The following is a 72,089-nucleotide window of genomic DNA, read 5'->3' on the forward strand; positions in this document are numbered from 1 at the left end:
TAACATAACTAATCCATTCACAACCAATCCACCATCTATCCATCTAAATTTTCACCATACCTTCAAAGGTGCTTGATTTTTTTATCAAACATATTTTGACACATCTACGTGGCATCCTTATACCATTAGTTACCAAAGGTTCAAGGTAAGGCCATTATGTTGCGGAAGCCAATCGGATATTGACTTGGCAATGATTCAAAAACAATTGGTTGTAGAAAGTTTTTAAGTGATTATTTACACTTCTCACGAGGTGACAACTATGATAAAAACAATCATAGGTGCTACAAATTAAGATGAGAGCTTGGATGGAGAGCATGTGGAGTGATATATTCAACAATTAAAGATTCACAATAGAAATGCCTATGAAAACCTCCGCTACCATTTGCCCATGATTCTCCTGTGGTATGACTAAACCTCTCCTATAGCAGAAATAATGGATTTGGTTAGCATATTCTTTCGTCGAAGGATGTTGGGCAAAACCCCATTCTCCCTATAATCGCCACATGGTCATTCCTTTATGATGACTTTGGCTAGACTTAGCAGAATAGGGGGCAATAGAATCTTTTTCCAAAGACCATCGATTGATCATATAACTAATTTATTAGTTGATTGTATAAAAGAAGATGAAGAGATCAAGCCAGCCATTGGCCAACATCATAAAGACTCCTTAATGGTTGATTACATTATAAAGGAGAAAGATTCTTATATGGCCAAATATGAAGAATACCATAACATGTGTTTAGCTAAGGACTTCGACCTTACCGATGATGAAAACCGAGATTATCTTGTGAATGAAAATAAGCTCAAGCTTGACCTAGAGGTTGCCAAGTTCATTGCTAAAAACTTTGATTCAGGTGAGGACCATCCCTTGGCTTGGCCTAAATCCAATACTAGAGGATTCTCTTCCCTCTACTATTGGCCAATTGAAACTTGTTCCATGTTAAATATTCTAGAGTATCACTTACAAATAATTTGACTTCCCACTATTAGGCCTAGGAATGGTGATACATTCTTCATGGCCGAAGTGTATAAAAAAAAATAGAGCATGGTCACTCATTGGCAAATGATAGGAGCCACTTAATAGAGTAGTGCTCTTTGAAAATAGTCACAATTTCCCAAACTCTGCATTTTCCTGTAGGCTTACATAAATATTGTCAAATGAAGTGTATGACAAGCATTGCCTTAGGTAACATTACTTGTCCCGGGGCAAATTATTTTAAGGTAAAGAGATCGAATTATTCATAGAAAAGTTACCATAGTGAAATGCATGACAAGATCGCCAAGGATATGATGGAAAATGATATAAGGCGAATTACCATTTAGCAAAGTCGATAGAATTAGTCAACCATATAAGGTTGTTGATAGAAAACTAGGTTTTATTAAAGTTTATTTGAATTCAAATGATGTTTGGGACTTTGTCACAGAAATAAAATATAAACGATTCCTAATCTAATTCTCTAAGCAACTTGGTGAGGCTAAACGGATCTCGTAGTCATTGAATGAAGTCCTCATCACATGCCAATGTCCTTTTCACCTCAAAACTATCATAGTGTGCATCATTGATGTGATTCTGGACTGCCAAGCGCCTTGCTATTTTCTCCTTTTCTGCCTTGTTGTATTTGGTGATGAGCACAAATAAATTTTGAATTTTAGCATGAGTGGCATTAATCTTAGCCTCTAGCATCACTAACTCTTAAATATCCTTGGTTTTTTTTTTTTGTTTTTAAATCGTTGACCTGATGGTACTAGTCTCGAAGGTATTATATGTTGCACTATAGATATTTATCTTTGACAAGATATCTTTCTTCTTGGCCAAGATGTCATCACATGCATTATGTATGCTTAGGAGCCTCTTGGAGGAATGCTTTTAATTTGGTGATCCACCTACCAATGCATAGAAATTTGGTGGAAATCACTTCAATCACTAGGGCATCATTGAGGAGATATTCTATTTTTGCTTCATTAGATAGAATTGAAATCCCACTGGAGAGAGATGAGGATAATCTCTAGATTGCCTTCTCCAACATCGCCTTTGAAAGATTAGCTAATGGCAAAGGGGCAACCTCTTCCCCTTGGTGGGGGGAAGTAAAGAATGCTTCCATAGATTTCTTAGTTTGCATATTATTGATGATAAATGAAAATAGAAGGGATTAGAATATTTAAATAAAGCAATGTGAAATAAAGAATAATTGGAAATAAATCTTCATATTGCAAAGAATACGTTGTGCCATCATACTAGAGCAAGAAGTTAGATTTGGCAACTAAGCGATGGTGGTCAAGTAAGTGATCATTTGACAAAGATGACCTTGATAAAATCACTTACTTGCTATATTAACTAAGCAGAAGGCTGCCAATATAAACCGTGAATATCACATTTTGGGCTAATGACATGTTTAGTGTACCCCTCAAACTCTTGATTTGTCACCTCGGAATGGATACATAAGGTAAATACTAAAAATAATCCAAGTATAGATTGCCTTAGAAAGGAAGGATATAACACGTTGTGATTGGCTAAAACTGAGGCTGTGATTTACGACTGCTCATTTATAACAATTATAAGTAATTAAATGGAGTAGGTATGGGGGTCATTGATTATGCCATCTTTTTGCATCTCCTCATAATGTGATGGTAATCATTTGGTCATGATAATCACCTTAAGAAAGATATAGCCTAGGGAAAGTGAATCACGTGTCACCTAGTCACCTAAGTGATTAAGTAAAGAATTGTCTAAAAGTGATGTAAGTCAAACATTGTAGCCAAGATACATATCATCTAAGGGATGGGATTGCTTATCACCTAAGTGACATAGAAGTTGTAAGCAGTCACTTAGTGATAAAGAACATGTAGTCGTTAGGCAAAGTTTGCCTATCATTAGTTGCATGACAAAGCAAATAAACATTCGGCAAGCATGCCAGCTATAATAAATTAGATCTTTAATGTTATAAAACGTTCCCAATTTATGATTAGATTTTAAATATTTTAAAAATGTCTTCTATTATTAGAATTTATTACTTTGAATTTTTACTTGTAACCATAGAAGAAATGTAAGTTAGACCCGACAATGTTATAAATATATGTATTGGTTATTATAAGGGTATTTTTAACTCAAGTCAACAAATATCATGCAATAGCCTAGCGTTAAACTAAATCTAGTGCCTTTTATCCCTCTTTATCTCTTTACTTTTCACTTTCTTTTTCCTTTAGTGTCTTCCCTCTCTATCTATCTTTACCTTTTCTAATCTAAGTCTTGTGACTTCCCTCTTTTCTCTCACCTTTTACAATTTCTACTATTTCTACGATTCTTACTATCGCTAAACTTGCACTTTCGATGAGAGTTGATATAATGAATCTATTCACAACCAATCTACCATCTATCCATCTAAATCCACAGCATCCCTTGAAAGGCCACTACAAAAAAATTGATTTTTAGTGACTAGATTCAATTTCGTCACTAAAGGTGGGTGTTAGTGACGGTTTTAGCAACCGTCACTAATACGACACTATTAGTGACGAATTTGAAACCGTAACTAATAGTTTCGTCACTAAAAATTGAAAATACCATGGGAAAATATTTTTCACGCTTAAACTATTCCGAAAAAATATTAGCGACTATTTTTGCGGTATTAGTGACGAATTAAATCCGTCACTAAAAGTCTCTTATTAGTGATGATTAAATAACCATTACTAATATTATTTTTTAAAAATAAAACAATATTAGTAATGAATTTGAAGATTCGTCACTATTAGCCCCTTATTAGTGATAGATTTGGGAACCGTCACTAATACTTTTTTTACTTTAAAAAAAAAATTTTATTTCACAATATTTGTGACGAATTTGAAGATTCGTTACTATTAAGCTTTTATTAGTGACGGATTTGAGAGTCTTCACTAATACTTCTTTAATTTAAAAAAATAAAAAAATTATTTCTTATTAGTGACAAATTTGGAGATTCGTCACTATTATCCCCTTATTAGTGACGGATTTGGGAACCGTCACTCGTACTTATTTTATTTAAAAAAAATAAAATAAAAATTTATTTCATAGCATTAGTGACGGATTTGATTATTCTTCACTATTAGCCCCTTATTAGTGGCAGATTTGGGAACCGTCACTGATACTTCTATTATTTAAAAAAAAAAATTAAAAATTATTTCATAGTATTAGTGACAGATTTGGTTATTCGTTACTATTAGCCCCTTATTAGTGACCAATTTGAGAATCGTCACTAATACTTCTTTTATTTAAAAAAAAAAATTTATTTCATAGTATTAGTGACGAATTTGGAGATTCGTCACTATTAGCCCCTTATTAATGATGGATTTGGGAACTGTCACTAATACTTATTTTTATTTAAAATAAAAATAAAAAAAATTTATTTCATAGTATTAGTGACGAATTTTTAGATTCATCACTATTAGCCCCCTATTAGTGACGAATTTTAGAACAGTCACTAATACTTCTTTTATTTAAAAAAATGGAAAAAAAATGTATTTCATAATATTAGTGACAAATTTATAGATTCATCACTATTAGCCCATTATCAGTGACGGATTTAGGAACTGTCACTAATATTTCTTTTATTTAAAAAATAAAAAATTTATTCTATAGTATTAGTGATGAATTTGGAGATTCGTCCCTATTAGCCCTTATTGACTTTGGTGCAATCTCAATAGGGGGTGAATTGGTATTTTTAAAAAATTAATCCCCTAGGTCAATCCACTAGCAGCAGTACTACACAAGTCTAAGGTCAATCTAGTGCGTATAAGATAAATCAGTATATATATTCAGCGAAAATTAAACTGCACAAGTGATTTAATTAAGCATGCATGAAAAAACAATAAATAGAGGTGACACCAAAAATGTTATCGAGGTTCGGCAAACTGCCTACGTCCCCGCATTGGCTCACCAGCACAAGGATTACACTATGAGCTCACTTAACGGGTGGAGTGACACCTAAATACAATTAGATCAATTAGCACAGGGTTGACCTCAACCTTTATAACTAGGTCAAATTAACACAGGGCTAACCTCAACCTTTTACCACCAATCCTTTCGGGCTGGATTACTGCCCCCTCAGGCCACGCTTAGAATACAACAGATTTACAATAAAATTTGTGTACAAACTATATGCTTCTTAATCAAGAAGATTTGCACCAATATAATCAACACACTATCAAATAATAAGATATGATAACCTCAATGTAGTTTTGATATCTACTCTCAAAATAATGCAAAAATAACAATCAGTTCGTGAGGGTGTATATGTGAGAATCTTTGTGTCAAGATAATGGAATCAATCACAATGCAGCAACAAAGATTTCAAGCACACTTCAAATATCTTAAACATATATTTTTCTTAAAATAAATCACAGTAGATATTTGAAATCGGTTTGTAAAATATTATTTTACAAACAAAACGCAATACAAACTCTTAAGTATTGCAATGAATATGCAAAACTCAAAAGCTCAAGGAAGTTTTCCTATGGAAGACTTATTTATGAAGCCTCCTAGGAGAACTTGAAGCTTACTCTCTATGAAAAATGAATCTCAATCAGAACAAGCAAGAGAGAGTTTAAGTTTGATGAGATAAACACAAGAAAACTCTTACAAAGAAGTATTTGCAATATGAATAAGTAAGAGGAGTAGTATATGACTAGAATATGAGATTTTGAAAATTACTAATTATAATTGCTAATCTCATACTATTTTTTGCAAATGAGGGGGTATATATAGAATTCCCCAAAATTATAACCGTTCGGGACATATGAGTCATTTTTGCAAAAGTTTAAGTGAGCTTAATAAAAATAACAATGTTTTTAATCTCGATAAATTTTGACAATCTGAGAGGGTTGGTCAACCAATTTCATGGTTCGATCGACCGTGGTGCTCAGTTCAGTTGACCAAGACAATTTTGAACTGAGAAGATAGTCAACCAATCAAAGGCGATTATGAACCCTCCGAGGTTCGGTTGACCGAACTTAGTTTGGTTAACCAAGTCATATTGAACTTGGAGGTTCAGTTGACTAGGGCATTGAGACTTCCCCCGAGGTGGTTCGATCGACCAGAGCGTTGCAGCTCATTTCTGGTCGGTCGACCAAAGAGTCAACTTGTTGACCCTGGGGAGGTTGGGTCAACCAAAGATCTATGCGTATTTTGGTTTTTTCAACCAAGTGGTCAACAGTCAACCCTGGTGAGGTTCGGTCGACCGAAGGTGTTCTGTATGTTTTGGTTCGGTCGACCGAACATACAAAAACTATGCATTTAAGTTCTGATTTCTATATAAAGTCACCCCTTCTCATATAATTCTCATTTCTAAGTTATAGGGGACTTTTCATGAGATATTTTGGGGTCCTAAAGTCAATCTATGGTCTTTGAGAGATAACCCCTAAAATATGGCGTCAGTCAGCCGAAGGCTGCCCTAAGGTCATTCAGATCCCTTTGGTCATTTGAGCTTATCAGTTCTATCATGCATGCAATGCATTAATTATTACAGATCATTTCCTATTTACTATTACAGACCCGAATAGAGAAATTATTTAAATTACAACAAAGGAAAAGCTTCAGGGTCTTTGGACCTTGAGTCCTTATGTGTCATTAATTGATTTGCTAATATAGACATGCACACAAACTTGATAGCCATCAATTATCAGTATTTATCATTATCAAAACTGGGTGTGACTTATAAAGTCAACAATCCCTTATTAGTGACGGATTTCGAAATCGTTACTAATACTTCTTTTATTTAAAAATAAATAATTTTTTTTTATGTCATAGTATTAGTGACGAATTTGGAGATTCACCACTATTAGTCCCTTATTAGTAACAGATTTGGGAACTGTCACTAATACTTCTTTTATCTAAAAAAAATTAAAAAATTTATTTCATAATTTTAGTAACGAATTTGGAGATTTGTCGCTATTAGACCCTTATTAGTGACAAATTTGGGAACCATCACTAATACTTCTTTTATTTTAAAAAAAAGAAAAAAAAATTTATTTTATAGTATTAGTGACGAATTTGGTGATTCGTCACTATTGTCCCCTTATTAGTGACGGATTTGGGAACCCTCACTAATACTTTTTTTATTTATAAAAAATAAAAAATTTTATTTCATAATATTTATGACAAATTTGGTGATTTGTTACTAATAGTTGTGTTTTAATGATGATTTTTTAAATTCTTCACTAATTGTGTATTTTATTTAGAAAAAAGAATTTATGTATGTAATAGTGGCGGTTTGTCACTAATGTCCTGTCTGCGTGATTTCCTTGACCTCCCGCCTTTCTACTTTCCCAATATCCCTTTTTCCCTCCTCCTTTCTTCCCTCCTCCTCGTTTCTTCTTCCTGTCTATGCACGTCCTCTCCGCCCTTCCCGTAGCCCTCATTCGTTTCGAACGAACAGAGCCCTAGCCCCTTTCGGCCCTTCGTGAGTTCGTTTTGGTGATTCAAACCAGCAGAAGCCTTCGCGATCCTTCGAACCAGTCAAAAGTCTTCGCAACTTGTCTTCGAGCTTTGAACCAAGATCATGAGTTCGTCTTCAACATTTTGAAGAAGCACGACCGTTCGTGACTTCGTTTTGAACCTCCAGGAGCCCTTGCGAGTTCGTATGTTGGTTTCCCTTTGAAGAATATCAACCCTTTTTTGCTTGCAAAAGCGCGAAAAGGTGCTTGGAATGTGCTAACTGAAAGATCTCAGGTACTTTTGCTATCTCTGTGAATTGCAGCTTTGTGGGTTTTCTTAGTTTTTTGTCGTTTGGTGCGTAGATTTGTGGTTTGGTGCTAAAGCTTGTTGGATCTCTATTGTAGTTTGGTCCTCTTAGCTATTACTCTATTCAATTTTATGTTTTGAGTTTGTGCGTAATTTTTGCAATTTATTAGATAATTTATGTGTTGTTTCGTCGTTGAGAAAATGTGATGAAGGGAAAGGAATGTGGTTTTATTGCATTCAAGTTAAGGCTTAGTTGGGTGAACTGAAGTGGGTTTTTCCATTTATGAAAATCAGAGCAACGTGCCAAGTAAGATCGAATTTTCATTTCTTTTCTTTTCCCATTTTTTCGTTGTGATTTGCAAGAGTAGATAGATTGGCTTCTTCCTTGTGAATCTTATGACACAAATTTGAGAAAATTCAATTACAAGCACGTAAGCAAACTAAGTTAATTATAGGCTTTTGTGACAATTTTTCTGTAATGGGAGTCTCTACTCCAAATCATTTGTTTTGTGAATTTGGGCTTCGAAGAGCAATTCACTAGTTTTTCTTGTTGGGGTTTCATCACAGTTGCTGAACAGTAATTCTCCAGGATTTTTTGTCTCTTTTCCTGCAAAAGTTTGTTGACATATGGAATCAAAGGATGAAATTTCGTTGGAAGATAAAAGTGTTGTTGCTAATGGCAATCGACTGGAAGAAATGGTTATTGATACAAATAAAAAGGAATTAAATGAAGAAGTTTGCGTTATTTATTTAATTTTTTTTAAAAAAGATTTGCCCTTTAATAATAATTTTAGCTTCATTTATTTTCTAGATATGCAAATTTTGGGTATTGAAAAATTTTCGCTTCTGTTAAACCAGTTTATATCAATGAAATGGTTGACATAAGCAGCGTGTATTACTCTCTGTTTTATGTGTTCTCAGGTCACCCCAGTTGGACTTTCTCCTCTGTTTTGTTCTCCTTTGTTTTGGAGTTGCCATTGAAGATCAACCACCGGAAGCCTTCCAGTCTTCAAGGTATGTTTCTATGAACTGAGATTTGAAGAATTTGTTTGTGTGTGTGTGTGTGTGTTTTTTTTTTTTTTTTTCCAGTTTTTGATGTTTATTATGTGTTTGTGTTTGTTTCTCTGTTTGTGTTTGGATTAATTGGGAAATTGTATTTAAATTGGAATCCTTCCCTACAGCAGATAACCTTGCATGATCTCTGATCCATCCATCAAAGACAAATCAAATCATCAAAAAAAGATCAATGTATATATATAATGGTCCCGACTGGCCATATATATATATATATATATATATATATATATATGTATGATGATATACCCAACACATCGATGCCTCAGATTTCAATTAATCTTAGGAGACCGAGAGAGTAGTGACACTGTGTGCTTTTGAATATATATGCTATAAAGCTTATTAAAATGTACAAATTCCACTATGATATTAAATTATAACTTAAGTGAAATAATACATACTTGCAAAATTTTTTTAAAAAAATATTACTAATCACTATCTAGTATGTTCTTAGCATTTTAAAATAAAATCTTATCAAACAAGTTACTAGTAATTAAAAATGGAATACTAGTTATAAATAGAAGAATAATAAAGTCAAATTAACTAGAAATGATTTGTTTTGCAGTTTCATATTTAAAAAATATAAGGGTGTCTATGGTTTTCACCCTAAAAACGAAAGTCCAAAGTTTTGATATTCATAAATCATTGTTGGTTTTAGTAGGCATTCATGAGGGAGGGTGAATTGGGTGTTTTTATGAATAATAAATTTGCTTCTGCTGTTGATGTACACAATGAAAATTTAAACATAAATTCTTAACAAATAACTTCTAAATTGACTTTTTTAAAAAGAGATGATAAGAATGAGTTTATTGAAGTCGTTCTAAAAATGTTTGGTCTCCTTGTAAAAACGGAGCTGCTAGAAAGAAAAAGTTAGATTTGAATATTTGATGAAAAAAGTTGTAAGGTGTTTAAAAGTATATAATAACTAAAATGAATATGGTCGTTTTAGGAAATATAATTAATATATTGACCGTTTTATAGTGTTAGAAAAAATTAAGGACAACAATAGAAAAAATAATTTGTTGGTGAAAAAAATTAGCTTTTGGCTTTTCAAGTTTTAATTTTGTAACTTCTAAAAAACTAAAAGTTGATTTTTAGAAACTAAAAAAACTATACCAAAAGTTAGATTTACCTTTATCTTTTAAAAAGGACAAGACAAAAGAGGGGGATCAAACTCACCCTAAACAGCTCGAATGTTTATCTTATTATTTATGAATTAATATATTATAATCATATGTATATATATATATATATATTAAAATGAAACGCTCACTTGAGTCATCCCTAATGATTTTCTTTGGTTTAGTAAATGATTTTTAAAATTAAATTTATGTTGAATTTTTTTAATAAGTACGTGTGAATATTTTTCCGTAATATTATTGTTAAGTATGCCCCTTTGAAAAAAAAATTTGTTTTCAACATAAATTTTAGGGTTTTGTTTTTCTTGGCCAATGCCTCCACAAACGAAGCCTCGGGCTGCCTCAAAGCACGGCTACTCACCATGATGTGCTGCCAAGCGGTAGAGGGTCCAAGACCCGCCAAGGGGAGAGTCTTCTTCCAGGGGTCGAGCAGCCCTGAGTGAGCACGAAAGGATTTCGGATGAGACGAGAGCACCAAGGGTGACTCTTGAGGATGTGCAGTTGCCCCCGGCACGTTCTGTTGCACCACCCATTAGAGAGCAGTCCCCGAATGTTACCCTAGGGCTTACAGAAGACATGCCTGCTCATCCGGTGCTCCATACGATTAGGCCGACCATACCATATGATTTTGAGGCTCTGCCTCCGATGGACATTCCTGACAAGTTGGTGCCGCATTGTATCCTCAGGCCACGCAAACTACCACCCTCCCTTCTTACCCCTAACTTGCGTCTTTTTCTGGAGGAAATGGCACGGGACCAAGACGACGCTAGAGCAGTAGCCGCCTCGCCTTACTCAGCCATTTTCGATTCTAATTCTAACTCTGATTAGGATAGACTAGATGCTTGGGATCTTTTGATATGCTTTCTCTTTTGCTTATGTACTGTGCTCATGCACTCTTTGCTTTTATTTTATTTTATTTTATTTTTTGCTATATTTTGTTTTACCATTTTGAATGGTTGTACGCTTGCTTCAATGTTTCTATCTACATTGTATTGCCTTTGAAATTAATGAAAATACATGGTGCTTTTGGTTTTTACCTGTATTTTGTGTTTCACTATATCATTATGTTTTTCTGGCTATTTCTGGAATTTATGTGGATGTTACTTACACAGATAAGTGTTCACTTTTTTTATCCTTGTGCATTCATTTGAGATTGTGCACGGTTAGAAAATCTTCAGAACAACAATATATAAAATACAGTGAAAGGCCAAGAACTAAATGCCATATGAAGTAAACTGCCAAATTAATTACTGTCATTTCTTGTGTTCATTGAAGCTTAGACCCGTTCAAGAATGGTTACTATACATTCATGCCTCATCGTACATATGAGACAAAACGATTATTGAAATTCAATTGATTATTAATCATACTATGTTGACTAATAATCAATTGAACATGTTAATTATTTGTTTAACTTACGATTAGTAATGTTTGTATTTCAACCATTCTTGGATTGTCCAATGTGGACGGTTTAGGAAGTTGTATTTACATTATTGTCATCGTTCATGCTTTGTCAATTTTCATCATATATTTTGAGCGTGCCTCTACTTGTGTTCTCTAGGTGCATAGTGGGGTGTCTTGATAATTTGTTAGTGATAGAAAACTAGTAACATGTTCACTTCCCCCATCTTGTGTACTTGGAGAGCCATGGCGAGATGCTGCCGAAATTTATAATGACTACAATGAAGGAATTTGAGCAATTGATCATAATGTAAATGCAACATTCCTAAATGGGATAGGATCCGTACACTCTACACGGAAGGTGGTTGATTATAGGATTCACGATGCATGTGTCATAAATATTATGAGAATGTAATCAACACCATTTACTTGAACATATTATAGGGTAATTAATGAACATGGATAAGAGTTGGATGAACACTCAAGGTAGGTTTTTGCCAGAATATGTGAAAGGGGTACATGATTTCATAGATTTCGCACGTCCTCGTGCAAACAAAGCCAATAAAATAAGGTGCCCTTGCAAGAAATGTCAAAGCATAACATTCAAATACATTGATTTGGTTCATACACATTTATTATACTTCAGAATGGAGAAAAGATACACAACATGGGTGTTGCATAGTGAAGATTACACAGTTCAGAGTGATAATGATGATGATGAAGATGAGGGGGCAAAAATAGTATAGGTGGTTATACACGTTCGGAAGGGTTAATCGAAATGTTAGGTGACTTGCAAAGGGGGATTGCAGTGGACACGGACGATGTCGCTGTGTTGTGTACTAGTGATGAATCTACTTCAGCAGGTACCATATCTTGCGATCCTAGTACATTGAATCGACTCGGTAAACCATTTTCTAATCTCGTGAGGGATGCACGAGTGTCCCTATATCCAAACTGTAACAAGTTCTCAAAATTAGAGTTTTTGATAAAGTTGCTTCATGTAAGGACAATGCATGGGTTATCTCAGAACACATTCAACATGCATTTAAGCCTCATTAAGGCGACACTGCTTGATGGTGAAACACTCCCGAAGTTCTTTTATGAGGTGAAGACATACATGCGTGAATTGGGTCTCGGTTATATTCTAATACATGTGTGTAGGTATGATTGCACTCTTTTATGGTGAACATGAAAATATAAATGAGTGCCTGGAATGTGGTGAACTGAGGTATACAACAAATTAGAAGAAGGGTAAAACGATCCCCTAAAAAGTATTGTGATATTGTCCATTAATCTCGCGACTACAACGATTGTACATGTGCAGAAAGACTGCTGCTGATATGAGATGGCATTAAGAGAAATGTCTTTAAGATGAAAACACCGTTAGCCATCCAAAGGACTCGTGGAGTCAAAAGTTTTAATGGAAAACCTGAATGAAGGTTGCAGTCAAAGTGACTAAGTGGGGAAGAGATATTGAACCAGCTTAGGTCGATTGGAGATGTGAAATTTGGAAAACCACCAACCAGTTGAAAAAAAAAAATGTGTTGGGTGGGAGTTGAATTGGACAAAGAGAAGCATCTTCTCCGAGTTGCCATACTGGAAAGATCTTTCACTATGCCACAACTTTGATGTCATGCACATCCAAAAGAATATTTGTGAGAATGTCATTTGTACATTGCTGGATATGAATGGGAAGACAAAGGACACTGCAAATGCTCGCTAGGATATGTAATATATGGGAATACAGCCTGAGTTGCACTTGTTTCGTGATGGGGACAAACTTCTCATGCCATTAGCTTGTTACACATTTTCAAATCGAAGGATAAGAAGAATAAATTCTTCGAATGGTTGAAATCAGTGAAGTTCCCTGATGGATATGCATTGAACATAGCTCGATGCATAAACATGAAGGAAGGGAAGATGATAGGAATGAAAAGTCATGATTTTCACGTCCTTCTACAACGGGTTCTACCCGTTTTCCTTTGTGAACACTTGACCGAAGATGTTCGCTCGGTGCTGATTGAGCTGGGGATCTTTTTTTGACAGTTATGCTCTAAAAAATTGAGCGTAAACGTACTTGAACGGTTAAAGGATGACATTGTGATCATACCATGCAAGCTGGAGAAAATATTTTTGCCAGCATTCTTCGATGTGATGGTCCACCTAGCCGTCCATTTACCAAGGGAGGCCATAATTGGAGGATCAGTCCAATATCGTTGGATGTATCCTATTTAGAGGTAAATTATAAAGTCATTCTATAATGGTCATGTGATTTTCTCAATTTTTTTTTCCTTTTTGTGTCTACAAGTTAATAATGCTATGTAAAATGCACAGGTTCTTATCCACTTTGAAGAGGTATGTGCATAATAAGGCACGGCCGGAAGGTTCAATCTTTGAGGCATACACTGATAGTAAATGTCTTGCATTTTTCTTAATGTATTTACATGATATTGACACAAGGTTCACTTGTGAGGAGTGAAATGCAGACGTTCATGCTAGTAATGCTGAAGATGAAGAACCGAGGAGCTCTATATTTCGAGAAAATGTTCGGTTGTTCAGTGCATGGGTTTATGATTTCATTGGTATGGACGACCTACAAAAGGCCAATTTTTACATCCTCAATAATTATGAAGAAATTGTTCCATATATCGAGTACATGGTTCGAAATTCCTTACTTTGCATTTTATTTACATATGCATATTTATATACTTACTTGACATTAACATGTACTATTGTTGCATATAGCGAACATAAAACTAAACTTTTGGCCCAAAATTAAATGAATGTTGACGAAAGACATAAAAAGGAATTTTCCAACTGGTTTGGGAGCCATGTAAGTAACAAATACTGCCCGAGTACGAAACAATATGCATTTTCAATATTGACGATTTTCTCATCTAAACTCTTGTTTATTTAATAGATGAAAGTCATGTATTAAAATAAAGAACCAACGACAAGTAAAGATTTGTACGCGTTGGCATGTGGCCCTGATCAATGAGTTAACCGCTACAGCGGTTGCATTGTCAACGAGTTATGATTTGATATAAAGTCCCTCGAACTGAATAGAAAAACCCAAAATTGTGGGGTTGCGGTGTTAGGCACAGAAGGAAATGAAGAAATTGATTACTTTGGTGTCTTGGATGACTTTATAAAGCTTAACTATGGAGCCAATAGACTCGTCCACCTGTTCAAGTGTACATAGTGGGACATTGGCAATAAAAAGACTGGGATAAACACGGATGCCTACTTTACCAATGTCAATTTTAGCAAGACATGGTATCAAAATGACCCTTTTGTGCTAGTGATGCAAGCAAAATAAGTGTTTTACCTTAAAGACACAAAATTGAAGGGTGATTGGCATATTGCCTAAAAGATTCCTCCCCAAAGTTTGTATGCTATTACAGAAATTGCATATGGGGAGAAGAGTGCCAGTGAGGCTGCATTCCAAGAAGATGAGTCATCTGTTAGTGCAGCAGCGCAATCTACTTTTAATGTTGTAGAAGGAGTCGATCCTTTACCATTGAATAGGGTTGGTGTCACGGCAGAATACGTAGGGATTTATGATATTATAATTGAATTCTGTAGACGTTCACTTCATTGACGATGAGGAAAGTGATGGGGAAGATGAAACAGGGTTTGAGTATTGTCGTGAAGAGGAAGACACTTTAGAAAGTGAGGATGATACCAATATTGAGGACGTATAAGGAGGTAAGCATGTTATGTTTGTCACTATATATCTGACATGTGTAAATAATTGAAAATATATTTATTATGCATCCATCTAATATTCACACTTCTTATATTTACTTGTCTAATATTTTGCAGACATGGCTCTAGGAGGTCGTCGTGACCGACTTCCATTCAGGTTCTCGACTACATCGCATGATGATCTGACGTCTTTGAGACCGGTGGAGCCCATTAGTCCTGATGTGGCACCATCATTGTCTGAGCCATCAGGACCTTGACCAGACATGGATACCTCAGTTGGGGATGACACGCAGGGTGAGTTGCCTACCATGATGAGCATTGTTGGTAAGGCTATGATTAATTTATTTTGATGTAAACTATTGATAGTTATTCACGTGTATGATTAAAATATTGTTCTTAATTTAACTTTTCTTTCAGCATTGATATCCACGGTCAGGTCAGGCCATGGTGTAGTGAAGAACACAACACTTAAGAAGCACCTGGAGAGGACGGGGCAGCGCATTCAGATAGACATTCCTCTAGGCTTCACAGCCCCGCGTGATGATTAGTGCCCAGCGTGGGCACGGGAGCTCGACATTATCTGCCGACAGTACGATTCGTTCACCGCCTTCAGCTGGCCGCAAGTGATTGAGGCACAACGTATGGTTCTTTACATGCGCATCTTGGTAAGCAATCCCAAACCTTTTGTTTTTTTGACTTTATATATTAGCCAAACAACTGTCTAACATTCCAACTGTATTACCTATGCATGAGGAGTTCGATATGGACATTCTCCACACAGACCATGTGAAGAGGGCGGTGGACGTCCAACTGTGCAATAAATTTAAGACCTATCATGTGAAAATGCGTGAACATTTTTGGGCAATGGGAGATCAAGTAGAAACTCACCTATACAATAAGATATCCCAATAGGATTGGGAGGTGGTGTGTTTCCATTTCTCTGATCCACACTATCAGGTGATGTGTTTGTATTATAATAACTACTTTAAGCTTTGATGTGGCGAATAAGAAGTCTTTACATCTTTTTTGTAGGCTATATGTAAAAAAAAATGCTGTGAACAGCAGCAAACTCCCTACGACGCATTGTGGTGGGTCGAAGTTATTCGTAAATCATCGAAGGGTAATTGCTATATATTAGAATATCTAACCATTACATGAATTAATATTAATGATATTTTATATGATCATATAGCGTGATCCCGAGACTGGCACAGAGGAGCCACTTTCGGATCTTTATCAAAGAGCACACCAAAGGCGATTGGGGGAGTGGTGCGACGGTGCGTAGGGCAAACATGTAAGTCAAAGAAAATATTTAGTTTATAATTTGATTCAAAACATCAAAGTTGTATTTTTATTTCTTTCTTTTTATCATTTTCATGACTAAAAATAGGCGAAGATAGTCGAGCTGAGGGATGCACTTGTTGCAGACGGATTACCAGATAATCGCTCAGGTGCTTTGGGAATGAGTGTGGGGTTAGGTTAAAGGTCTTGGAAGTGGATACATCACCCTTACAACATCATCTTCTATGGGGGCGACAGCTCGTGCTGAGATGGAATGAGTGCGTTGAGACGCTGAGTCTCAGGCGAACGCGATGGTTCAGCGGATGCATACGATGGAAATAGAGAACTAGCAATTGAAAGACATGGTGTCTAACGTCACAGTGTAGAACCAGAGTGTGAAAGGCTTGGTGTCTAACATCTCGATGGAGAACCAAAGTTTGAAAGACAAGGTCTCCACCGTTGAAGCCACACTCGCCGCAATTCTGAACAAGCAAGCACAATTCTAAGAAATGATGCACCGATCTCAACCAGATGATGTTGGTGGCTCCTCTCATTAGAAGGTATGTAAAACATAGTTTGAACTGCATACTGGTGGTTTTGTTACTTGTTTAATTCTATTCATATGCTGAATTGTGAATTGTTGGGAGATATTGGAACTGTATTACTTGTGCTGTTGGGAGTTGATTTATCTTTTCTGCAATTTCATATATGCGTAGACAAACCCTAGGTTGTGTACTACTGCTGCTTGGTTAGCTAAACTTTGGAAGAACTTTTGTGACTTGCAGGTTTAGGAAATGTTTTATTTACAGATGGCATGCTGCCGAAATTTCGTTAAATTCCAATGCTTAAGTTTGAATTGGATTAAATGTAGAAGGGTGTCTATGTGTTATGTGATTGGTATTATTTCTATGAGTAATGAAAAAGGCATAAAATGAGTCGAGTGCATTACTCAGGGGGAGCATTTATCTTTCATGGTTATAAATTGAAATACTCTCTTGATATCATATCTTTTATGCTGATATGTCATTATAAACAGAATTGCAAACTTATTTCCATAATGCATTAAATGATTGAATCTTTTTTATGGATGATTTATATGTTATGTGAATTGTTAATTGTGCTACCTGATTGCACGCATAGTCTAGAATGCCTCCTATATGGCGGATGTAGTGGATGTGAATTGCAAGCTAGTAGTGGATATAGGTTCTCGTGTATCTTGAACTGAATCATAAATTGCTTATTTGAACCTATCAAGTACAAGTTTTATGGGAAAATGTCTAATTTACAGACAACGTGCTGTCGAAATTTTGGTAGATTTTTTTTTCCAAAGTAAAATCATGTACAAAGATGATTATGTTAAAATAAATGATAAAATATTTTTGAAAGAATGAGTGAAAACTAATTGAATATTAAATTTCATTCTAGCATAATCATCAAATAGTTAGAGGAGCTCAGCTCCACCCCTAGAGAAAGAGCATAAAGAAATTATATGCATCATGCTTTACTTTTTCTTTCCTTTAAGGATTCTTGGAGGGGTAACTCAAAAACTTAGGAGGATTATGAGGAATTTTCTTTGGTCAGGCAAAGGGGAGAGGAGAGAGAGTTTAGTTAAGTGGGAGGTGGTGTGTAGGTTGAATGAGGAAGGATTGGGTCTTGGATATATGGTGTCAAAAGCCACTGTCTTTTTGGTTAAGTGGTTGTGGTGGTTTTTATTGCAGGTGAATTCCCTCCAGCACAAAGTTATAAAGAGTAAATTTGGCTTGCAAAATTATGGGTGGATGCTAATTTGGGCTTTAGTAGTCTTTGAAGAGTCCTTGGAGGTTCATTTTGCAAGTTTACCTTTTTCTTTTTTCTTCCTCTAAAAAGTTTCTAACTTTCAATTGGCTAGAGGTAATTGTATTTAGTTTTTGGAAGGTTTTTTTTTTTTTTTGTTTATTGGGTTTTTTTTTGTTTTGTTTTTTTTTTTTTGGGGGGGGGGGGGGGGGGGTGGGGACTGCTGACTCACTCGAAAAATGAGCAGCTCGAAAGCTATCCCAAGTATAGGAGTTACATCGTGTAATATTAAGCCCAAGGGCTAGATCTGCTCATCAGGGAATGCGTTTTAATCTCAGATTTTACGTTCGTCCAATCGAAAATAAAATTGTACTGAACTCAGTTCAGATTCGGGATCTCAAGATTGCTCAATTTCACTTTTGACAAATTAAATAACACGCAATTTTAAACCCTAAAACTAACATTCACTAATTTAAAAAACAAGAATGGAAACCCTAACCTACTTAAGGAAATACCTAAACATGCATTATAAAATATGGCAACTACGAATAAGGAATTAAAATATGCAATGGAAACTCAATCGGACACAAATGCATACAATAAAAATTGAACCTTTAACAAGAAGGACCTCAAATTAAAACTAATTTATTAATGAATTAAACGAAAACAAAACATGATAAAAACACAAACTTTAATAAACACCGATCCTAAACTAAGCTGAATCTCAAAAGAAAATTAAACTTGGAATACTTCAAAACAAAAACAATATATTTTTCTTTTTATATTTTATTCATTTTTTTTTTTTTTAAGAAATCAAACTTGACATATTCGAACATAAAAGCAAAACCAACAAAACACAAAAGGAAGAAAACAACTTTAACAGAAACTTAATACTCATAAAATTAAATTCTCTAAATAATAACAATTCAACTTGAACTTTACTTGAAATAAAAACAATTAACAAAACATTGAAAGAGAATGGAAAGAAGGGAACAACAAGACAAGTAATGAAATAAAATAAAATAAAATAAAGAGAGAGAGAGAAGAAAACAAAAGCCTAGAAGGATGCTTGGGTCTATGGCTGCAGTGCATAGGATCTGTTGGATGGAACTGCTGCCATGGCTTGCTTCTGCTGTTTGGTGAAGATGCTGCGGCTGTAACTGGAGCAGAGGGCGGAGGAGGCTTGACTAGAGGTTGCTCTGTTACCTGCTGGAGTTGCAGAGGGGCTGGGCAGGGGGCTGTGCTGCTGTTGTGTTGCTGGCCGTGTGCAGCAAGCTGCTACAAGAGTTGCTGCAGGCTGCGGGTATTGCTGCTGTGCTGGAGAAGTTGGCTGCGGTTGTCCTGCTGTGGTGGCTGCTGTGCAGAGAGCTGGTAGGTAAATAGAGAACCAGAGGGAGAGGAAGAGCAGGGGAAGAGAGGAGAGTTTGAGGGAGAGAAAGTAAAGGGAAGAGAAGAGAGTAAGATAAAAAAAAACAAAGCAAACTAAAGAAGAAGAAGAAGAAGAAGAAGAGGAAGAGGAGAGGAGGGTGGTGCGCAGGGCACAGCTGGGAAAGAGGAGAAAAGAAGAATAAATAGAGATTGGGGAAGAAAGCCCTAGACCCGGATAGGAGACCCGACCCATTTAGAGGACCCGAATTATTATATTTTTTTGTTCTCTGTTCATTGCAAATTCTGCTCTTCTGGAGCCCATATCTCACAAAACTCAAAACATGAAAGTTGTAGATGATCCTTTCCTCTTTCTCCATAAATTTGAATCATCTCAATCGGAACTTGGACGGAAAAGTTATGCACGAAATACGAACAGGTGTCGGTTTTGGTTCCCGGAAATTTTCCTGCGACAAAAAAATACCAAAACTTCATAAATAGTGCAATAAATTTCAAGAATGATGATTTTGGCATTTTATTAAAATATTGGATAATTTTGGACATTTAATTAAAAATATAAACCGTGAAACTCGGGTTAAACGTCCAATTACGCAGTTTCGGCGCTTAATCAACTGCATTATGTGTTCTTTTGCTCGTCATTTTCTTTTTTCTGCAATGATGTGATTTTCTGCTTTCTTATTCTTTTGGGGGGGGGGGGGGGGTTTGTACTATTTGCATTCTACTATTTGTATTGAGTTACCCTTGTAGTATCATTGTTGGGGTTAGTGGCCTGGTAGTTAATGGTTCACAGTCAAGTGGTTAAGAGGATGGCAGGTTACACTTTTAGAGTCATTTACATCATGATAATGATTTTTTTTAGGTAAGTTATCAAATCCTAGTATATAATTGTTCTATTCTTGTGCATAGAAAATTCAACATCTATACCTCATACTTTTAAGTCTAATACACGTGAGCTTGATAAAGAGATTCATGAATGGGTATACTTAGGAAAATTGATCATGTAAGAAATATGCTTAAATACTATCAGCTGGTAAAGTAAGTTTGTGACTTGTAAGTTTGGGAAATGTTCTATTTACAGACGGCATGTTACTGAAAATTTGTTAAATTCTAATGCAAAATAATCAAAGTCATATACCATATTTGTGAGAATGATTATAGTGTGTTGAATGTTAAAACATTTTTGAAAGGATGAGTGAAGTTCAAATGAATTTTGAACTTCATCTCTAAATTTACTTTTGCATATGCTAAGTGAAAATTCTATCAATAATGGACTCATTTGCATTATTTGATTATAATAATTGTTTTTGAGTCCTAAAGAAGCCATGTAAACCTCAACATCATATTTTATTTTTTCATAGAACTATAGTTTGATATAGATTGTTTGTGGGATGCATAAACACATTACATTATTTAATGTTGATTATATGAAGATCTTGTGCACTAATAAAATTCATTAACTACTAGTTGGATTATTGTGAACTGTTTGTGTAAACATCCAGGTTTCAAACATATTTCTATGAAAAATGTTCTATTTATAGGGGAAATGCTGCCAAAATTTCTCAAAACTGACAAAATTTAGCAATTTAAAATAGTATCAATTTTTTTTTTTTAACTTTGTCTAAATGTCCATTTATTTTCCTATCAAATTATTGACACTTATAATACGTATATGGTCAAAAATCGTATACTATTTTATTTTTTTTTATAATTCTTATTGTAGGGTTTGCGATTGTCACACCATCAACATCATCCCATGCACTATAGAAGGATGCAACTTTTGATTTTATTTTATTTTTTTGTTATCTGAATATATGGGATTCATGTATAAAACATTCGAAATTTGTATAATGTATTTGTATTTGATTTTGAATTAGAATTTTTAATAATTTATGAATCTTTTTAATAATTATGATTTAATGTTATCTATGAAAAAAATGAAATTACAGATTTTCATAAGAATTAATGATTTTAAAAAATATTAATTTTTAATTAATTAGTGATAGTTTCTATAGATATTAGTGAAGAATCAAAACCGTCATTAATACTATACTATTAACGACGAATATTGATCCTTCACTAAAGGTCATGTATTAGTGACGATTTTGATCTTTCACTAAAGCCCAACTATTAGTGACGAATTATGATCCTTCACTAAAGGCTAATAAGTATTAGTGACGGTTTTGATCGTTCACTAATACTATACTATTAGTAATGAATTATGATTCTTCACTAAAGGTTAATAAGTATTAGTGATGGTTTTAATCTTTCACCAATGCTCCACTATTAGTGACGGTTTTAGGATTCGTCACTAATAGTGGATTGTTAGTGATAGTTTTGATCATTCGCTAATAGTACAGTATTAGTGGCAATTTTGGAATTCGTCACTAATACCCTACTATTAGTGACGAATTTGTGCCGAGCCAATATAAAATTTATAGTGATGGTATTGGGGTTATCATGACGGTTATAATCCGTCACTAATACGACATTATTAGACAGTTCAAAATTCGTCACTAATAATTAGTAGTAATGGCAGATATAGCAACTAATTTAAAACTATTAGTGACAAATTTATAAGTATTAGTAACGGTTTTGATCCTTCACTAATACTCTTATTTTTTGTAGTGGGTGCTTGGTTTTTTATCAAACAATTTCATTAGACAATCTACATGATGCCTAAGGTAAAAAAGTATTGGTAAAGTATTTTACTTGTAAGATTTACCTTTCTGGCATGATTTTACAATTTAACTAAATGCAAAATTATAATAACTATGATGCCCTTTTTTATGTGGTTTAAATAGGATTAAAGCTAATGCCCAAAAAGTCAGTATTAAGACCAACCATGGCTTCTAGGATAATCAGAAGTAGGATAGTTAATTTTTAAATGAAATATTGTAAAGTCTTCTATCAGTATTTAATATTTTATTTCATGTAAACATTTTGGGTCAATATATTTATTGATAATAGTATTCACATGGGTTTTATTAACGTTAATAAAATCAAGAAATTAAGTGCTTAAAATATTTTACTATGTGAAAATCAACATTGTTACCATTATTATTAACCTATTAACATTTTTACCTAAAATAAGTTGAGTTGGGAATAGAAATGCACTCATTGTAAGAAAAATAAGCTTTACAGACGGATAGTATTCATTGCAAATAGCTCATTTCCACCCCCAAATACACTTGAACAATGAAGATGGGGTCATGACCTCGTCCACTATTAAAAACCCGTTACGAATTGTTGATGCCCATTTTGACTGAAACTTATTTTACTTTACATTGTGTTCTTGTTTGGGGGAGGGGGGGGGGGGGGGGAGGGGGGCTTAGAACCCCTTTCAAAGGGTCTTTTTTTAGCTTGAATTGCATAATTGGTTGTTTTTTAGGACATCATTTGTGTTTATTGTGCTTTTATCCTAATTGCCTGGTTTGTCCTTGTTTAAAATATATTTATTTGGGTTTCTGAGCACCCATAGGAAGTGATTTTCCTTGCCCTCAAGGGCACTCATGCAAATAGAAAGATTTTAGTCAAGTACTAATTTTCTTATTATAAATAAGAAGCCAAAGGAGAGACTTAGGGGAGCTAATGTTGAATCTTAAAAGAGGTAAGCAATAGGAGAGATGAGGAGGAATATATAAGCTAACTTTTAGGATTTTCGATAAGGAAGAAACAAGAGGGAAGAAGAGGAAAACATAAGTTAGAAGGAGAGAACTTGAAGAAGGAAGCACACACATTTGAGAGATTCAAAGAAAGTTGGTTGATTTTCATGCAAGGTTTGTTTTCTTTAAATCCTATCATGTGTTTATGTATCTTGTCAATACTTGAAGCATACTTTTAAAAATAGGATTTGTTGAGTATAATTTGGTCCTTGCGGTTGCATAGATTGAAACCTCATGAAAGCATCTTAATATTTGAAGTTCTTTGGCATGAAGTTGAAACTATTTTTTACAAAACCTTCATTCAAGTGGATAAAATATTTTTTTGTTTCTATGTGCTAATTTCCTTCCTAGGGTTGTAGCGTTGTTTGGTCTCATAAAGAAATAGGGCAAAGAAGAGGATTAGAGAAAGTTTAGGAAGAGAAAGAAGGATAGATAAGAGGGTGATGAGGAATAGTTTTTTTATTCTTCACTCTTCTCCTCTTCCTTGAAGATGACTTACTAGTGGTGTTCGGCTCTGTAAAGAGTTGGGATATCAAAATATTTGTATTGAGAGCGACTTGGAATTGGTGGTGTGATGGATCACATTAGGAATTTTCTCTTCCTAGTACTTATGTGAATTTTGGGAATTGTTAGAGGAGGAGCTACAAGACTTTCAGTTTTATATAAAATATCAATTTAGAGAAGGTAATTAGGTGGAAGATTACTTGGCTTGTCAAGGCGAGGGAGGCAACATGAGGAGATATTTTGTAGGTGATGAGATGTCGAGTAAAATGAGAGGTCTAATTCGTATGGCTAAAATGAGTATTCAAAGCCTTCGTCTTTAATTGTCATTTTTAGCTCCCCTATGTTTTCCTCGGGTTTTTTGTTTTGTAGGTATTTTTCTTCAGTTTGTAGGTATCTTTATTTTATTTGTATTTTTTTGTTTTGAGTTCATTCTGGCATGTTTAGTTTATTTTAGTTGGTTAATGATAAAGGTTTTGATAGCCTTGTTTTGGTTTTAGTTCCTGGGCTGGTTTTGTTAGTTATTTGTAAATCCCTTGTGGTTTTTTTGTAACCACGGTTTTCCTTCACCATAAGTGAGGGTGTTGGCCTAACTAGGCTTTTAAATCTTGTTTTGAAAATAACAAATGAAGATGGTTTAATATGTGTTGTTGAGTGACTTTATTTCAGGTATACATAACTCAACACTTACATTTGTCATGGAAGTAAGTTGGAAATCAAAGACAAATCAAGAGAAAGCTTCATTGAGTATTTAAAAACAAATGAAAAAGCTTGAAGACCAAAAGGGACTTGAAGTCAAGGGGATCATCAAGAGACTTGAAGATTTAGTACTCAAATGCTATATTTAGAAAAGCTGTTTGTAAGTACTTCGTATCAAATATAATTTAGAAAATATGAAGCTCTTTAGGAGAAATACATGGACTTAGAGACCTATTTTAAAACCCCGAAAAATGTTTTATGAAATACCAAAACAAGAGCAAAATTAAATTTGAAAACCAAAAATGAAAAAATTAGAGAAAAGATTGGTCAGTCAACTGACCAAAATACTCTGGGTTTAGTCAGCTGACTGACAGATGAACAACAACAAAATTAATTGTCTAGTCGATTGACTCAATGAACTTAAACCACCCAGCCGACTGACAGTACCTGGCCGACTGACCCATTTTGAACTGTGTCACGCTAGCCGACTGACTATTTCCTGATTTAATTTCTGGAAGACAAAAGGGTGTCAGCTGCCTGTCCAACCGACTGACCCTGTGGAAATACACTACCTAGTCGCCTGGTCAGCCAATTAACTCCACGGGTTTTGATTTTTTGAACTCCAACAGGAAAATTTCAAAAATTCGTTTTTCAAATATGAACATTATAAAAACTTGGTGGACACTCCAAGTCACTTGGGGAACAAGGAAAGTAATCCTAAATTGCCTATAAATACTCCTTCAATCCCAAGAATTCAATCATCCAAGCAATTACTCAACACTCTTGCATTCAAAGCTTACAATCTCTTAAAGCTCTCTATTGCTTACATTCCATCTGGTAGAAAAAGTTCTGAAATCACTGCTGAATCATCAAACGACGGTTCTTACACTAAGTTTTCTCAATCAACGAACCTTTGGTGATCTCTATACTTGAGCATCATACTTTCTTTATTATTATTTGATTGTAGTATAATTTATGTTCTAACTTGTACAACTCTACTATGTTTTGAGAGTTTCTTTGTACTCAGATCATAGTAGCCTTCTCATTGTATAATTTACGGTTCAAAGCTTGTATGGATCGTTGTACCAAGCGGGGATTGTTCTCTTGGAGAGGTTTCTCTTCCTGAAAAAGAGGGAATATTGTAAAAGGCTTGCTCCACCCGGAAAGGAGCATACTTAGTGGAATCCTTTGGTGGAATTTACCAAAGGCAAGGACTTAGGCTGGGGATAAGCCAAACCTCGTAAATCTCGGTGTTCTTCTCATCCTTACTCTCTTTATTTTTAGCATCATATATTCTTATGTATGCTGTAACGACCCGAATTTAAAATAGTATTTAAACAATAAAAGAAAAGGAAATGGAAACTGAAACAGAAGGAGGCAGTCTACAAGCGTTCGTCGATGACATTGCATTTTGGAAGGAAAAACTGAGGGAACGTTATCAGGTCCTCGTCGACGAACACAGGGGATTTGTTGACGAAGAAATACCAAGAGGCATTTTGAGCCGACTGAATTTCGTCGACGAGGATTGAATTTCGTCGACGAAATTATTGAAGGATTCGTCGATGAATGACGTGGTTCGTCGACGAAATCCCCTGTTCTATAAATATGAAAAATCCGAGTTTATCTTCACAATTAAGCTAAGTTTTCCCTCTCTCTCTCTCTCCCCTTTGGTTTTCTCTCTTTCCTTTGTCGATTTCGGGCTAAATTTACGCCGGATCGACAATCCAAAGCCACCACGACGCTCTTGGGGAAGTTCTCTCCAAATCTGTTGGAGCGGATCGTTGGCAAAAGTAAGTTGGGAATCATCCCAGAGTTGAGGTAAGACTTTTAAAGCCAAATTTGGTTTTGTTATAGTTATAGGAAATGATGTACGCATGAAAATACTGAAGTTTAATACTGGGGGTTTCCATTTTTAGGGTATTGGTCAGGAAATCCTACGGGAGTGAGACTAGATTGTTTTGGGGGCTTTCTTAGTAGCCAGGTAAGGGGATAAACTAAGTTAGTTCCTTTTGAGAAAATGTATGTATATATAGTATTTGATTTTTGGAAAGTAAATATGTTTTCATATATGATTTATATTTGGGAGAATACTGTTTCAATGATGATATGTTGAATACGTGAAAAACCTGTTCAGTGTGGCATGAGTATAAAATGTTGTGAAATACTGCTTTTTGGAATGGGATTATGATATAGATTTTTATAATGGGAAACCAGCGTACGGGCCGGGATTTTTATATATATGATATGTCGGCATACGGGCCGTGCTATGGGTGTGATTTACTAGTGTACGGGCTGTGCTATGATGTGATTTTTCGGCGTACGGGCCAAGCTATGAATGTGATTGCCAGCGCACAGGCTGTGTTATAATTGTTGGCGTACGGGCCGAGCTACGGTAAAATGTGAAATATCAGCGTACACGCTGATGATTTTTCTGACACACATATATATATATATGCAAAATGATATGATTGATGTGAAAATTTATGATATGAGATATCCATGTATCACAGTTTCAGTATATACTATATGATATCAGAACCTGGTTGGCTTGGTCTAGACTAGCACTTGCACGGTACCGTTGCTATGTGTCCATTGTCTTCGTGATCATGATATTTGTGTTAATGCTACTGTACGGAGTGGTGTGAGATTGGATGGTCAATGTGGTTTGTAAGAAGTGTGTGTGATTGCCCCTAGTGTACGAACCAGGTCAGGCAGACCCATTGGACTTACAGACTGTACGTTTGACTTGGCAGTGGTCGGTCAACCATTGTCAGGTCCCGCCTTCGGGCCACACAACCCAGTCATGTGGGGGTAATACATGACAACAGCCAGCTAACCTATCAGGGATGTTTTTGTATTATCACTATATGAGATGAAATATGTTTATGAAAATGTAGTATGTTCTACCATGATTTGATGATATATATGTTTTCCCAGATTTGACAAACAGTTACTGAGTATGTTATGTATGATATATGTAGAATACAGAATACTCATGTTGCCACACACTGGTATTAGTTTATTTCCCTTACTGAGAGGTGTCTCACCCCTAAATTTTATAAACTTTTTAGGAGCCCTAAATAGGAGAGCGGGAAAATCCCCGCTAATCTAGAGCAGTTATCTGCCCTTTTTGAAGGGTAAGTTTTGTAGGGACAGTTAGATTTTGGGGAAATGTCCCTAGATATGATTTTTGGGATATATATATTGAAATACAGTGATTGTAGAGACTCTAGCATATATTGTGATATATGACATTGAGATGTATATGATTGTATGTTTCCTGCTGCATAGGCTTCCGTTGGTTGTTCTGATGTATCCGTAGTACCCACAGGTCCAGGTGGATTATGATCTGCTGAGCTGAGATTGGTGATATTGATTTTATTATTATATTTTTAAAAAATGAAAAAATAAGCAGGTTGTCACATATGCAAAGTGCAGGTTGCAAGGCTTAAAATCAAAATTCAAAGAAGACTCTTGATTTTAGAAAGTACATTTTAATTAACCGTTTATGGAAACCCACAAGGGAGTATGTTGGTTAATTTGCAAAAATCTTGATTAAGAGAAACACATTAAAATTCCATTCAAAGTAGGTTTTGCAAACAACTACAAGGCTACTATCAAAAAGCATAACATTCTTGAATGATTGATTGATTTTCATACTTTGGTTGGTTGGATTGTTTTTTTAATTTTTCAATACTTTGTGGTGTGATTTGGTTGTGATCATAAGTTGATTGATTTACTTTCTTTTTGTTACATTAAAAAAAATAAGAAGTTAGAAAGAGTTTAAATTTTTAAATAATCCAATTCACCCCCCTCTTGGGAAAGCTATTCTAATTTCAATTGGTATCAGAACTAAGTTATAGTAAATCTTAACAAGAAGTTATAAAAAGATCTAATGGCACATATAGGAGTAGCTCCCTTTAGAGAGGGCGAATCCAGAACCCGTCCACCTATCTTTTGTGGACATAACTATACTTTTTGGAACTAGAAATAATTCAAAGAAAGTTAAGAAAATTTGGGTTCCAAAAACTAACACCATGAATCCTTCATTGTAGGTGTGCTTTAGGACAACACCATCAAGAAAAAAGTGGTACTTGGATAGCGGGTGTTCAAGACACATGACCCGTGATAAGACCAAGTTCACCACACTAAAACAAAAATATGGGGGATACGTGACCTTTGGTGACAATGCCAAAGGTAAAATTGTTGGCATTGGTAAAATAGGTAAAAAACTCTCTCTTACAATTGATGATGTGTTGTTGGTAGAAGGTTTAAAACATAATCTTTTGAGTATTAGTCAATTAAGTGACAAAAGTTTTGAAATAATATTTAAGAAAGACAAATGCATTATTCAAAATCCTAAAAATGATGAAACCTTATTCACAGCTCATAGGATAAATAACATATATTGTATAAATCTTGATAACCTAGTTAATCAAAATGTGACTTGTTTGGCTGCCATGAATGAAACTAGTTGGCTTTGGCATAGGAAACTAGGACATGCAAGCATGGACCTATTATCTAAACTATCCAAGAAAAATTTAATAAAAGGATTACCAAATACAAAATTTATAAAATACTAGATTTGTGATGTATGCCAAAAAGGAAAACAAGTCAAAACAAGTTTCAAAAAGAAGAAGTACATATCAACTAGTAGACCCTTAAAACTCTTGCACCTAGACTTATTTGGTCCTACTAGAACCCAAAGCTTAGGAGGCAAACAATATGCCTTTGTGATTGTAGATGATTATTCAAGATACACTTAGGTATTGTTCTTAGAAAATAAAGATGAAGCTTGTAACATGTTAATCACTCTATGCAAGAAACTACAAAATGAAAAAGGCTATAATTTGACTAACTTTAGGAGTGATCAAGGTAGAGTTCAAAAACAAAGATGTTGATAAATTTTGAAATGATCATGGTATAAATCATAATTTTTCAGCAGCTAGGACTCCACAACAAAATGGAGTTGCTGAAAGAAAAAATAGAACCCTCCAAGAAATTGCAAGAACCATGATAAATGAAAATAATTTACCGAAATACTTTTGGGCAGAAACCATAAATACAGCTTGTTGTATTATAAATAGGGTATCTATTAGATCAAGCCTAGATAAAACACCTTATGAACTATGGAAAGGTAAAAGACCCAACAAAGCTTACTTCCATGTATTTGGATGTAAATGCTTTATTCTCAATAATAAAGATGATTTAGGAAAATTTGATGTAAAATACGAAGGTATCTTCTTAGGATATTCCACAAATAGTAAAGCCTATAGGGTTTATAATAAAAGAAAACTTACTATCGTTGAATCCATACATATAACTTTTGATGAATCAAATAAAGAAGTTAAGAATGATGAAAGAGAAGATATTTCACAAAAAGAAGAAAATCTTGAAATAAAAGAAGAAAACAATGATGAAACTTCAAATGAAAACCCCAAAGAAAACCAAGAACTACCAAAAGAATGGAAATATGTTACAAGTCATTCAAAAGATCAAATCTTTGGAGAACCATCAAAAGGAGTAACCACTAAAGCATCATTGAAAAATATATGCCACCATTATGCATTTTTATCTCAAGATGAACCCAAGAATATTGAAGAAGCCTTAAATGACGATTCTAGGATAATGGCTGTGCAAGAAGAACTAAATCGGTTTGAAAGAAGTCAAGTATGTCAACTAGTACCTAAACCCAAAGAACATTCAATCATAGGAACCAAATGGGTCTTTAGAAATAAGAAAGATGAAAATGAGGGTAGTTGTTAGAAATAAAGTTAGGCTAGTAGCACAAGGTTATAATCAAGAAGATGACATTGACTACGATGAAACCTTTGCCCCCATAGCAAGAATGGGAACAATTAGAATGCTCCTAGCCTATGCAGCCCATAAGGAATTCAAGCTATATCAAATGGATGTAAAAAGTGTGTTTTTAAATGATATATAAATGAAGAGGTTTATGTCAAACAACCACTAGGTTTTGAAGATCTAAAACATCCTGATCACGTATTTAGATTAACCAAAGCCTTATATGGATTAAAATAAGCTCCTAAAGCTTGGTATGAGAGACTAAATAAATTCTTGCTCAAAAATGACTTTTCAAGAGGAATGGTAGACAACACACTATTCATTAAAACTAAAAACAAAGAAATGCTAATTGTTCAAATATATGTGGATGATATCATATTCGGTGCTACAAAAGAAGAACTTTGTAAAGACTTGGCACATGTATGCAAAAAGAATTTGAAATGAGTATAATGGGGGAGTTAAATTATTACCTAGGGTTACAAATTAAACAAGCGAAAAATGGAACATTCATAAATTAAACTAAATATATTAAAGATATGCTTAAAAATTTTGATATGGAACAAAGTAAACTTATAGGAACCCCTATGAGTACCTCAACAAGCCTTGATAGAGATGAAAAAGGGAAACAAATAGACTCAAAACATTATTGAGGAATGATAGGTAGTTTACTATATTTAATTGCTAGTAGACCCGATATCATGTTTAGTGTATGCATGTGTGCTAGGTTTCAATCAGCACTTAAGGAATCACATCAAATAGCAGTTAAATGAATACTTAGGTACTTGCTATCCAAAGGATACCGATTTTGAAATGATAAGTTATTCAGATGTTGATTATGCCAGATGTAAAATTGATAGAAAGAGTACAAGTGGCACATGTCACTTCTTAGGTTGATCCTTAGTATCTTGGTTCTCAAAGAAATAAAACTCCATAGCCTTACCAACCGCCGAAACTGAATATGTAGCAGCTGAGAGTTGTTGTGCGCAAATACTATATATGAAAGACAATTAAAAGACTTCAACCTAGATTATCAAATAATACCAATTAAGTGTAACAACACAAGTGTGATAAACATATCCAAAAATCCCATTTCACACTCAAGAACCAAGCATATTGATATATGACATCATTTTTTAAGAGATCATGTTCAAAAAGAAGACATAACTCTTGAATTTATTAATAAAAATGATTTATGAGCCGATATCTTCTCTAAACCTATCTCAAAAGATAGATTTATAAACATTAGAAGAGAACTTGACTTATTGCACAATGGAGAAATTGAGTAAAAAGTCAAATTAAGAAAGATTGTACAGTCAGCCGACTAACTACAAGCCCAGTTGACTAACTGAACACAGAAATAAAGAGCAGAATTTTAATCAGCCGCTTGACTCAAGACCCAGCTGACTGACTGAGCTGTGGCCTCTGAAACAGAGAGCAGTCAGCCGACTAACTGACGGGAAAACCCTAACTTCATTTATAAAAACACGAGTCATTCAAGTTGTCAGCCAACTAACCTAGGGTTTCTACTCTTCCTTGCATTCATCATCTTCCTTTCCTCAGCTCCTTCTCCCCCAAAAATCACCAAATCCCATCTTCCATTTCCGAAATCCATCACTACCACCTTTATTTTTCCATTGAGAAACTTCAAAATGCTGAGGATCAAATCAGTTGGAAGTAAGAAACCTTCCACCTTGTCTTAACATACTGAAGATCTGGCCATTGAGCAATGGCTTGTAGCTCCACACGCCAAAAATTTCTATTGCAATCATCTAAGCATGACGGAACCACTTCTAGGTAAAGTTCTTGACACTTCCTTTTCCACGTCTGATTTCCCGCATATTATTTCGTTATTCAAAGCCCTAGGATGGAAAAATTTTATACTCTTTCAAGCTAAGGGACACTTCCCGAACCTTATCAAAATTTTCTACGCCAATCTTGTTAGAGAAGAACATGGGCTTTCGACCAATGTAATGGGAAAATCTATCCCTCTCACTCCCGAATCCCTTGCTGAAATTTTTAAAATTCCAAATGGCGATTTTGAATGTCCTACTTTTGGCATGTCTTGGATTCTCGAACAAGACTTCACTCTGAATGAATTTCTTCCTTTCATATTAGACCATGAGCCCATTTCTTTTGAAAATCCTCCACTATATAAGCATTTGAATCTTCAGGCTCAAATTCTGCGAAAAATCATTACATATAATATCCTCCCTCAAGCTAGATCTCATGCATATATCTCTTATTCCAACTGCTTTGTCCTTTGGTACTTGCTTAAGGGCAAGAAACTAGACATGCCAAGCCTTATGCTCAAATGGATGCTATCACGTGTAGAGGCCAGATGCGTTACACTTCCTTATGGAGGCATCCGAAATATGCTTTTTGCAAAACTTCAAATATCCTCATCCTTTGATCTCTTTGTAAAACGTACCCACTATAATATTTTCCATTCCACAACTCTTAAATTAATGGGGTATGAAAGTATGATGATGGATGGATTCTTAAGGGTAGCGGAGGTCAAGTACGTCCACCTCCTCCTGTTACCAGTCCTCTTGCATGGTTTAATCCATTTCACCAACAATTCATAAGCTTCAACCAAAACATGCAAACAGGAATCCAATCCCTTCAAACCAACTTCTCAACTCTTCAAGCTAATTATTCCTCTCTTAATGATCATTTGGGTCGCATCGAGAAACACTTAGCCAGTTGCTCTCATCCCACTGATCCTATGGATATTAGTTCCGCTCCTGCTAGCAAAGATGGAAGTGATTAAGAGGATTCCAAAAATGGCGATGATGATGATGAGGAAGACACAGAAGAAGAGCAAGGTTCTGAAGAAGGCTAAGATGATGGATCAAGAGAAGAAGAAGGGAATGCAACTAAAGAAGAAAACTAATGTGTTTCTTAAAAATCTGACATTTGTAACTTTTTTCTTGTATTTTGGCATGTAGTATGATAAAACACTTAGTTTGGTCACTTTGCTTGTTTATTTCCCCTTATTTTTGATTGATGTCCAAAGGGGGAGAGGTTGTGAAAAGCAAAGATGGAAGTATGTGTTAGATGGATGTGTATGTATGGAATATGGAATATTTATGATATACTATGTATGGAATGATGTGCATGGAATATGGTATATTTATGACTTAAGCACATGTATGGAATTTAGTATATTTATGCCTTGAGCACATATATGAAATATGGTATATTTATGACTTTGAGCACATGTTAAAAAATGCATATAGTAAGGGGGGAGTTTGTTTTATCCTCATCTTTGCTTCTCATTTGTCATCATCAAAAAGGGGGAGATTGTTGGCCTAACTAGGCTTTTCAATCTTGTTTTGATGATAACAAATGAAGAAGGTTTAACATGTGTTGTTGAGTGACTTTATTTTAAGTATACATAACTCAACATTTACATTTGTCATGGAGGCAAGCTGGAAATCAAAGACAAATCAAGAGAAAGCTTCACTGAGTATTTAAAGACAAATGAAAATCTTAAAGACCAAAAGGGACTTGAAGTCAAGAGGATCATCAAGAGACTTGAAGATTTAATACTCAAATGCCATATTTAGAAACGTTGTTTGTAAGTACTTTGTATCAAATATAATTTAGAAAATATGAAGCTCTTTATAGGAAATACATAAACTTAGAGACCTATTTTACAACCCCGGAAAATGTTTTATGAAAGACCAAAACAAAAGAGCAAAATTAAATTTGAAAACCAAAAATCAAAAAATCAAAAAAAGGACTGTTCAGCCGGCTGACCCAAAATACTATGGCTTTAGTTAGCCGACTAACAGATAAACAGTAACAAAATTAATTGTCCAGCCGATTGGCTCAATGAACTGAAACCACCCAATCAACTGACAGTACCTAGCCGGCTGACAATTTTGAACTGTGTCACGTCCGCCGACTGACTATTTCATTATTTATATTCTGGAAGACAGAAGGGTGTCAGCCTCCTGTCCAACTGACGAACCCTGTGGAAATACACTACCCAGTCGCCTGGTCAGCCGACTGACTCCACGGGTTTTGATTTTTTAAACTCCAATGGAAAATTTTCAAAAATTGGTTTTTCAAATATGAACGTTATAAAAATTTGGTGGACACTCCAAGTAACTTGGGGGACAAGGAAAGTAATCCTAAATTGCCTATAAATACTCCTTTAATCCGAAGAATTCAATCATCCAAGCAATTACTAAGCACTCTTGCATTCAAAGCTTACAATCTCTCAAAGCTCTCAACTGCTTACACTCCATCTGGGAGAAAAGTTCTGAAATCACTACTGAATCATCAAACCACAGTTCTTACACTAAGTTTTCTCAATCAATGAACCTTTGGTGATCTCTATACTTGATCTTCATACTTTCTTTATTATTATTTGATTGAAGTATAATTTGTGCTTTAACTTGTACAACTCTACTCTGTTTTGAGAGTTTCTTTATACTCAGATCATAGTAGCCTTCTTATTATATAATTGATAATTCAAAGCTTGTTTGGATCGTTGTATCAAGTGGGGATTGTTCGCTTCGAGAGATTTATCCTCCTGAAAAAGAGGGAATACTGTAAAAGGTTTGCTTCGCCCGAAAAGGAGCATACTTAGTGGAATCCTTTGGTGGAATTGACCAAAGTCGAGGACGTAGGTTGGGGATAAGCCAAACCTCGTAAATCTCGGTGTTCTTCTCATCCTTACTCTCTTTATTTTTGTACCATATATTCTTGGGTATGCAAAGTGCAGGTTGCAGGGCTTAAAATCTAAATTCAAAGAAGACTATTGATTTTAGAAAGTACGTTTTAATTAACTGTTAGTCTTAGAGGCTACGTAAGCTTAATTGTCTTGTTTTGATGATAACAACTCATTAGTGCTTCTAAGTAAGATTATCTTTGCATAATAAGGCTTAGTAAGAACAAACACAAATGCAAAGATTAAGTAGATTCTTAATAGGTTAGACATCATCAAAAAGGGGGAGAATGTTAGCCCTATCAACTACACTATCTTGGTTTATATGTTTTGATGATATTGACCTATTTTTTGTTTCTAGTATTTTCCATCCTTGCAGATCTTATCTAATACAGGTACAAAGTGTCGGATACACGGAGGTACCAAATTAGAAGCAAAGATCGGGCCGAGAAGACATCAAAAAGAAAAATCGGAAGGACACAGACTTAGAAGCACTAAAGCACATCCCGGAGTTTTTATTATGTATAAATTAATTGTAATAAGGGTTGTGTCAGTGAGTGCGTATTGTAAATCTTGCGGTGGGTGTCTTGCATGATTTCTAAGTAAGAGTTGAGCCATTGCATAAGCATACTAGGACACATGAGCATATAGGATTTGCACAAAAATAACAAACTCACAATTCATAGTTTTCAAAGTAAAAATAAAGAGTTTGTCAAAATAATCCTATACTCAATTAAGTTTTCAAAATGGGACAAGTGTTAAGTAATATATGAGTTATAAACATTTTCAAAACTTGGTCTCGATTTTACAAAACTAGCTCTACGTCCTAAAGTCCTAAAAGTCAAGCATATTTTCAATAAAGGACATACTAAGCATATAAGATATTGAAACGAGTTTTCAAATATGTTTTCATAAAACAATATATCTTATATTTATGGGGAAACTCACTTGGACAAGTTTTAATCTTCATTAGACTCAATATATTTCATATACTTTTGTCTAAGAATGTTTTAAGTCATTAAAACATTTTTTGACAAGGAAAAACAAAGCAATCGTCACTACCATAGTGCAGCCTTGAGTCCTGAACACCCTTTGGTATTTTGGGCATCACGTTTGTTAGAAAATTCCAAATGGGACGATCTTGGTGTCCCTAGAAAGCTAAGACAAAATTTCACAACTTTTATGTTGATCACTTTTTTTTATTCAAGGACCTCGTCGACGAATACAGGGGATTCGTCGACGAGTGTAGTGTATGGTTAGTCGACGAGCGTAGGGCTTAGTCGACGAATTCAACGGGCAGAACCACTCCAACAGGCAGAAAACGGCTAGTTTATCAAATAAAATAGTTTTTCTTCCCTCAAACAACTAGTTAACGGCTCCTTTGGCTCTTAGGCTATAAATACAAGCTATTAGACTTGTATTAACATGGTTTTGAGCATTGTTGACCATATTTGTGAAAAATATCATTTTATCCAAAACCTAAGTATTTTGCACTTTGCTTTTTAGTTATTCTTCACTAGTGCTTAATCCTCTTGTTGGCCTAATAAGGCTTACAATTCTTATTTTGATGATAACAAATTAAATGATATATTTAATATGTTTCAAGTAAAAGTGTTTAGGAAAATAACAGAGCTCAAGTGTATAAGAAAGTTCATGGATTACAAAGAGCATGAAAAATGAAGTCATATTGTAAAAAGCTCAAAGGAAAGAATGCAACTACAAAGATGGTGGAAGAACAAGTTTTGAAGACTAGATTATACTTTTAAGGAGATTCTCAAATGTAAGTACTTCAAAGTAAATCTTAAGTATAAAGAAATTTGAAGCTCATAAAAATTCAAAAATATGTTTTTATATATATACTCTAAAGAATATTTCTTAAATCAATAAAAAGAAAGGGTTTAAGAAAAGAAAATTTTTTTTGAAATAATGAAGTTTTTAAACATATTTATTTCAAAATATTTGGAAAATCAAAAATATATTTTTTTTAAACATATATACTCTAAAAAGTTTTTTGTAATAAATAAAAAGGGCTTAAAAAGAGAAGATTTTTTAGACCATGTTTTTAAACATATTTATTTCAAAATATTTGGAAATGAATTTTAGGAATCCTTGGGAGTAATGGATGATTTCAAAAAAACTCTATAAATAATTCTAATCTCAAACATTTTAAATTAGAGAAAAGAAAGTACAAAGAAAGAGAGAAAGAACTTTGATGAAATATTCAAAAGAATTTTGAAATTGAGAAATCCTCTAAAGTTTCCAGATCAAGTGCTTTTCAACAACTTTTCTGATCCAGAGATATTCAAAGGCTTTTAGATCAAAGTAAGTTTTTTTTTTAAAGGTTTTAGATCAACTAATTTTCAAGTATTCAAAATTTTGTTTTCAAAGGATCTGAAATTCTTTTAAGATAAACTCTCTGATCTGAAATCGATTTACATTCTGAAATTAAATTTTCCAACAATCAAAATTTTTATTTTCTTTGAAAAATTATTTGATAATCCATACCAAGTAATTGAGCTTAATATTTCTTATATTTAAATTACTTTGAGGTATAAAGTGAGTTGATTGGTGTATTAATTCACTCTACTGTGAGAGTTCTCTTTTGTACACATATTCCTTCGTTATCTTTCTTAAACGATTCTGAGTTGTTGAATCGTTGAACCAAATAAGGGGTTGTTATTTGGAGAGGTGGGCTCTAGCCTAATTGAAGGAGTGCATTGTAAGTTGGTATTGTTCCACCAGGTAAAGGAACTGAGATAGTGAAATCCTTTGGTGTTTTTGCCAAAGGCGAGGATGTAGGCTGTGTTGAAGCCAAACCTCGTAAAAACTCTTGTCTCCTTCTCTCTACTTTAATTTACATATTTTATTCACTTTTGTTATAAAATTTATAAGTGCAGGTTGCAGGATTTAAATTAAGTTCTTGATCAATAGAAATTATGTTTTGATTAATCATTTGCGGAAACCCAAAAGGGGAGTATGTTGATTAATTTGCGGAAATCTTAATCAAGTAAAGTGAATAATAAAAGGTTACAGGGAAAGCAACGGAAGCCTAAATGTTATTGATTGATTAATTACATTGATTGAATTATTATTTTAAATTCTAGTTTTCTTAAGTGTTGATATATATTGTATTTTACTAGGTTATTAAAATTAAAAAAACTTAAAAATCAAATAAAATTAAAAAGATTTCCAATTCACCCCCCTCTTGGGAAGCTATTCTTCATTTCACCTCTCTTGCTCACTTATCTTGTAAGATTCATTCCTAGAGAGAATAGAGTGAGGATTTGGTTGTGTTTCATATTGGCTCATTTAAGGAGCATTAAATTGTATTTCCAATCTCTTGTAAGGTTCTTTGTGAACCATTGTTGTAAGGTTCTTTGTGAACCGAAGTGAAGGCTCTTGGTGAGCGCGGTAGGGGTTTGTTCCCAAGTGTAGGGATTTGTTCTTGAGTTGTAAGGCTTCTCCGCCGATGAAGGAGTATCTTTAGTGGATTGTGGAATCTTTGGCTTGGTGCTAAGGCGTGGACGTAGGCTTGGTGCTGAACCACGTAAAAATACTGGTGTTGTTCTTTCTCTCCCTTACACTCTTTATTTTATATCTTGTGCATGATTTATATTTATTTTACAATATAATTTCTTGTATCTTTCCAAGAGTTTTTATTTTGTAGAAAAATACGTATTCCACGAAAAGAGTCTATTCACCCCACCTATAGACTATATACTCCAAGTTGGGACTTCCAACATTAACCATTTGCGGAAACCCACAAGGGAGTACATTGGTTAATTTACAGAAATCTTGATTAAGAGAAACGCATTAAAATTCCATTCAAAGCAGGGTTTGCAAACAACTAAAGGGCTACTACCAAAAAGCATAACATTCTTGAATGATTAATTGATTTTCATACTTTGGTTGATTGGATTGTATTTTTAATTTTTCAATACTTTGTGGTGTGATTTGGTTGTGATCATAAGTTGATTGATTTACTTTCTTGTTGTTACATTAAAGCAAATAAGAAGTTAAAAAGAGGTTAAATTTTTAAATAATCCAATTCACCCCCCTCTTGGGAAAGTTATTCTAATTTCAAAGGGTTATCAATAAAGTTGGGCTTTTCGTTAAAAAAAAATGAATTGTTTTTTTTTCTAGGATTATTTTGCAAATATTGATTTTCCCATATTGATGCCTAGTGGTCGAGAGGGTGGAAATGGTGCTGGGTTGTAGGAAAGGCAACTACAAAGAGAGGGTATAGATGGAATTTAAAAAGAAAAAGAGATAGATAGATAGATAGAGGGAGAGAGAGAGAGAGAGAGAGAAAGAAAGAGAAAAGAAAGAGAAGAAAATAGAAAATGAAGTGACCTCATTGGAGTAACTTTAGATTGCTGGAACAAGCCTAGTTTGCCATGGCAGCCATAAATAGTTGCCCGCAACACTGAATCTGGAGAGAGGAACTTTGATTCTAGCAAGTAGAGACATCTAGCAAAGTTGTCCAGCAACGATGAGGACAGAGACAATGGTTGGAGAGGATGACAATGGCCAAGATTAGGGCAGAGTACCTAGGCATCGCCGATGATAGCCAACAAAGTAGCTGCTAGCTTTACATGCACATGGGGGGTGGGTGAGGGTGAAACCTTTACCTATAACTAGGTTGAAGAAGATAGTGGCTCATGTGATCCTCTTGTGTCCCGTTTACCAAGTTGACCCGATCTATATTCGGTTGATCTGATTCCTTTATTTATTTTCTATTTTTTAAAATATTTAATAAAAATGATTTCAAAATGCAAAAAATACAAAAATTTGCAAGTCAACACTATCCATCACATGGATTCGATCATGAAAAAAAGGTGATTTCTAGGTTATTTATAGGATATTACCTCAGTGGGCCGGGATGCTTATAAAAGGGGATCAAATATAAATATGTTAAGATGTGTGGATGTAATAGAAACAACTCAAATTATGGAAGAAGCTCGCGAAGGGTCTTGTTCTACTCACTCATATGGACACATGTTGGCAAAAAAGGATCTTAAGAGGTGGTTATTATTGGACTACTATAGAAACCGACTGCATAAAATTTATGAGAAGATGTTGCAAATGTAACGACCTGAATTTTACATGTCATTTTTTTTTTTAAAAACTATAAAATTTCACTGCTTTGATACCTTCTAATATAAACCAAACCATCATCACGGACCAGATAGGACCTGTGGAATCTAAGACACAATAAACTACCTAAGCAGCGAGAAGCAGAATACATAGAACCAAAACCATATATATATATATATATATATATACACACACACAATATTAGAGTGTCAGAATATTTCCCAAAATATACATACACAACCATTCCCAAAATATCTTCATCTAAACCTAGGGGCTACCCAAAAATGACTATCCAAAATATTCACCCTACTGTCAGGGCAGTAATGTAGTCCCTTCTACCTGCGAGCCTAATCTGCTTGCCTAACTAGATTATTTGAAAAATGTTAAATCACTAGGATGAGACAACACTCAATAAGACGAAATATGTTATTACTAGTGTGTGGCAGGTGAGTTTACATATTTATAAAATCTGATTTAGAAACACCATAATTAACTAGAATCTGAGAAAACACGTATAGATAATGTACAGTATAACTTATACCTATATTACTTAACATAAACTATTTTTCTGAAATTTCTATCCATAATACTTCTAATATTCATAGGTACGTCTACAGTATATGTAAATCTGGATATAAATATAATAACTAGGAAAATTTCCCTGGATGGATAACTGAAAGTCATGATTTAACCCCTCATGACAGGGTTGTACAACCCGAAAGCGGAACCTATCCTAACTAGCCGACTAGAATAAGTCAACTGAACTCTAAAAGTCAGATCGGCCTCCTCAACCCTAATTGACAGGAAGCCTGTCCACAACATAGGCACGATCGACTGCTGATATCCACATATTATCTAAATTATGTGGTTGCACTTTGAACTGAATATAGCTACGATACCATGCTCTACTGACTGAATCTGGTCCATCAGGGTTTGATACTATATATGTAACTAAAATATTTATATTACTGTTTTGCCATGATTTTGTAATAACCATAACACTTGTAAAACCGATCTAAATAAATCTAAAAATATGAATAACTGACTGAAAATTTAATATCTGTATAACTGAATATCTGAGTATCTGGGTGTTATGGTTATGAAAACATAGTATTCTGAAAATGTTGAAAATATATGTTTCTATACATATATTGTAAATCATGTTTGTAAATGTATTGTATAATTTCTATCTGTATATGGACTGAAAATTCTTCATTCTATTAAATATATATATATATATATATATATATATATATATATATATTCCATGGTATTTCTACTAATATACTGTAAAACATGGTATCTGTAGTTACATAAATACTGTACTAATTTTCTATAAGCTCATGCCACACTTTTTAAATAAATAAATACACAATCTCAAAAATCTGTATTTTCTACTATACAAATATTTTATAATTTGAATAATAATAATCTAGTAAAACATGTAATTTCTGCTGATAATCATGCTAAAATTCCTAACATAACATATTTCCCTTACATGACTATCTGAACACTAGCTGCTATTTACAGTAACATCCTAAGATATATACATATAATTCCCCAATCAAACCACTGAATTCACCTAAATAATTATCATATACATATTTCCTCAAATCTACATATACAAAATTCCTAAACTATAATCCATATATCATTTACCTGAGTTCCTATAATACCACCCACTGGGGTCCTCAACCCTTGCTTGTAGGGTCCCCAAAACACCCCATTCCTGAAAATATAATACCATAATTTTACTTCACAAAACCTTAGCATATTAACCTATAATACAGAATCTAACCTCAAATGATCTAGGTAATACTGAAAATACTCAAATAATCCACTCACCCTAGTTTTGGGATGGTTCCCAAACTTTTCAAATCAACATTTCGCTCCGACTATGTTGTAAAGAATCTCCCCAGGATCATTGTGGTAGCTTCTGATCGTCGAACCGAGGAGAGAAGGAGCTGAATTTCTAGAGAGGAGTCAGAGAATATGTTTAGAGAGAGAAAGAAAACTACTGAAATGAATTTCCTTCGCAGGAAACCTGTTTTAGGGCTATATATAAAATGTTGTCCACATGGCCTCGTGGACGAGCCACGTCCCCTCGTCGACGAGTTCAAGCAATAATCTTGTCAACAAATGCCTACTCCTCATTGACGAGATTCAGGCCCTGAAAACGGCCCTCTTGGTAATTTATCGTCGATGAGACGAATGTCCCCATCGAAGAACCCAAGAAGAATGCTCGTCGATGAACGCCCTGTGTTCGTCGACGAGACCTTGTGATTCCCCTTTAGAATTTTCCTGTTTCTTTCTTTTCTTTTATTATTTAATTACTATAATTCTTCGGGTCTTTACAATAAATGTCAAATATATTTAGACAAGTTGAAAGCTCCACCTATTCCATTGCATTCCATGGTGGCCCTTTGGTCATTCTTAATATAGGACAAATATAATTGGACCACTTCCACCTAACGCATCGAATAACCATTGTTTCATTTTGGTAGCCATTAATTATATCATAAAGTGGATTGACCCAACATGATATGCAAGTTTTATGAGAAAAGTGGTAACCCAATTAATGAAAAAAATAAAAAATAAATTAATAATATGCAAATATGGTTTTCTAGAATAGATCGTTTCAAACAATGCAACAATTTTGAGCAACGAAATGATGAAAGGGCCTATGTCAACAATTTAATATTTAGCATCTCAATTCTTCCTCTCATCATCCCATTGATGCTCTATTTTGTTTAGGGTCAATTTAGCTAATATCTAAGCTAATTTGAAGTTAAAGGAGCAATCAAGGGGTCAATTTGAGTTCAAGATTTGTTACTTAAATTTTGGTCATTTGTTCCTGCATTTTAGTGTGCAAATCTTGCATTAAAAGTAGCATATAGCCATAATTTTACGTTTTGGGGTCTATTTAATTATGAATAGGGGGCTAACCTCATTTTAATTTAAAATTGGTCAAGAATAGGGCAAAAAAAAAAAAAAAAGATCAAACACCCATATTGAATGTCAAGGAAGTCTTTTATAACTTCATGGGCATTTTTAGAAAAGAGGAAACAAAGTCAAGAAACCCTAACCCTTGCTCTATTTAAATACCTTAAGAGAAGAAGGAAGGGATACATAGAAAATGGGGAATACATTCAAGCTAGTGTATGTGTGTGTGTGTGTGTGTGTGTGTGTGTGAAAGAGAGAGAGAGAGAGAGAGAGAGAGAGAGAGGAAAGGAGGCTATGTTTGACAAAAATAAAAGGTTGGTGATCAAGATACTCAACTTTTAAAGAATCAAGACGTCAAAAAAAAAAAAGCAAGGTATGTTTATTATCCATTTTTTCTATTGAAATCATACATATTGAGTGCTAGATTATTGTTTAATAGTTGGATTTGATGTCTTAATGTGCATATAAATGTAAGAGTGCTTTAAAACTAGAGTTTTATTCTTGTCATTTGTAAAAAAGATTGGTTTTTTTCTTATGGCATGAACTTATTGTTTCTTTACTATGAGATCGTGGTAGAGTTTTGATTAATTTAGAGAGAGAAAGAGGGATAAAAGAGGTGGCGCCGAAGAGAGAGAAAGAGAGAGGAGATGAGAGAGTTCTAAAAGTTAATTTTTTATGTGCATAAATTTTCAAAAGGGTATAAAATACAAAGAACGAGGTCTAGAGGTTCAAAACGAACAAAAAAAAAAAAAAAGGTCAAATAGGTTCTAAAGAGACCAAAATCGTATTGCCGCTATTATCGCCACTGACTGTTGCCCACGTTGATAATAGTGCATTTTTTTTTTTGCAAATTTAAGGCCCTATATTTGGTCTAAGATTAATCTTTAGAGTGAGAGGATTCCAATGGTGCTGACGACATTAAAGTTTGCTCTCAGAGGAGGCCAACAATGAAGAGAAAACCCTTTTAGGGTTTTGGTGCTACTCCAACAAGTTGCCAAAGAAGACGACTAGAGCAATAGTTCATTCTTGTGCCTCGCATATGTTGCATGCTCCTGTAACTATTTAAAATGATTTTTTTCACCAATTGACCAATTAACTAGTTGATGGGTTCATTCCTATTTTTATTTTATTTATTTATTTAATTGAATAAACTTGTTTTAAGTTTTTCAAAATAAATAAATATGGTTTTGAATCTTAAAAAAAAATATTTAAAAATAGGGAACAGTCAGAAAAAAGTTATTTTTCATTCTAAGGAATTTTTCTAATTAATTTTATTTATTTATTTATTTATTATTTTTTTCTTTAATCTAGATTTCTTTAATTCAAAAATTAGTTTTCTTTTAGGTTGTTACTTAGTTTGCTAGATTACATTTTTAGAGGATCCATTCCTAAGATTTAGGTCATTTTTTTTTAGTGTTTTTTTTGTGCTTTGTAGATAAGTTTATTGAATTTCATTTTATGTTAATTCACGTTTAGCCTTTATAAATTCTTAAAAAAAAATAAAAAATTCCTAAAAAATTCCAAAATTTTTTAGAGCAGTTTCTAATGTTTTGCTTTTGTTTTTTTGTTTTGTTTTTTTTGTTTTTGTTTTTTTCAAGTTTTCATAATGTTTGGACCTTAATTGTATATTAGCTTGAGTATGAGGGTCAAAAAATGTGAGTAACATGAACCTTAAGGGCACCCAGTGACTTGTTTGCATGCAACTCTCTATTTGTGGATGTGATAAGCTACGATTTGAATGCAATTGATTCTACATGATGCGTGAATGTATATGCATGTTCAAGAGAAGATAGAATCGTGTACTTCAATACCTTGAGATTGACCATAATTTGTTTCATAAAGATGGTTTTAATCATTTCACTTTATGTCTTAAGTATTTTTATTTCATGGGCATGTTTACATCAAAATGGTGATAAAATTTTAAAACAAAAGATAAAAGGAAGAGTGTAGGAGGGGAACCACCAAGACAAAGGAAGAATTTTTAAATAAAATAAAAGGGTAAAGGGGAAGAAAAAACAAGATTTTCAATAATCTTTACTTATTTTCTCTTTTTTTTTTTCTTTTTTCTTTTTTTTTTTGGTAGAGAATTGGTTTCTTAGTAACCAAAATGAGGTTAGAAAAAGTGGAAGTATAAAGAAATTCTTCTTCCACCACTCAATCTTTCTCTCATTTTCTTTCACTTTCTCTTTCTTTTTTTGCATGAGAAAAATAATGTTCTTACCCATTGAAAATGATATTAGAAAGGGTGGAAGAGTGAGAACCTCAAGTATGAAAAAATTCTCCCTCTCCCAGACAATCTTTCTTACACTTTCATCTTCTTCTCTATCATTTTTCTCACACTTTCTTTCACTTTCTCACTCCTTTCTTTTGTTATTTTGGAGATTACGTGAGAGGGGGGGGGGGTGTTGGGAGTGAAGGTAGAAAGAAGAGTGAGGAAGATGATGGTAGAGAACGCTTTCAAAAATGTGTATGTATGTGTTTGCCCTAACCCTCAAAGAGAATATCTGTAAGGTGAAAAAGTGAGGAAGAGAGGTGGAGTGTTGGGAGAAGCTTATTGTTTGGGCGTTAGGGTTTTGGGGAAAATGGGACAAGTGTCCCAAAGAATAAGACAAAAAGAAATTTTGTCCAATAAAGGATGGCCACCATTTAGGACATATGGAGGAAGGGCATTAGTGTTTTGGGGAGATTGGAACAAGTGTCCTGATGAATAGACAAAAAGAAATTTTAGCCGATAGAGGATAGCCACCACTTAGGGCATGTTGAAGAAGGACATTGAACCAAATGGCTCTATCCTACAAAAGAGCTTATAGTGAAAAGAAAATATAAGAATAGTGGTGATTAAAGTGTCTTAATAGGATTAGATGTTCGAACCATGAGATTAGTCTTAATTAAGGTTCCATTGAGACTTAACTTTAAAATTAAAATTCCAATTTGGTTTTACTTTTAGAAATTTTAATGTAGTTGAACTATAATTAGAAGATTAAGATTCAGTTAGGCCTTAATTTTTGGGAATTAGGAGGAATGCTTGTTTTTTTTGGAGTAGGGGGTTTTGGCTAGGCTTGTGCAAATGATGGAGTGAAATGGGAGCATATGGACCTTTTCTTTTTTTGCATGGCTCTTTTTGTATTTTGTATTTTGTATTTTTATATTTTTAACTGTACTCTGATTTGCAATAAATGGGTAATATCAAATGCAAAAATGCACCCCTCCCCTTAGTGGTGAAAGAATTATGAGTTTGCTATCTAGTGAGGTGGGAGGTGAGGGATTGAGCACAAAATATTCAAGAGAGCAAGGTCGTCCTTGATTACATCACCAAAAGGAAAGAAAATTTAAAAATTTTTGCCTATTTTAAAATTTTTAAGAATGAGACTAAAATTTTACAAATAGCACATCAAGATCAATTTTTTTTTCAAAGCACAAGGGTAACCCAAAACTTATTTTAAGGAAACCAATAGTAGTATAAAAGACCCAATTTAGTTGTGTTGGTCCTAGAGTCGAGTCTAGAGGAGGGGTGAATAGACTCTTTTGCGTATTTTCTCTTTTCTCTACAAAATATAAAACCTTGGCAAGATGCAAATGATTATATTACAATAAATACAAAGTAAATCATGCACAAGATATAAAATAAAGAGAAGGGAGGAAAAGCTTAACATCGATGTTAACATGTTTGGCCCCTTGCCTACATCCACGCCTTGAGTCACACCCACGGTTTCCAAAATCCACTAAATACCCTCCTTCACCGGCGGAGAAGCCTTTACACATGGGAACAAATCCCTTCACGCTCACACAGAGCCTTCCAACAAGGTTCTCCAAGAACCCTTGCAATCCGGTTCACCAAGAACCCTTACACTTTGGTTCACCAAGAACTATTGAACTAGTTTCACCAAGAACCCTTATATAACAGGACGATGAATATGATTTACAAAAAAAAATGCACCTTGAATGAGTTGATATTTGATACAATCAATACCTCACATAAATCTCTCCAAGTAATGATTCACAAGTAGATTAAAGAGTAAGAGAGATTTTCAGCACAAGAATGATGAACTAAAATGTGGTGTGCTTGGGAATGAAATATAAATTCCTAAATCAATTAGTAAGCAAGTCTTTGGACTTGTATTTATAGGCAAATTGGACTACTAGGCATTTTATGGTTGTTGGCTTAATAAAATCATTTAATATTTTGAAACCTAGTCGTTTATAGTTGTTAGCTTTGGTGTATTCCCAATAGGGGGGTGAATTGGGTATTAAAACTTTTTCTCCTAGGTTAACTGGTTTTATCAGCAGTACATTCACAACCTAGGTCTGTCTATCTAAATGCGCAGATAAGTATAATATGCATAATTTAAATCATGCATGTTATTCACACAATAACATACACGTGCGAGTGCAAAAATATAAACAGACACACGATATGTTATCGGGGTTCGGCCAACTGTACCTAAGTCCCCGCCTTGGCCACATCAGCACAAGGATTACCACTAGAATGCTCACTTAAACGGGTGGAGCGGCACCTAATACAATTAGGTCAATTCAAGGGGCTGACCTCAACCGACACGCCTTAACAAGATGACGCACCTAGCTTTCCTAATCAGGTCTAAGCCAATCCGGGACTATTTCACAGGGTTAGTCTCCCTCTTCAGGCCTGTGCCTGGAAATACAACAGTATTTTTCTTAATCAAGTTGGTACAGTGATTGTACTTTCATGTAAAGCAGATATGTAACCAAATACGCGCAGTATACTTAATCAATCACATACACATCAACAATGTAGGTAGATGTAAGCTCAGTGATGTGTATATACGTGTAAATAACACTCAACAAGATATGATCACAATAATGTTCAAGAGTGTTCTAAACAACCAATACTTTGGAATTTAAGCAAAGCACAAATCAATAGCACATCGGTATTCCAAAGATATTAATTAAATATTCAAACTAGTTCAAGGAGATTTTCTTCAATGAAATAGGCACACTACTAGTTTGAAAATATTTTGCTTGTTTGAAAATATTTTTGCACGACCAAAAACAAAGCTATTGGACACTTGCAATAACAATGTAAATATCCTAAGCTTGCTAGTTTATCCCAACACAAGATTTATAGTATGAAAATATGTGGGATAAACCTAAGCTAAGATCCCCAAAAACAATATCTCAATCACATAAGCACACTGGGAGTATTAGTAATACTAGCACAACCAATATACTCTCACAACACTAAAATGTATCATGGGAATAGAAATTTGAGAGTATTTGGGCAAGAATAGGATTTTGAAGTAGAGAGGATTTTGTTAATGATTTTATGCTAATCTCTCTGTAATCCTCACAAATAAACCCATATTTGTAGATAATGTTAAAAATATAACCGTTTGGGACCTATTGGGTATTCCTAGAAAAGTTTCAAATAGTTTAAACACAATTAGCCCAACTTAACCCAACTTTACCATGGTTAAAATACTTTTAACCCACTGAAGTTCAGGTGGCTGAACCATGGTTCGATCGCTAAAATAGACACAGTTTAAAAAAATTTTCAATTCAGTTCGGTCTCCCGGATAAAGGTTTGGCAGTCCGAATCAAAGTTAATAGCAAAGCTTCGTGACTTCGGGTGCCCGATCAAATGGTTGGTGGCCTGAACACAGGTGTTCGGTCGCTCGGGGGTATATTTCAACTAAAAGGTTCGGGTGCCCAAGTTAGTGAAATGTCATTTTCAATGGGTTTGGGCGCTCGAGGGCGATGTGCACAAAATAGGTTCGGTCACCTGAAGTCTGGTCAAACTGTTGACTTCTCAACAGTTCGGGCGCCCGAGGTGATTTGTTCACTTGGGGTTCGGTCGCCCGAGCTCTCTCAAATTCCTTATAAATATTCAATTTGAGCACATTTTTAACACTCCTATATTTTATATGATATGTGTATGAGTGTTGGGACCTAAGGTCATACTAGGGTCTTTACCGAGGCCGTTTTGAGATAGTCCCAAAAATCTGGCGTCAGTCAACCTTCAATTGACCGAAGGGTGTCCTAAAATCATTCGGTCCCTATGATCATTTTACGGTCATTTTGAGCTTACACATACCTACATGCATGATATGCAGATATTATTACAGCCCGATATAAATGAAATTATTACAGACCCATTAAAATTACAACAAATAATAAATGTGTCGGGGTCTTCACTTCTCGTCAGGTTGCCGCATGCCATTATGAGAACCTGCACACAAACTTGGCAACCATTAAATACCTGAGTATTTGTTATCATCAAAATAGGGTATGACCCATAGGGTCAAAAATAGCCTTTGGGTGTAGAATTTCGATGCAAACTGTTGACGAATTCCCCCAAACCGTCAATGGTTTGCTCAAATCATGGACAGTTTCCTCCAGGCCAAAATCCAATTAACATACTGCTTGAAACCATCGATGCACCTGGGCTAAACCGTTGACGGCTTGCCCTATTTCTTAATTAACTTGATTTTAAGGTGCATAAAAGAGGTTTAAACCCAACCAGGACAAAGTCTTTAAAAGATTACAACACTAATACGATTTAAAACTTGTCCCATGTTAAAATACATTTGAGTAAAGGATGTTTTTATAAAACTCTTTGTTTTGACTCTGAAAACTCATAAGTATTGAACTCATAATTTAGTGATATCCTATGTACTCTTACGAACTAGAATGCACATGCAATTTGCTCAACTCTTACTCAATAAACATGCATGAAACAATACCGTAAGAGTTTCATCAGTTCTTGCCTCAAACACTCCCTATTACAATATGACTTTGTTGGATATGCTTGAGTTCTTCCGAGTGATAGTCCGATTTGATCTTTCCTACTCAACTGTCCACTCGATCTAATCGTTACATTTGATCCAGTACCTTTATGTATTTGTCACTTGTACTTGTACTAATTTGATCTGCAAAGATAGGTTAAACTTGGAACTACTATTAGATTGATATCATCAAAATATATCAAATATTACTATGTAACCACTAAGGCTAACAATCTCCCCCCTATTTGATGATGTGTAACCTATTGAGTGTTTACTTGATCTTTGCATTTGAATTCGTACTTGTCATAACTTGATATGCAAATATTAGTTTACTTAAAACCACTAATAGGTTGTTATCATGAAAACATGACAATTAGGATCATGTAGCCACTAAGGCTAAAATTTCCCCCTTTTTTATGATGTCAAACCATTGGTGTTCTTACAGGATATTATTGAAAGCTCCCCCTTAATTTATGCATATGGTTTGAAAAAGTTATAAATTTTGCTCCCTTTTACTATATGCATATAAGGAAAAATTCATTCAACTCTATATTTCAATTTTACTAGAGCTATATAACAAACAATACAAAAAATATAAAGTTCTTACCTTTCATCACAAAATTGTAATTTAAAAGTCAAATTGAACTTTCATCAAGATTCAAAAATAAATAAATTACATACCAATCAAAAAATTACACACCAATCTTATTTCTCCCCCTTTGATCATCATAGAAAATAGAGGCACTATTCATTTAGCTCAAAATGCTCTAAAAGCCAATTAATACTATTCTCCATGCTATTGTAATGAGCATTAACCCTATGCTCTAAGTTGTCTAGACGTGTGGTAATCCCATGTTCTAGTGAACTAATGTGTGCATCTATCCCAACAAGAAGTTGCCTATGTAGGCATTAGGTTGTCTACTAACATCAGGTTCTTCCATCTTATATGGGTTACCAAACTGTCCTATTCCTAGGTTTTCTTCTTCTATAGTTTCCTGGACTTCATCTACTAGACTCTATGCCTGTTGTCCTTGCTTCTACCATTTTAAGGATCTCTCTTCTTCTTCTTTTTTTTTACAAAATGCATTCGCTGTATGGTGAACTCGGAATATTCGTCACCAGATTTTGGATCAGCACAGCACTTGCGAATCATGGTGGGAGAGTATGCATGTAAGTAGTCGGGCAAATGGTAGGCACCCATTCTTCTTTCGTCGATTGTCCTGCATAAGTTGCACAATAATGGAGGGCAGATCAATCCTTTGCTTGTGCCATACACAGTACATGGCAAAGATGTCTCTATGTGTTATTGTATTAGGCCCACCATGCCTTGGCGAGATGTTATAGGTAATCATGTGTGCAAAACCTTGAATTTTACAATGAAATCCTTGGTTTTTGGGTTTTTTCACTTCCGGTATGTTTGGGTTTCCTGTTATTAGTTGGATCGCTTCATGGGGACTAGACCAATCCCTATGTACGTGCCAAATCTTGCTAGGGAGACTTGCTATGTAAGAACCCGATCCGTGGGATAGAGAATAAATAACTAAGAAAAGGGTAAAACAGAAAATTGAGTAGGTTTCATCGACAAAGCCAGAGATCGTCAATAAAGGCCTTTTTGTTGCTCGACGACGAAATGCAGAGGCTCGTCGACGAGGAGAAGCTGAGAGATTTTGAAAAATTTGGAAATCTCAGGCTCGTCAACGAGGCCACCACTACGCCGATGAACTCCCTTCGTTGACTCGTCGACGAAGACACCACCTCATTGATGACGTTGGCCAAGTCAAAGGTTCTATAAATATCTTTTTCCATTGCTTCATGGCTAAGATATCAAAATGCTCTCTCTCTCTCTCTCTCTCTCTCTCTAAATTTCTTCACCGTTTGTTGCTAGAATTGACGATCTGATGTTACTACAAGGATCAGGGAAGGATTCTCTTCGTGATTTGTGGAACAGATCTTCATTTCGAGGATTTTAGGATTTTGACCCAAAATTGAGGTAAGACTTGGTTTTTATTTCTGTTTTGGTAGTTTTGTATAGAATGGAATTGTAAGTATGTTTTGTATTGTGATTTAAAGATTTTGGGAACTCAATTCGTTGTTTAGGAGCCATAGAGTTCAGGTTTAGATTTTTAGGGAAAGGTAAGGGGATTCTGTTTATACCTGTTATTTTTGAAATCGGATTTGGTAGAACTGTTGTTGACTTTACGAGTCCAATCTCGTTTTGATAATGACAAATCATTTGGTATTTGATATGTGCATTGAGTTTGTGAATAGGAACTATATTAAGCATGCACGAAAGGATAACGAGTCATGAAAGCCATAAAGTAAAGCTGACATATCTTGGCAAGATCCATGGAACTTAAAAAGTATGAGAATCAAGATGCAAGCGGCAAAGTTCAAGAATGTCATGGGAATGGGTACTTAGAACTCATATATTAATATTTTCGTATGATTTAATTTGAGGCTCAACATGTACCTTAGAATGACTTTAGGACTCATGCATTTCATGGACATCATTAGGGAACATTTATGGACTTAGAAATAATGTCAAAGCCCTAGAAAATTTTTTTATAAAAGAGCCAAGAAAGAAAGCAAAATAGATTTTTGAAGTGGAAAGAAAATATGCAGAAATTGGGAACTTCAGATGACTGAACTTTAAGTTCAGTTGACTGAAGAATTACTTCAGACGTTTAAAGAATAAGCTCAGTCGCCTGAAGATTTATTGGTGAAAAACAGAAACTGGCAGAAGCACCTTAGAGGACTGAACTTTGAGTTTTGTCGTCTGAACTCGACGCTTCAGTCGTCTGACCTTGTGTACAGGTTATTTTTCGATGGATAAAAAGGACTTCAGTCGTTTGGGCCCTTGACCTCAATCGTCTGAACTTGTAGGAAAGATTAAAAATTTATTTTTTATTGAGCAAACACGCGAGCTATCTTATAATCCAACGGTCAAGATTGGTTCTAGGGGTTAAACACCTATTTATACTGCATATCTAAACCCTAGTATGTAAAAGAAAAGAAAAACGTGAAAAGCTAGGACACACAAGAAGAGAAGAACACATCTTATTGAGAAACTGGAGCTGATTGTGGTGCGATTGTCTGCACTCCAACCTATATTCATCTTCTTTGTGCTAATCAACTCAGAAAACCGAAGGGGATCTCACTCATACAACTTTCGTTCAACTTGGTATTGAGGTTTGATTAATTCATTTAGTTTTATCAAGAGATACTCATATCAACATCTGTTTTTGAACATCCTTAGAGGAGTTTGATATTAAGTTTTCTCATTCATATAAAGTTGTTTTTGACAAGTTGAATACTTGAGAAAGTTTTTATTTGGCCATTGTTTAAAGAGTAATCATTCAAGTGTGTTCAAAGTTAAAACGTGATATTTTGGTTACTTCTAAACTAGTTGATTAGATATCGTAAGAAGTGCATGACTATATCTATGCATATTGAAGGATATTTACAGAAAATCATATATTAAAATTTTGATCCTTCATATTCTCATCATATAGATACATATATATATGCATTAGGGCAAATACTACCAAGATCACATTGAGATTGAAATCTTGAGAGAAATATTGTTTTTGACAAAGTGTGTGTCAAATCTTTGCAATCTTCAAAGCTAATTTTGTATTCAAAGATTTAACCTAAGTTCTCCCAAGTAGTGATTTATATAAATATTTTTGGGAGATTTGATAAAAAGAATTTTGTGTGTGGAAGCATATCATACATAAACGATTGTATCGTTTCATACATTCTGAGCTTCAAGTTTAATCATATGTTAATCTATTAGGAATTTGAATTGTACTCACTAGCTTTTGTTGGAAGCAATTTTGAGTGTTTTACAGATTCATTGTATTCACGATTTAGCTTATGTACCGAGGTTTAAGGAGAGAGATGTATCTCTTGTAAGCAACAGAGTAGGAAGGAGTTGTACCTCTTGTACGCAGCGGATTGTAAGGGAAACTCCGTCCCAATTTAAGGAGTAGGGATTATAGTGAAATCCTTGAGTTGGTTACTCCAAGCGAGGACATAGGTCGAGTTGGCTGAACCTCGTAAAATTTCGTTTGTCTTCTCTATTCCCTTAACTCTTTACTCTCCGCACTACATTATATTATTTGCATTGCATGTGGATGTCAAATTACTTTACACACATTTAATTGGGTAAAAAGAACTAATTGATAAAATCAATTTAAGTTAGCTATAAATTCCAGCAATTGATTTGTTAAATATACAAATAAGGATTAAGCGGTAAATAGGTTCAAAGAATTTTAAAATACCCAATTCACCCCCCCTCTTGGGATAACACCTTAATCAACATTAGGTTTCAGAGCGGGTGTACATAGACTTAATAGTCCTTGTGTAAAAAGATCACATGGCACACATCGGTGTAACTCCATTCGGTGAGAGACACTCATCCACTAAACCACCCATTTTCTGTGGTGTAAATTACACCTATTAGAAATGTAGGATGAGCATATATCTATTGAACGTAGATTGGAAGGTATGGAAAATAGTGACTAAGGGTAATCATATTTCCATGAAAGTAATTGATAAGATTAATGTACCTAAAACTGAAGATGAGTATATATAGGAAGACTGGAAATCAGTGCAAATCAATGCTACTACCATGAACTTGCTTTTCTGTGCATTAGATGTCAATGAATTTAATAGGGTAATGGCATGTAACTCGGCTAAATAAATTTGGGAAAAGTTAGAGGTTACATATGAAGGCACTAAGGAAGTCAAGGATAGTAGGATAGACATGCTCACCAATGAATATGTATCATTTAAGATGACTGTAGATAAATATATTCAATCCATGTACACTAGATTCAAAGACATCATTAACTCTTTAAATGCTTTTGGAAAAACTTACCCTACTTATGAGTTTATCAGGAAAATACTCGGGAGATTACATCCAGTGTGGGAAGTGAAAGCTACGGCAATAGTAAAAGAGCGAAATCTCAAGGAGATGTCAGTGGACGAACTCATTGGATCTCTCATCACCTATGAGCTAGAAATAAATGAGAGAAAGAATGAGCAAAGCAAAGAAAAGAAGGTCACTGCACTTAAGGCATCATCAAGCTATGATCAAGTGAAGGAAGTGATTCCAAAATGGATGATGAGATGGCCTTGCTTACAAAGAAGTTCGCAAAGTCCTTGAAAAAGAATAAGAAGTTCAACAAAAAAAAATTTGGAACTCTAAATCAGAAAGAGGAGAGTCTAGCATGAAGAAAAAGGAGGATCTCCCAAAATGCCACAACTTCCGAGAGGTTGAACACATCAAGCCTGAGTGTCCTAAACTAGTGAGAGCCTCAAAGAAAAAGAAGAAGGCGCTAAAAGTTGGTTGGGATACACACAACACTAGTTGTTCAGAATCTGAAACCAGGGACGATGAGGTTGCCAATCTGTGTCTAATGGCACATGATGACCTTGAGGTACAATAATCATTTTCATCATCTTCGTATTATTCTAGTGATTCTGAAAATAAAAATGATATGATTTCATATAATGAACTGAAACAAGAATATATGCACTCTATTAAAATGCTTGAGAAGAAAATAAAGAAAATTTCTGAGTTGAAAAGAAAAGTCAAAGAACTTGCAAGCTTACTTGAACGTCAAAATGAATCTCATGCATCTTTTATAAGAAATAAAGATTTGAAAATTGAGGAGTTAGAAAAGGATTTGGAAGATAAATTTGAAATTATTTGTAAATTTACTGAGGGCCAAAACAATTTTGAAAAGCTCCTAGGATCTCAAAGAAATTCCCTAGAAAAGGAAGGGCTTGGTTTTAATTAGAAGGAAAATCTAAAGAAGAGACATCTTTACATGGGTTATTTTATAAGAGAGTCAAAGTCATTTGTCCTAACTAAGAATTATCATAGAAATACTGCATGCTTTAAATGTAAAAGATTGGGCCACATACAATTCGACTGTCCTTTCAAAAATAAAGATGTTAAATTAAGAAAGTATGGAAAGTGAAAGGAGAATCTAGCACTAACCCCCTAGACCCAAGAAAATATGGGTACCCAAGCTAGTGGTTTGATTGTATCTTGCAGATATGTTTAAGATCAGCATCCTCAAAAGATAAATGGTATATGGATAGCGGATGTTCACATCATATGACCGGGGATAAAGCGAAGTTTACATCCATCACACCCAAGGATGAAGGATTTGTCACTTTTGGAGACAATGCTAAGGGAAGGATCACAGGTGTAGGTAAAGTTGGTAATAACTGGTCATTAATCATAGATGATGTCTTATTGGTTGAAGGTTTAAAACAAAACTTATTGAGCATAAGCCAACTATGTGATAAAGGTTACAAAGTCTCTTTTGAACATGACAAATGCACTGTTGAACACAAAACTGATAATAAGATATTGTTCATTGATATGCATCATGAAAACATATATACCACAAGCTTTGATAACTTAACTTCACAGAGTGTGACATGCTTATCTACTATGAATGAAATTAGTTGGATTTGGCATAGGAGACTAGGACACGCAAACATGGATTTAATCTCAAAACTTGTTAAGAAAGAATTAGTTAAGGGACTGCCTAAGACTAAATTTGTGAAAGATAAACTCTGCGATGCATGCCAACTAGGAGAACAAGCAAGAACAAGCTTTAAGAAGAAGAAAGAGATCTCCACTACTAGACCACTCTAATTGCTGCACGTAGACTTATTTGGTCCAAACCCAATCCAGAGTTTAGGAGGAAAATCATACGCATTTGTCATAGTTGATGATTTTCCAAGATTCACATGGGTATTATTCTTAGGGCACAAAGATGAAGCATGTGAACAATTTATAAACCTGTGCAAGAAAATTCAAAATGAAAAGGGATAGACAATCACTAAAATTCAAAGTGATAGGGGTAGAGAATTCAAAAATCAAGGCATGGAAGACTATTGTAATTCATTAGGAATTGCCCATAACTTTTCAGGCCCTAGAACACCACAACAAAATGGTGTAGTTGAACAGAAGAATAGGTCCATACAAGAAATGGCCAGAACTATGCTTAACAAATATAAACTACCTAAGTATTTCTGGGCTGAGGTAGTGAATACCGCCTACTATGTTCTAAATAGAGTTCTGATTAGACCATCACTTAATAAGACCCCTTACTAATTATGGAATGGCCATAGACCAAACATGTCATATTTTAATGCCTTTGAAAATGTTTTGTGCTTAGAGACAATGAACATCTAGGAAAGTTCGATGTGAAATCTGATGAAGGTATCTTCCTAGGGTATGCCTTAGATAGTAAAGCCTATAGAGTCTATAACAAACGAATATTGACGGTTATAGAATCTATTCATGTTATGTTCGATGAGTCAAATCCCTTTTCCACTAAAACGAACTTCAAGAACCATCCATTAAAACTAATCAAACTGAAAGTAAGATTAATGAACCACCTAGAGAATGGAAATACATAAAGAATCATCCCATAGATCAAATAATAGGTGAACCATTACGTGGAGTAGCCACTCGATCCTTACTTAGGAATATGATTTGTCACACTGCTTTTCTATCTCAAGAAGAATCTAAGAATGCGGGTGAAACTATAGAGGATGATTCATGGCTGTTGTCCATGTAAGAAGAATTAAATCAATTTAAGAGAAACAAAGTATGGACATTAGTTCCCAGACCTGAGGATAAGTCAATCATAGGAACCAAATGGATATATAAGAATAAGAAAGATGAACATGGAGTAGTTGTGAGAAGTAAGGCTAGATTAGTAGCTCGGGGATATAATCAAGAAGAAGGTATAGATTTTGAAGAAACATTTGCACCTGTAGCTAGAATGGAAGTCATTCGAATGCTTTTAGCATATGTAGCTTTGAACGATTTCAAGTTATATCAAATGGACGTCAAAAGTACGTTTTTAAATGGCTACATAAATGAAGTAGTGTATGTAGAACAACCCCCAAGCTTTGAAAACCATAAAAATCTAGATCACGTGTATAGACTGACAAAAGCCTTGTATGGTTTAAAGCAAGCTCCTAGAGCTTGGTATGAAAGGATAAGCAATTTTCTATTAGAAAATGGATTTATAAGAGGAAAGATAGATACAACCCTGTTCATAAAGTCTAAGAAAGATGACATTCTCCTAATGCAACTATATGTAGATGACATCATATTTGGCACTACGAATAAAGAATTGTGTAATAAATTTTCTAATACCATGCAAAATGAATTTGAGATGAGCATGATGGGTGAACTAAATTTCTTCCTAGGACTTCAGATCAAACAAGCAAAACATGGAATATTCATAAATCAATCGAAGTATATTAGAGACCTACTCAAAAATTTTAATATGGAAGATGGAAAAATACTAGGTACACCTATGAGTGCTTCATTGAAATTAGACAAAGATGAACAAGGTATACCGGTAGATGTCAAGCTATATTGTGGAATGATAGGTAGCTTATTATATCTGACTATCAGTAGACCTGATATAATGTTTAGTGTATGTTTGTGCACAAGATTTCAGTCTGCACCAAAAGAGTCATATTTGTTAGCTGTTAAACGAATACTTAGATACCTAATAGGAACCGTGGAAATTGGATTATGGTATCCTAAGTACACATCTTTTGAGATTATCAGCTATTCAGGTGCTGATTTTGCTGGTAGCAAAGTGGATAGGAAGAGCACTAGTGGTACTTGTCATTTCTTAGGACATTCCTTAGTCTCTTGGTTTTTCAAGAAACAAAATTCAGTAGCTTTTTCCACAGCTGAGACTAAATACATAGCAGCAGGTAGTTGTTTTGCTCAAATGCTATACATGAAATAACAACTGAAGGATTTTGGATTAAGTTATGAAACAATCCCTATAAGATGCGACAAAACGAGTGCAATAAACATTTCAAAAAATCCCAAATTACATTCACAAACTAAGCCTATAGAGATACGACATCACTTTCTTTGTGATGATCATGTGCAAAAAAGGGGTTGTGACACTTGAGTTTGTATGCACGGATGAACAATGGGAAGATATATTCACGAAACCACTTGTGGAGGATAGGTTTATCCAAATTAGGCGTGAATTAGGCTTGATGCATAATCGAGAGGTTGCCTAGAGTTATATTAGATAACATAATTTAGGGGGAGCAATGTCACTTAAGATGTAATCACTTGGTGCCAAATCAATCATCTTGTAGTATCACATTAATTCACATTTGGTATTAAATCAATCAATATTTGTTCACAATCGATATAACATTAACATTTGATATCCTCACACAATCTTTTAAATTTATGCGTTAGCAAGGGGGATAGTTGATGTCAAAAAGGGGAAGAAGAAATTTTTTTTTTGGCTGGTTGACCAAGCTTCAAACTTTAAGATTTCTAAGGGGAGAAAAACATAAGGGTATGTCCACTCATGTCTTACTATTCTACACATTTTTTTTTATGTCAAAAGGGGGAGAAGAATAAGCAAAATTTTTATTGATGTTATGAAAAGGGGGGAGATATGCAAGGGGAGAAGGATAATAAGAAAAAATAAAAATTGTTGAAACATCATGAACATATTTCATATTTCATTTGAAATCAGGTTAAACAATGTGTGTATGAACATGAGCATATTTCATTTGGCATGAGCATATTTCATTTATTGAATATTTGATGCTTTAATTGAGGGGGAGCCTTGTTAGGCGTAACCCATTATATATTTTTTCTCATGCATTTGTCATCATCAAAAAGGGAGAGATTGTTGACTCTACGACTCCAATCCTGTTTTGATAATGACAAATTATTTGGTATTTGATATGTGCATTGAGTTTGTGAATATGAACTATATTAAGCATGCATGGAAGGATAACGAGTCATGGAAGCCATAAAGTAAAGCTGACATATCTTGACAAGATCCATGGAACTCAAAGAGTATGAGAATCAAGATGCAAGCGGCAAATTTCAAAAACGTCATGGGAATGGGTACTTAGAACTCAAGTATTTATATTTTCATATGATTTAATTTGAGGCTCAACATACACCTTAGAATGACTTTAAGATTCATGCATTTCATGAACATCATTAGGGGACATTCATGGACTTAGAAATAATGTCAAAACCATGGAAAATGTTTTTATAAAAGAGCCAAGAAAGAAAACAAAACAAAATTTTGAACTAGAAAGAAAATATGTAGAAATTGGGAACTTCAGATGACTGAACTTTAAGTTCGGTTGACTGAAGAATTACTTCAGATGTCTAAAGAATAAGCTCAATCGTCTGAAGATTTATTAGTGAAAAACGGAAACTAGCAGAAGCACCTTAGATGACTGAACTTTGACTTTAGTTGTTTGAACTCGACGCTTCAGTCATCTGAACCATGATCTCGGTCGTCTGACCCTGTGTCCAAGTTATTTTTTCCAAAGGATAAAAAGGACTTCAATTGTCTGGGCCCTTGACTTCAGTCATCTGAACTTGCAGGAAAGATTAAAAATGTAATTTTTATTGAGCAAACACGTGAACTATCTTATAATTCAACGGTCAAGATTGGTTCTAGGGGTTAAACACCTATTTATATTGCATATCTAAACCCTAGTACGTAGGAGAAAAGAAAAACGTGAAAATCTAAGACACACAAGAAGAGAAGAACACATCTTATTGAGAAACTTGTGCTGATTGCGATACAATTGCCTGCAATCCAACCTATATTCATCTTCTTCGTGCTAATCAACTCAGAAAACCAAAGGGGATCTCACTCATACAACTTTCGTTCAACTTGGTATTGAGGTTTGATTAATGCATTTAGTTTTATTAAGAGATACTCATATCAACATTTGTTTTTGAACATCCTTAGAGGAGTTTGATATTAAGTTTTCTCATTCATATAAAGTTGTTTTTGACAAGTTGAATACTTGAGAAAGTTTTTATTTGGCCATTGTTTAAAGAGTAATCATTCAAGTGTGTTCAAAGTTAAAGACATGATATTTTGGTTACTTCTAAACTAGTTGATTAGATATCCTAAGAAGTGCATAACTATATTTATACATATTGAAGGATATTTACTGAAAATCATATATTAAGTTTTTGATCCTTCGTATTCTCATCATATAGATACATATATATATATATATATATATATATATATATGCATTAGGGCAAATACTACCAAGATCACATTGAGATTGAAATCTTAAGAGAAATATTGTTTTTGACAAAGTGTGTGTCAAATCTTTGCAATCTTCAAAGCTAATTTTGTATTCAAAGATTTAACCTAAGTTCTCCCAAGTAGTGATTCATATAAATATTTTTGGGAGATTTGATAAAAAGAATTTTGTGTGTGGAAGCATATCATACATAAATGATTGCATCGTTTCATACATTCTTAGCTTCAAGTTTAATCATATGTTAATCTATTAGGAATTTGAATTGTACTCACAAGATTTTGTTGGAAGCAATTTTGAGTGTTTTACAGATTCATTGTATTCACGGTTTAGCTTGTGAACCGGGGTTTGAGGAGAGAGTTGTATCTCTTGTAAGCAGTGGAGTAGGAGGGAGCTCAACCTCTTGTAAGTAGCGGATTGTAAGGGAAGCTCCGTTCCAATTTAAAGAGCAGGGATTTTAGTGAAATCCTTGAGTTGGTTACTTAAGGCGAGGACGCAAGTCGAGTTGGCTAAACCTCGTAAAATTGCGTTTGTTTTCTCTCTTCCCTTAACTCTTTACTTTCCGCACTACATTATATTATTTGCATTACATGTGGATGTTGAATTACTCTACAAACATTTAATTGGGTAAAAAGAACTTATTGATAAAATCAATTTAAGTTAGATATAAATCCTAGCAATTGATTTTTTAAATATACAAATAAGGATTAAGTGGTAAATAGGTTCGAAGAATTTTTAAAATACCCAATTCACCCCCATCTTGGGATTACACCTTAATCAACAACTGTGGTTCACGTTCCTGTGTGTGTTTTGACTACTCATTTAGGTAAATCTAACGAGTGGAAATTATGGGATTTTCATGTTACAGTTTCAGGAAAAATGGGGCATTGGGTTGCATCTCTGGTTTTGTTGGAAAATCGTGGATATATTGTGTTATATATATGTGTTATGGAGATAATCGTGCCTTGACTTGTTTAAACTGTATTTTTGAAAAATCATGATTTTGAGATTTCCAAATGAGTGTGGAATTAATTGTTATATGAACATGTATGAGTTGTGATTTGCTTAAATGAGATATAGGAACGGGGTTTTGAATTGTTCCAGGTTGTGAAAGAGTGTCCGACTTTATATCCAAGGGTGTGAAACACCACCTGCCAGTGGCAAGAGTGTCTGACTTTATATCCGAGGGCGTGAAATATCGCCTCTTATCAACTGATCACCGAAAGGTGTGGATCCATCAAATGTATAGGTACGATGCCATGGGAGCCTGGGGCTACGCCATGTGCCAGGGACGCCGTGTAATGCGGGCCAACTTCGTGCCGAAGGGTGTGATGACACCGAGTTACTTGATCATGTGTGTGTGGGTGTTGAGAACTATACTGGAACTATTTTTTGAAAATACTGGAACTGTATTTAACTGTTATATTTTATATGTCATGATAACACTCATATGCCACACACCGAAATAACCTAATTCTTCCTTACTGAGAGGTGTCTCACTCGTATTGTACATACATGTTTTTAGGTCCTTCGAGTAACCAAAACTAGTGTCCTTGTGCGGGGAGCGTGGTGGTTCGTTTACTGCGTAAGGTACTAGTGTAAGTACTTGGACTGTAACAGGGTTGTCGTTTTTGGTATTTTCTGGTACCCTGGGTTATGTTTTTGTATTATGGAGCTTAAACTCTATTTGTATTGACTCCAGTATGGTACAATGTATGTATAGAAAGAACATTTTTCGCTGCGTATATGGTCATGTATATGAATGTGTATAGGGTGTACAGGAACCCCACGGGTCAAACCCTTATTCATTATTGTATCATTTGTGTTTTGTATGATACAAGGACAGGTTAGGTTACTACATCACACCCTAGGTTCTATTGCCGGGTTCGGGGCGTGACAACTTGGTATCAGAGCTAATCAGTTTGTTAGGTCTTGTAGACTTGGTTAGGCGTAGCTATGTGTACATACCAAAGTATAGTATATAGGAAATGGGTAGAGTAAGTCAAGGGTCGTTTGGTTGCTAGACAAGGACTCGTTGGCGGTGTTCTGTGCTTTTTTTAGAATGACGATTTCAGTACAATCACGGTAAACCATTGATGATTTTCGTGTCAGTGTGATAGAGCAGACCTGGACCTGTGAGGTGGTAGTTAGCATGATTAGTTGTAAATGATTTTGTTAACTGCACGTGACGTAGGAGTGCTAATAGATTCCTATTGTATTTTCAGTATGGAGCCCAAGGAAAATATCTTGGAAAGTGGCTCCGAGGAGATTGCGAGTGATGAGTCTCCTTTTATGTCTCGAGGGTTGACGAGATGGGTTATGTGGGGTATCAGATAGAGTGTTAGGAGACGTGAATGTTATCCTACTGCTGCGGGGTGTACCATCGAGAGGTTCACACGTATGCACCCTCCGATGTTTTCAAGAGGACCCAATATAATGAGGGTAGAGGACTGGGTCGACAAGATCGAGACTATTCTGGAGGTCCTATACTGCTCAGATAAGCATAGAGTCCTTTACGCTGCCTTCTAGCTATCTGGGGAGGCGGGGTGATGGGGGACTGCAGTGAGTCTACTGGAGAAGCAAAGAGCTGGTCCTACAGAGATGACATGGATTCGCTTCAAGAAAGTATTCTTTGAGAGATACTTCCCGGCCTCTACACGTGATGCTAAGGCGAATGAGTTCTCTATTGTGACATAGGGAGATATGACGGTGCAGGGGTATGCTGATCGGTATATAGAGCTATCCCTTTTTGCTCCATGTTTGATCTCGAACAAGTACGAGAACACTCGGAGGTTCAAGAAGGGGCTGAGTAAAGACATCCGCAGATTAGTGGGTATGTTGCAAATCCGTGAGTGCTCGATTTTGGTGGATAAGGCCACTAAGATCGAGATCGGCATCTAGGAGGATGAGGTGGATCAGGAATCAAAGAAGATGCCATTGCCATCAGGTTCTAGTTAGGGATCATGGAAGAAGAAAAACAAGGGCTCGAGTTACCATCAGAATACCGAGCGTCAGGGTTCTCAGGTGGATCAATCGCATGATTGTTGTAGCAGGTGCCACAAATGGCATGAGGGTGAGTGCCAGTCATTTGGGGGTAACTGTTACAGTTGTGGCAAACCAGGCCACATGGCTCGTGACTATTGCACACCGAAAAGAGACACGCTTGCATCTAGTGTGAACCAGGGTAGCAATCAGATACCTCGTGGGACCAACCAGGTGAACACAGCTCTGGCGAGGGTATCTTTTCTCACTCCAGCGGATGCTGATTATGCGAGAAATGTAGTGACAGGTACATTGTTATTGCTTTCAAATAGAGCTGTTGTTTTATTTGATTTGGGGGCAACCCATTCTTTTGTATATGTGAACTTTGTAAAGCTGGGTGGAGTTGAGACCCAAGTTATGAATAGGGGCTATCTATAGCTACACCATCTGGGAGTGTAACGTCGTGTATAAGGATGTTAGAAAGCTGCCCAGTGGAAATTCAAGGAAAGCTGCTACCAACGAATCTTGTCGTATACGACACGTCTGGGTTCGATGTCATACTGGGATGGATTGGTTATTCTCCAGTTACGCTGTGATTGTCGAGGAAAGGTAGTAGTGTTCAGACCTCCTGGGGAGCAGGAGTATGAGTTTGTAGGATCGTGTGTGCGTTTGATGCCACAGATTCGATCAGCATTACAGGCAAGGAGGTTACTCTTGGACGGATGTTAGGGGTACCTAGCTTGCGTGAAGGAACCACCGCGAGATGAGTTGAAGTTTGAGGATATTCGAGTGGTCAACGAGTTCTCAAATGCGTTTCTAGAAGATTTACTCGGTTTACCTCCGGAACGTGAGGTGGAGTTTGCGATAGAGTTTCTGCCTAGTAAGGTACCAATCTCTAAAGCTCTGTACTAGATGGCTCTAGTGGAACTTTAGGAGTTAAAGGAGCAGTTGTAGGAATTACTGGACAAGGGCTTTATCCGACCTAGTGTTTCACCCTGGGGAGGTCCAGTTTTGTTTGTGAAGAAAAAGGACGGGTCGGTGCGCATGTGCATTGATGACCGTGAGATCAACAAGGTGATTGTGAAGAACCGTTACCCGTTGCCTCGTATTGATGATCTCTTTGACCAGCTACAGGGGATGCAGGTCTTTTCGAAGATCGACCTACGGTCAGGGTATCATTAGGTGAGGGTTAGATATGAGGGTGTTGCAAAGACTGCTTTCCGAACCAGGTACAGCCACTATGAGTTCTTAGTCATGCCTTTTGGGTTAACGAATGCTCTGGCAGTGTTCATGGATCTAATGAACAGGGTTTTGCATGAGTACATGGATCAGTTTGTAGTGGTGTTTATTGATGACATTCTGGTATACTCGAGGAGTCCGTAAGAGCATGAAAATCATCCAAGGTTGGTGCAACAGGTCTTGCAGGAGAGGAAGCTATATGCCAAGCTGAAGAAGTGTGAGTTCTGGTTGAATCAGATTGCATTTTTAGGCCATGTGGTGTCTAAGGGCAGTATCTCAATTGATCCTAGCAATATTGAAGTTGTGGCCGACTAGTGAGACCGAAGGGTGTACGGGAGGTTCGAAGTTTTCTAGGACTAACGGGTTATTATCGTTGGTTCATGGAGGGTTTCTCTAAGTTGTCTAGGCCTCTAACACAATTGACCGGGAAGGGGTGAAGTTTGTTTGGACCGAGGATTGCGAGCAGTGTTTCTAGGCGCTGAAACAGCAATTGGTTACTGCTCCGGTTTTGACCATTCCTTTTAGGGATGGCAGTTTTGTGATCTATAGCGACGCATCTCTAAAGGGTTTGGGATGTATGCTTATGCAACAAGGTAAGGTAATAGCTTATGCTTTTCGACAATTCAAGGAATATGAGAAGAATTACCCTACGCATGATCTAGAACTGGCTGCTGTAGTTTATGCACTGAAGATTTGGCGACACTACTTGTATGGTGTTCAATGCGAGATTTTCACTGATCACAAAAGTCTCAGGTACTTTTTCACACATAAGGAGTTGAACATGAGGCAAAGACGGTGGCTTGCGCTGATCAAGGACTACGATTGCATCATCAGTTATCACCTTAGAAAATCTAATGTGGTAGCTGATGAGTTGAGTCGGAAGTCGGAGCATGCGGCAGTATCTGCAGTTGTAGCTCAGCATCATTTCAGATGGGATCTGCAAAGCCTTGGTATAGAGTTGGTGACCGGTGATCATCAGGCTTTCATTGCTAGTTTGGTGTTCCAACCGACTTTGTTTGAACGCATTAAAACCGCGCAGGCTAGTGATGCGGAGTCGGTTGGGACTATGGGGAAAGTGCAGTAGGGGTTGGCTATGGATTTTAACATCTCTGAAGGAAGTGTGTTGAGGTTTGGAACCAGGCTGTGTGTTCCAAATGACGACAAGATCAGAAGGACAATTCTAGTGGAAGCGCATCGTTCTTTGTATGTGGTACATCCTAGTAGCATGAAATTGCATCAGGATTTGAGCGAGACCTTCTGGTGGAGTGGTATGAAAAGGGAGATTGCTCAGTTTGTGGAGCCGTGTCTGATCTATTAGCAGGTGAAAGCTAAACATTAGAGGCCAGCAGGGCCATTACAGCCCTTAGCTATTCTGGAGTGGAAATAGGAGCATATTTCCATAGATTTTGTGACCGGATTGCTGCCAGCACTTCACGGGCAGAATGCCATTCGGGTGATCGTGGACAAGTTGATGAAATCTGCTTTCTTCGTACCGCTAGTAAACTTGTACGTACATGAGATAGTTAGAATGCACGGGGTACCGGTGTCCATTGTGTCAGATCGAGACCCAAGGTTTACCTCTCATTTTTGAAGGAGCTTGCAAAAAGCATTGGAGGATATGTTACGGGCTTGCGTGTTAGACTTCGGTGGTGGTTGGATACAATTTTTGCCACTAGTAAAGTTTGCCTATAATAATAGTTTCCAGGCTAGTATCGAGATTGCACCGTTCGAGGCTCTATATGGTCGAAGGTGTCGGTCTCTGCTGTATTGGGATGAAGTTGGTGAACGTCAGGTTTTAGGCTCTAAACTCGTGCAGCAGGCGTCTGAGAAGGTGGGTTTGATCCGAGATAGGATTAAATCGGCTCAAAGTTGGCAGAAGAGTTATGCGGATGTTCGCTACCGTGAGTTGGAATTCGAGGTGGGGGGTAAGATATTCCTGAGAATCGCTCCAATGAAAGGGGTGATAAGATTTGGGAAGAAGGGCAAGTTGAGCCTGAGGTATATCGGGCCATTCGAGGTTCTTGAGTGAGTGAGTCTGGTAGTCTACGGGATTGCACTACCCCCAGCGCTCTGAAGGATCCACAATGTGTTTCACGTATCCATGTTGAGGAGGTACGTGTCGGATCCGTTACATGTTATTAGTTACGAGAACTTGGAAATTGGGGATGCTTAAGCATACGAGGAGGTACCCGTTCAAATTATGGACCGTAAAGTTCAGAAGCTATGTACCAAGTATATACCGTTAGTGAATTGTATTGTGGCAGAATCATGGGCTTGAGGAAGCTTCTTGCGAATTGGAAGTGGAGATACGCCGGAAGTATCCATAGTTGTTCTGAGTTGTGGTTTTGATAGTAGAATGTGAGTATGTGTATATTACTCTACTACTGTATTGTGATAGGTGGTTAGTCTTTGGGAGTGTGTGTCATTGTGAACTCCTGAAACGGTTTATGTATGTAACCACGATATTCCTCCACCAGAAGCGAGGGTATGCATGAATTGTGACGGGGCTGCATTGTAACTGGCCGCCGGTTCTTCTCGAAGTCGAGTATGTGTATTTGGTTGTGTGAATGAGTACATAAATGAGAGATTACAAATTTCAAGGACAAAATTTTTGTAAAGAGGGGAGGTTGTAAGAACCCGATCCGTGGGATAGGGAATAAATAAGTAAGAAAAGGGTAAAATAGTAAATTGAGCAGGCTTCATCAACGAAGCTAGAGTTCGTTGACGAAGGCCCTTCTGTTGCTTGGCGATGAAATGCAGAGGCTTGTCGAACGAGGAGAAGTCGAGAGGTTTTGGGAAATTCAAAAATCTTAGGCTCATCGATGAGGCCACTGCTACGTCGACGAACTCCCTTCGTTGACTCGTCGACGAACTCCCTTTGTTGACTCATCGACGAAGATGCCACCTCGTCAACGAGGTTGGCCGAGTCAAAGGTGCTATAAATTTCTTTTTCCATTACTTCATGGCTAAGATATCAAAATGCTCTCTCTCTCTCTCTCTCTCTCTCTCTCTCTCTCTCTCTCTCTCTCTCTCTCCCTCTCTCTCTCTCTCTCTCTCCCTCTCTTTCTCTCTCCCTCTCTCTCTCTCTCTCTCTCTCTCGAGATTTCTTCGCCATTCTTCGCTAGAATTGACGATCCAACATTACTACAAGGATCAGGGAAGGATTCTCTTCGTGATTTGTGGAATAGATCTTCATTTCGAGGATTTTCGGGTTTTGACCCAAATTTGAGTTAAGACTCAGTTGTCATTTCCGTTTTGGTAGTTTTGTAGAGAATGAAATTCTAAGTATGTTTTGTACTGTGATTTATAGGTTTTGGGAACTCGGTTCACTGTTTTGGAGCCGTAGAGTTCGAGTTTGGATTTTTGGGGAAAGGTAAGGGGATTCTGTTTATATCGGTTATTTTTTAAATCAGATTCGGTAGAACTGTGGTTCACGGTCCTGTGTGTGTTTTGACTACTCATTTGGGGAAATCTAACGGGTAGGAATTACGGGATTTTCATGTTACAGTTTTGGGAAAAAGGGGGCATTGGGTTGCATCTTTGGTTTTGTTGGAAAATCATGGATATATTGTGTTATATATATGTGTTATGGAGATGACCGTACCTTGACTTGTTTAAACTATATAATTTTTGAAAATCATAATTTTGAGATTTCCAAATGAGTGTGGAATGAATTATTATATGAACATGCATGAGTTGTGATATCTGAAAAGAGATATAGGAACAGGGTTCCGAATTGTTCCAGGTTGTGAAACAGTGTCCAGCTTTATATCCAAGGGTGTGAAATACCTCCTGCCAGTGGCAAGAGTGTTCGACCTCATATCCAAGGGTGTTAAATACCTTCTGCCAGTGGCAAGAGTGTCTGGCCTCATATCCAAGGGTGTGAAATACCTCCTGCCAGTGGCAAGAGTGTCCAACTTTATATCCGAGGGCATGAAATATCGCCTCTTACCGGCTGATCACCGAAGGGTGTGGATCCACCAGATGTACCGATATGATGCCATGGGAGCCTAGGGCTACCGCATGTTTCGGGGACGCCGTGTAAGGCGGACCAGCTTTGTTCCGAAGGGTGTGGCGACACCAGGTTACTTGATCATGTGTGTGTGGGTGTTGAGAACTATACTGAACTGTTTTTTGAAAATATTGGAACTGTATTGAACTGTGTATGTTTTATATGTCATGATAACACTCATATGCCACACACCAGTATAACCTGATTCTTCCTTACTTAGAGTTGTCTCACCCCTATCGCACGTACATGTTTTCAGGTCCTTCGAGTAACCGGAACTAGAGTCCTTGTGTGGGGAGCATGGTGGTCGGTTTACTACGTAGGGTACTAGTGTAAGTACTTGGAATGTAGCAGGGTTGTCATTTTGGGTATTTGCTGGCACCCTGGGTTATGTTTTTGTATTATGGAGCTTAGACTCTATTTGTGTAGCCTCTTGTATGGTACAATGTATGTATAGAAAGAACATTTTTCGCTACGTATATTGTCATGTGTGTGAATGTGTATAGGGTGTACAGGAACCCCATGAGGTCAGACCCTTATTCATTATTGTATCATTTGTGTTTTGTATGATACAAGGACATGTTAGGTTACTACATCACACCCTGGGTCCCATTGCCGGGTTTGGGGCGTGACATGCTATATTGTACACATCATAACTGCATTTAATGTGTTGGCATCTAGATATGTAACCTTAATCCTAATCGTGGAATGTGTAGGTTCTTGAGGAGTAGTAGGTGCAAAGTTTACATAGAATTCCTTGACTAATTTAGGATAAACAGGATTATCATAAGTCATTAGGAACTCCTAGTCGATAGCCCTAAATTTGTCTATGAACACTGGAAAGTTATTCTCAGGGAATTTTATCAGTATGGTTTTACTACTTATAATATTTCTCTAGGATATATCCTTTTTGAATTGTGCGTAGGCTTCCTTTGATACTTAAGAACCATAATACCAGTGTAGTTGGAGGAAATTGGAGGGTTTTTGGAAGATTTTGGACGAAGGAAGAACTGTGGTATGAGAGATTAGGGTGTGTCTTAAAGATAATTCTTTGTGTGTTTTTAAGTGATTTCTCTAACAAAAACCACGAGATTGAACCTAAGCATCAACCTTCTCGGTTGATTTCCATCGACGATTTCCCCTAAAACCGTTGACTGTTTGGTGTAGAACCAAACCATTTGTTTTTCCTAGATTGGTTCCATACTTACTCATGAATGTTTAAATGATGATTTCTAATAATACAAAGCTATTTGATTTATCAAGGGTTGAGAGCTGATAAGGGAGTATGGATGAAGACTCTTATATAAAGAATAATTAAACAATAAATACATAAGAGTACTTGGAAGAAATTTTTCTTCTTTTTGAATCAACCATAAGTTGGTGAAATCTTGACAACAAATTGCATTACACAACATATTGATGCCTATGGTTGAGTGTGGGTTTCTTTAGGTAAGAATGAGTGTTCATTTTGGAGAACCCAATATTGCTTTGAGGTATTGATTCAAATTTAAAACATAAACATTTTCTTTTCATGTTTGATTCTCAAAGTGATAATTAACCTGATTCAACAAAAGTTAATCCTAGATTTAGAGGTAGATTGGTCCTATGTCAAGATAGCCACTCCTTGAATTACTTTGGTGTTGATTCTAATGATTAGCTTCATGGATGAATATCACATGTTGTTGCACTTGGCAGATGAGAAAGATTATTTACACTCATGGGCAAGGGAGGGATTGGTTTTGTCTGGTTGTCAATTCCGTTGTTCAACTAGACGGTTGATTTTGATGTCAAAAAAGAATCATCCATGACTCCCTAATGGATCTTCCTACTGGGTTTGCTGTTACTCTTGTATCGCTTGGATTATCTTCAAATTCTAGAAACAAGGTTTGGAAATTTTCTTGGAATGGATAATGCCACACTATATAGAACTCACGCTACGTGGGCAAGAATTTGTGTGGTAGTGGATTTTTAGGAGGAGCCAGTTAGTGGCTTCCCATTGGCGGTAGGTCAAAAACATCAAGTTTGGCAAGAAGTGGTGTATGTGAAGCAAGGTTATTATTGCAAAAGGTGTTTCCTTCAAGGCCATACAAAGGTTGCTTATAGGTTGGATCATCATATCAAGGTAAAACCAATTAATAAGAATGAGATGATGATCGAAGAGAAGAAAGAGGAGGTCAAAGCTTGGAAGGAAGTGCAAAGAAAGGACAAGATTTTAAAAGAAGGTGCAAATGAAAATGTGGAGGTGGGTCCTATAATTATGTCTGAAAATAAGGAGATTGGAAAAGAGGTAAAGTTAGTCCGGATAAAGGAAAATAGGTTTTAGAGGAGGGTAGTACTCAACCAGTCCTCATTGATGGGGGACTACATGCATGTTGGTGTAGCAATAATTCTCAAACAATTGGGAAGACCGAGATGGTATAGCTTGAAGGGAAAAGAGAGTGTAACACATTGGTGATGAATGAAGGTAGTAAGGGAGGAAAAGAAATTCCAGAGGTGGTTGAAGATTGTGTTGTGCATCAGCCAAGTGGAAAAGTGCAAGGTAAAGAGATACTTGGAAACAATATGGTGATAGAGGAAGGGGAGATTATTGAACCTGCTTTTGACGTAAGAGATACAAGGTTGGATCTAGAACAATTTCAGCTTGCTTATGAGAATGAGAGTAAAATTCATGGACTGGCTTCTGACAAAGGCTATGATTTGGAAGGTAATTTTTCTCAACTCATAATTTCTTTATTAAAAGCTTCTATTAATAAAACGAGGCAGTCTGGTAGGCTCGCCAAGGCTTGGGTCCTTAACTATCAAAAATAATATTTATAAAACCTAACTATTTCCAAGTTCAATAGAAAGTGGAGAAGTTGGGTGTCGATCCACAGGGACTAACATGTGCTGTTATAAACATTTTCTCAATTAGTTTATTAATGCCATGCAATGGGTAAAATCTAACCAACTATAGGAAAGCAAGTAAAAACTATATTACCCTACTCCTACAAAGTAGTGCTGAGATTATGAATCAGGTGCTGAACTTCTTGCCTCTAACTACGTTCAACTAGGAATACACAAGAGTACTAAGCTGAGCCATCTCAGGACAAATCGAGGGCACAAGGTAGTAAGGATGCACCAAC

At 35.6% G+C, this 72,089-nt stretch overlaps 1 long non-coding RNA gene across 5 annotated transcripts; it reads left to right on the top strand.

Annotated features, from left to right (window-relative positions):
- Window positions 1-7,279: 7,279 nt before the first annotated feature.
- LOC131148928 (uncharacterized) lies at window positions 7,280-25,537 on the top strand. Of its 5 annotated transcripts, XR_009135089.1 has the most exons (9): window positions 7,368-7,696; window positions 8,630-8,722; window positions 15,148-15,354; window positions 15,448-15,695; window positions 15,787-15,987; window positions 16,063-16,150; window positions 16,223-16,324; window positions 16,421-16,871; window positions 21,191-21,379. It is a non-coding gene; the product is annotated as an uncharacterized LOC131148928 (long non-coding RNA). The 5 variants fall into 5 exon arrangements; XR_009135090.1 differs by having other exon boundaries at window positions 7,280-7,696; window positions 15,148-15,324; window positions 15,448-15,987; XR_009135091.1 differs by having other exon boundaries at window positions 7,335-7,696; window positions 15,148-15,324; window positions 15,787-16,150.
- Window positions 25,538-72,089: the final 46,552 nt, after the last annotated feature.

Source organism: Malania oleifera, chromosome 2, assembly GCF_029873635.1.
Source record: "Malania oleifera isolate guangnan ecotype guangnan chromosome 2, ASM2987363v1, whole genome shotgun sequence".
Taxonomy (NCBI): Eukaryota; Viridiplantae; Streptophyta; class Magnoliopsida; order Santalales; family Ximeniaceae; genus Malania; species Malania oleifera.